Here is a 71922-nt window from a genome sequence, read left to right as displayed (position 1 = left end):
TCGAGCGTCGAGCATTGAACTGTCGAGCAAGGCGAGCAATAGTTCGAATTGAGCTATTGCTCGACACCTCGAGCATCGAGCGTCGAGCAACTTAAAACTGTCGAGCGAGGCGAGCGTCGAGCATTGAACTGTCGAGCGTGGCGAGCAAGGGGATTTATTTGGTATTTTCTTTTTATCTTAATTAAGGATATCTGTGAGTACATTTTATACATTTATTTTATAGTGGGTATATTTTTATTTTTATCTTTCAAATAGGGTAAAAACTACCATTAACCCTATTTGTATTTTAAATCATTTGTATGGGCTTGAGAACTCCTTGTAGTACTCTCTTTAATATTATTTGATTTTACCTTTAAAAAAAATCAAACCCGTCAATTGAAATTGAATGCACCGAATTACATACACCTATTAATTCTCACACTTCTTACAATAAAAATGTTTATTTTAGCCACACCTTATCCACACCACACCACGGCTATTGATGGCGACCGACATCTTCACATCCAAATAAAAAAGTAACACAGGTAGCGTAGCATCAATTATACGAAGAAGCAATATAATTTTTACGTCCAAATCCAATCATGTCAAGATAAATCAATGTCATGTATGCAGTATATATAACACACGCACGCACGCACGCACACGTGTGTGATGTGTGTGTGCGGCTCTGCTCCATTCTCACATCACAAAAGCAAAGCGACAGTGAAACCAGCAAGAAAGTAAGTCGGGCCTGATTAATGGGCCCATTTTTAGCCTAAAAGTCCAACTCCAAAACCCCTACACGTGTGTGAGGCCCACATTTTCACTATCAACATTTAAGGCCTCGCTCGTGTGTGGTTGTCTATTCATTGAACCTGCGGCGTGATATCTCACCATGCATTGTTTCATTTTCTTGAGGCATCACTCATTTTTCCTCCTTGTATATTTTTTTATTACTATTTCTTTTCTGTGAACGACCAAAAATTTATAATGTGGGGTCTTTCTTTCTTGGAGGTGGAGGAGTCCTAAAGACATCCAATCAAAAATAGATAAAACTCATGAATTGATTCAAATATATATTAAAGAGGGGGGGAAATATAAGGGATGAATTCCAAACGATTGTAGTGCTTTAATTTTTATACTCTTTTCGTCTCATCTTTTTTCGACACAAATTTCTTTTAAAAAATATATAAATTGATTAAGAGTGATGGGACTCACATATTTCAAATAATTAACTATGACCTTTTCATGGAGACAAGAAGAATGAGAGAGAAGAATGAGACGGTTGAAGAATTATTTTTGAATGAAATTCTGAATTAATTTATAATTAAATTACATTAAGATTTTTTTTATTTTTTATTTTTGAAGTATGGAATTGCACGAGTTTTCGAGTTTGATATCATTTCAATCATTCGAGTCCCTAAATAATATATATATATATATATATATTATTTAGTGGTTCTTATATATATATATATATATATTACATAACCTATCTTTTGGGTCCTTATCAATTAAACTACTTTTTCAATATTTAAGGATGAATTAAAATAAAAAAAGTTGTATTGATTTCAAAGTATTTTTAAAATTATTTAATTTATTGAAACGTCAAGTGGTGTGTGTCCGATTGTACAACCCAACAAACTCAATGATGGTTAATATTTTCTATCAAATTATTGGGTCAAATTTAACCTAAAATTCAAGGTTAGCGTTGAACTTTCGTGGTAATGTTAGAGGCCACAATTAACAATTCTAGGTACCTAAAATTGTATTTTAACTTTTTTCAGTCACTTATAACCACTATTGATAAATACACTCTAAGTAACTCGATCTAAAAGTTAATTTTTCCAATCACAAAATCACTCATTCTAACGACTTAATTATTCGAAAATATAACGTGTATCAGCACTATTTTAAAATTTATCATGTCATCCATTTTGATTAATTAAAAGGATGAAAGGTTTTTTCACTGTCATTTTCATAAAAATAAATGGTTTGATGATTGGTGGCCAGCACCAACAGGTCGGAAAATTCTATAGAATGTGTACATGCATATACTTGAGCATATAATTCCAAGTCAAGAGAGGGGGCTAGCAAGCATAGGCACCTTCTGCACCCCTTTATAGAGCCCATTCCAGTTATGTTAAAGTAGATATTTTAATTTTATTTTGATCAATCTTCTATTCTCACGTATTAACATACTATAAAATACGAATTAATTAAAATATATAAATTTTAAGTAGAGCATGTTTGAATTCTCTATGTAAATGTCTGAATTGCAAAAAATAAAATTTCACTACATATAAGATTCGAATTGAGGGCCATGAATTCATCCAACAAGTTGATGAATCAACCGTAAATCTTAATGATCTAAAACTTCAAAATGGTTCATATTTTATATTTTAAGAGATGTTTTATTTTAGCCTCCTACTATTTAATATATATATATATATTCGAATCGAGAATTAAGTTTTTAATGTATGATGCTTCACTTTTTTAAATAGTGTATACTATTCGACTCAATATTAAAATTAAAGATATTTCTAATTTTTTGTTGGCACAAACAAAATCTAGAACAACTTTTTGGTGTTAATAGGCAAAAATGCCCTTTTCTTATAAACACTTGTAAAAATGCCCTTTTTCATAAGTGAAAAAGGGCATTTTTACAAGTGTTTATAAGAAAAGGGCATTTTTGCAAATGCCCCTTGAAACTATCTCCATATTTCACATATACTATAAAACTTTGAATCGAACATCTGACAAAATAATTTTTTAAAACTAGGAGATAAGACAAATGGTTAGCAGCACAACGTTTGAATTTTAGATTAATTTCTTTCTTCGGATATGATTTTTTTTTTAATTAATTTTCTTGACGAGTGATTTACTCCGATCAAAATTATTATCCTTTGCAATTGTTCATCAATTTATTATTTTTTAACAACTTTATCAATTTATTTAGTAACATTTTTTGAGTTTGGGGATGAGGGAATCGAGGATTTGTATTAAATAATACTCCAATAATTAATTTGAAAAGGACGTTTTCTTATTAAAAAAATAATAAATCTATGCAACCACATTGTGGCCACCCACAAACTAGTATAATAAGAAAAAATTTGATTTATTTCATTTATTTTTTTAAATGAAAATAGGATTTAGTTATTTTATTATATTCTCTACATTGTACTTATTTTTTTTAAAATTGCATTTTTAATTTTTAATTTTTAATTTATTTTTTAATAAAAATAAAAAAAATACCAAAAAAATTGCAAAAAAATAACTGCAGTATAGAAAATATGATAAAATAACTAAATCTTATTTTTATTTTATAAAATAAATTAAATTATTTTCTATTTAGATAAATTGTAGGTGGTGGCTCCGTGGCTGTTTAGCACAAAAGCCATCTGCCATTTAAAGTGTTTCCTAAAATTATATCACAATGATAGTTTAAAGTATTTTCAAGACATTTAATTCCAACACGTTTTATCGATAAGGTTAGCCAAGATTAATGGTCCAAAATTTGGCAAATATTGTGTCGTTTTTTCGTGGGCAGCCTGAAAAAGTTTGATCAAATCAAACTTTAATAAGTGGACCCTATTTTGTCTATGCTCCTTAGAAAGCACGTCCAAAATGAGTTGGCTTTGTCCTTTTTTTTTGTTATTTTTATCAATAAAATTATTTTAATTTGTAAATTATGTGCATTGTCTATTTTTAAGTGGATTTTCTTTACATAATTTTTAATAAGACTCGACCTTTGGTCTGCTAGGTCTCCTTCGTTACAATATTTAGGTGTGAAACCTATCGATTTCCTCATCAGAAAAAACATACTCCCTCCGTCCCTGAAATAAGTTCCTCTTTTTCCATTTTGGGACGTCCCCCAAATAAGTTCCTCTTTCTTTCTTTCTATTTTTGGACAACTACCCCACCACTAATAATACTTTATTTATTCTTACTTTTCACTTTTCACCACTCCCAATACTAATTATACCACTTTTTCACCACTCTCAATACTAATTATAACATATTTTTCTCCACTATCAATACACTTTACCATTTTCCTTAAAACCCGTGCCGTCCCCAAAGAGGAACTTATTTTGGGGACGGAGGGAGTATTGATTTCAATTAGTCGAAAATGTAAATTATGCTATAATTGCAAAAGAATTTAATTAATGTATTCGATGACATGCACAGTTTAAAAATCATGTCCAAAATAAAAAATAACGGTCCAAACTTTGTATATTTGACTATAATCATCTCAATTTTGATTAAAATTTATTGTGTTGATGTTTAAGAAAAAATAGTTGAAAACAATTTACAGTTTACGTACAATGGTATAAGCATAATTACCAATGTCTTCAAACAAGGAATGCTGCTACATTTTCATCATGAGAAAATAATTGTGTCGTTTTCAGTACAATTTTGGTTGCAATTCATAGTGTTCAAGGCTAATGTGACAATGACACATTTATTTTGACTGAAATTTTAAAATGCTTTAATTTTTTAAATTGTATATAAAAAATATACTACTTCCGTACACAAAAAATAATTTCAGTAAGGGACGACATGAGTTTTAATAAAATTGTTATAATATTGTGAGTAGAGAAATGGTTTCACTTAAAAAGTAGTGTTTACAATCATAATTAATTATATTGTGAGTGGATAATATGACTCACCATGTGATAGATAGTTTTTAAAAAGGGAAATAGACTATTTTTTGTGGACATCTCAAAATGGCAAAAAAAGACTATTTTTTTGTGGATGAAGGGAGTATCTCTTTTATAAACACAAGCTCTCTATGCCTAAATTGACAAAATTATTCCTAACATCTCAATCATTATTGTACATAGAAGATAACACTTTACATATTATTAATTAATACATCATGAAAAAAAAACGATTTGATAGCTATAAGTCAAAAGTTTATTTGTTTAGCTTCAAAAAAAAAAGTTTATTTGTCCACCCAGGTAGCCATATCATTTGACTGGGTGATTAAATGATCTTGTCATCGGCTAGATGATCAGACTATATAACCGACGACTAGATCATCTAGCACCCGACTATATGAACTTTTGACTGATATCTTTTAAAATCGTTCTTTTAAAAAAAAAATCTTATACATTTCTCACTAATAGTTGGTATATTGGTCAAATATGTAAGACTCTTTACAAAAACCAAACAAAATAATCAAATATCAAATTGTATTTAAGTTTGTTCAATTTATTTGGACACATAATATCTACTCTTTCTGTCCCACTTCAATAGGCTCGTTTTTCATTTTAAGTTGTTCCACTCCAATAGGGCCCAGTCTTAATATGAAAATGTTTAGGGCTTTATTAAGTAACAATAAGAGAGTACTATTTAGTCTTTTCATAAGGGAGTACTCTTAAAAGGTTAATTTTTGGTGAACCACATATCATTATAGCAAAAAAATGAGATTCTTGTCCCTTTGGGATGGCCTAGTGGTTGGGGTGGTTGCCTGTTGTCCAAGAGGTCACAGGTTCGAATACTCTCGGCCACAATAACCACTAGGTGGGGTGTGTGTGGTTTGTATTATTTATAATGTAATTTCATCAAAAAAAAAAATGAGTTTCTTAATCTCAAAAGAAATGAGCCTATTGACCTGAGACGGAGGGATTACTATTTAAAGATTCTAACATTTTTACCTATTAACACCACCTATTTTTGTCAAGTAATGCTTGTACTTTTCACCAATAATGTATTGAGGGTGAGAAAGAGAGAGAGAGACTAGTCTAAATCATCATCATAAAAATAATTTTTAGTATTGCAGAGAGTAAAATTTAAGCGAAATTTTCTTTATATAATCATCATTTAGTAAAAAATAATTTAAACTACTGAAAATTATAATAAAATATATACATGGAGTATTTGAAATCAAACAAAAAATACAATATACAGTACTTGATCGGCATTAATTAGTAGTAGATTTTTTCTTAGAGACCAGGATTGATTAGGAGTAGTTAGTTTGCTTAGTAGTATAAATATTGCAACTCCCAACTTTGTAACTAACTTTTTCTCATGAAAGACAAAACAAAATTCCAAAGTTTGACTAGCCTAACCTACATTGGTTAAATATATAGGAGTATTTATAATAATCTTCCATTGTAAAATTATCTGCTTTATCAGCTAAATGGTCTCAAAATAATTAACTTTAGTTGCTTAGAACATGCATGTTAATCCATATACACAATTTTCAATTGCTAAGTCAACACTTAAAAAATGATTTTCGTAAATTCAAATTTCGTAAACTTTACACAAATACTGACAATGCAGATCGATCAAGACTGCGACGTAATCCATACATGAAAGTTTTAAAATTGCTTTTCGATTCTTTATATGGTTCAGTTAGTACGTTGAACGTGTCAAGTTAATTAATTAATTCAAAGCTCCGACTCTTATCAACATAATTTATTACTTTCAATAACAGTTTTTTTTATATATTATGAGTAAGGCCCCAAAGGGATACCAAACGATGCGATCTCCTGTGTGTGAACAGTGAGGTTCCGGGTTCAAACCCCACTGCTCTCCCTCCCCAACTCACTTAAATCAAAAAAAAAATATTATTATGAGTAATAAGATTAAAGAATGGCATTACTCACACACACAATATGATACTTTATTAGTACAAAACTAAATCATGTATATTTTTTTTTTTGTATAAAAAGTTATTTCGATCACTAAAACTTATTGTCACTGTTAATTTATTAACTAGAAAGAATCTATACTTAAATACTGATTATTATTTTTTTTTATAAAAATAAAGGGTTCTTTAATTCAGTAATATACTAATGCGTTTAAATAAAACAACGTAGTTATTTATAGAAATTTAAGAATTATATATACCTCTTGTTTATTTTACGTAGTATGATAGATGCGTAACATTTAAATGAATTAATATATTACACTAAATAAAATATCTCAAATAACCCCTCCCCCCCCCCCCCCCCCCCCCAACAAAATGCTATTATTGTTTTGCAAACACTCAAATTTAATAATTTGCACTAAACACGTAAAACATCAAACTATTCCGGTAGTAAGCAGTATATATTTCATGTGTAATCATATAAGTAGTCTTATAGTAGTAATTTTATACTACTATTTTCTCATGAAAAAAAATAATTTGTACATGAAAACCTTTCCCGGTAATACAATATCGATTTTCCTCTATTTATTTTTTTGTCACGAACAAGAATAAATTCTATAATCATCAACATGCTGCATATACAAAATGAATCTAATTGGTAGAGTAAGTGAACTTTTTTGAAACCCGAAAAAAAAATACTCATATTACGAAATATCACATCAACAATATCCCTAAGCCATTTAGGGAACTCACTCGTCCAATAGACGGACTCAGAGCATCTACTCAACAACTTGACCAAACAATGAGCCGACATATTAGCATCTCTATACACATGCTTGGCATTAAGCAAAAAATTATCTCTAGCAACATTTTTAATATAGTTCTAACTCCACTAATATTTTTAATAATGAGTTCGTTTTACATTTTTATCAGAGTGTAAAATATGCATATTTTTGCATCGTTTATAAATTTTTGCACACTAGCAAAAATTATACAAAAAAACAACCAACAATAATATAGCTTCTACCAATTTCTTTGAATATGAATTACTAGTATATTCCAACTCACTCACCAATATAAGGATATTCAAGCAAACAAATAGTGCCAATAAAGAATAAACTATAATAGCCGCAGATTAACGGATTTTCTTCTTCATCTTCTCTTCTAGATATGTATATTACCGAATAATAAGCTCTAGATATATTTTAATAGGTAGGCCACTAATAACATTATGTAGCAAAAGCACATGTATGTCTTACAAATATGTCTAAGGAGTAAAGTTAGTGTATGATTTGGGCAGGCCAAAATCCACACATGTGCAGACCGGCTAAGCCGGTCCCCAGTTTCCAGTGGGGGCCACAAATGAATAACCCACATGGCTCTGTCAACCCCATCTACCGACAAGATCCGGACCCGCCTCACATGGACTTGTTCACTTTACTTCTCGTGATTCAGTACCACCCATTTTTTTATTTAATAAATTAAGTTTTTTTTCTTTTTTGGTTTTCTTTCTAAAATAACTTCATCATTTGACATAGTATTACATTTTGAGAGTAACAATTATTTTCATCATTTTGAGACGCCCATAAAAATTAATTATTTTAAATTTTTTTCTAAAATTATACTATGATGATTTATTTTTTTCATTTAAAATACAATTAATTATTATTATTATTAAAATGAGATTATTTTTTGCTCATAATATATTAATTATTTTATTAAAATTCTATTTATTTTTTTAAAATTATTTTTTATAAATAAAGAAAATATAACAATGTCATGTCGTGACCGTGGAGGAGGGAGAGAGAGTTTCGCGACAATTAAATATTTAGTATGCTTTTGTTTATAATTATGCATAGAATTGTCGACTTAAGAGTAGAAGTGTAGAACACCCCTTAATAAATTATCATTACGATGGACAAGTGTTTAGAGTGTTGTGGATTTAGGTGAAGAATCATTGCTTTCATCCCTATTCTTTATTACGCAAGTATGTGATTTTGGAAACAATATGCATTCAAAATATTAATAAATTAATAATATTGATTTATGAATATATGTATTAATTATTAATCCACATATGAGAACTTACTAATGTTATAGTATAATACTTTTCCTATTTAGCAAACATATATTTAGTTATTTTAATGTATTATACTTCTGGAGTTAAAATACTTATGAAAATAATGATATCCATTTTTTAAAGGTAATTACTGTATAAATACATGAACTTTATTCACTTTTTGGTATTTAACATGAACTTTAAATCCTAGTTATAAATACATGAACTTTACTTTCTTTTGGTATTTAACATGAGCTTTAAAATATAGTTATAAATGCGTGACCTTTAAACTTATTAAAATTTTGACTCGTTTTTAATTTTTTTCCCAAATTAAAGCTGACTTGGAATGCCTGAATTTTGACGAGGACAATTTCTCGCTATAAAAATTAATTTTCACCATTCAATTTTTGATCCATTTTTTATATTCCGAATTTCTGAATTTGGCTTTTTGAATGATGAAATTGACTTTATGAAATCCCCAAATCTTAAAGACAAATCTTGCTTTCTGAATTTGTGAACTGTAGACAAATTTTTATCGTTCACTTTCATATTTTAGTTCTCGGTTATTTTCTCTAACAAAAAACGACGACGTCGTATCTCAGCATCGAATTGTCCACGTTAAGATTCAAGCATTTCAAGTCAGCTTTAATTTGAGAAAAATGAAGAATGTGTCAAAAATTGAATAAGTTTAAAGTTCATATATTTATAACTATGTTTTAAAATTCATGTTAAATATAAAAAATGAGTAAAGTTCATATATTTATAATTAAGATTTAAAGTTCATGTTAAATACCAAAAAATAAGTAAAGTTAATGAATTTTTACACCAATTACCCTTCATTTAATAACTAAAAGAACAACTAAACCCCATTTGTTATTTTAAATAAGCAAAAAAAAGGCTTTGCGCGTCAATTACACAACCCATGACCACTTGGGATCTTCTAATCCCACTTTCTATGTTCCACCTGTGTACTATTTTCATTTTTCTTTAATTATTTATTCATTCATATTTTTTCTTCAATTTTGATTTTATTACAGTTTAGTTTAATTTTGTAATTATAATCAGGATGGATTTTATTTGTATCCAATTAGAGCATATAATTCAATTTTCTTAATTAATTGATTATTTTATAGTTTATGCTTATTTTTTGGTAAATATATACTACTATATTAATTACTCTCTCCGTCCCACTATAAGTGATACTCTTTTTTATTTTGGATGTCCCAGTATAAGCGAGACTCTTCTTTTTTATGTAAAAGTTTTATCCTTTCAATACGTTTCACTTTTTCACCTACACACAAAATACACCTTTTTAAATTTTCGTTCCTAAAAAAGTATCATTTATAATGGAACAGAGAGGAGGAACAGAATCCATCGCACATAATAATTTTTATTTAATTAATAGGACACAAACGAGATGAACAATTGTTAGGACAGATAATCCAAACAGGAAATCAAGTCGGCCAGATCTTAAAAAAGTGGAACATGAAACGTAATCGAGATTTTTTACAACTTAATTTAAACTAAATAATTGTACGAATCAATATCTGAAATTTGACTGCAGTTATTTAATATGAAAAGTGGGTTGAAAGTAAATAATTGTTGCATGAATCAATATCTCCTCCATAACAGAATCCTGAACCAGTGTCCTATCCTGGATCAACAAACAGAGATACGAATTATAGAATCCATGATCCAACGGCTCACAATCGTTACTCTCCTGAAGTGAAACTGAGCCGTGCGATTGCCGACCAAGGCTTAAATAAAGGACATTTGATGTATCCCCATACACTCACACGCACACATGTCTCGTAGCCTTTCATCTTCATACCCACTTTACAATTTTGGGTTAATTTGCAGCTTTTTTTCATACGATACTCACCAAATTAATGGCTCGGTAAATACTATTTTGTTATGTTTATGTTCTTATTGGGTCGATATAGTACTCTAGTATAAATATGATAAATTTGAGTTGTTTTAATATAATAATACGATAATATATATATATCATAGGGTTCTTGGAACCGAAATTCATAAACTTTTGACTCATTTTAATTTTTTCCACGAACTTTTAAAGTTGTAAAAAAATACACAAATTTTGACTCATTTTATTTATTTTTTGTTTTTTTCCCACAAACTTTGTGAATTATTGGAAAATACACAAACTTTGGCTCATTTTATTTTTTTTCCATGAAATATACTGTTTTTTTTTTTTTTTTTTTGATAAGGAAAGTAAATATTATAGAACGAAAAGGCACCAGTAGTACCAAGAAGATTACAAAATCATCGGTGATTCCTCATTCGACATCCACCTATGAATCCCAACTCCATCATTAACAAAACCAAAAATTCTACCCCAACTCCACACTCTAGCTTTGATTTCTCCAAACAAGTTTGCACTCTCCCATATTTTGTTCTCAAATCTACTCTCATTACGCATTTTCCAAATAAGCCAAGTAGTACAACACCAAAGAGCCATCAAGAGCTTCTTATTTCTTTTCCGGCCACTCAAACTAGTAAAGAACTGAAAGTGCGAGGACACGTCATATGGCTGCACCATGCTAACTCCGAGCCATTGAAAGATTGCTTCCCATACCTTTGAGGTCTTTGGACAGTGGATCAACAAGTGATTCGTGGATTCCTGCCGATGAAAACAGGCATTACATCCCACCTCGACTTCACACAACATCACATTTCTTCTCGAGAGATTGTCACACGTCGGAATTCTGTTCTTCAAAATTCTCCATGCGGTAAGCTTGACTTTGTTTGGAATAGGGATCTTCCACACCTTCGTACTCATATCAGTTTCCTCCACCGCCTCCGTAGTCTCTTTTGCTTGATCTTTAATAGCTTCATAAGCGGACTTGGTTGTAAAGCCTCTCCCGATGTCGCCACTCCATGTCCATCCGTCCTTGTTACCTGCACACAGGTTAGTACCAGAAACAAGGCTAAGCAACTCCGAAACTCCTTCCCTCTCTCTCTCAAATAACTCTCTTCTCCACCTTAAATCCCAACACCATCCAGTATCAGTCCATGAAATATACTGTTATAAAAAAGTTATCCAAATATTTCTTTTATTTTTTTATTTTTTCAAAAGAATGTCGTTTTAATTACTAAATATATTTTCAAATTAAAAAAAAAATATATATCATGTCACTCATGAATAATTGTCATTATTGATTAAATTAATTAAGCTAACTAGTTAATTATAAAATAATTATTGAATAATTTTCTAAATATGTTTCCTAATTCGAATTTCACTCGTACAACATTAAATTTTAATTATATTGTATTGTTATTGTATCGTATCAATATAAATAAATTTGTGCTCTTCGTATTTATACAGATCGTATTATATTGTTATCATCCAATTGCCAACCCTAAATTATGTACTCCCTCCGTCCCACGAATCTTGACACGTTTGGTTTTGGCACGGGAATTAAGAAGTTGTAGATCAGTGTTTTAAGTGTGTAGGTAAAGTATAAAAGTGATAAAGTAAGAGAGAGAATGTAATTAAAATCCATTATTTTTGGACTAATTATTACCTTATTTGGAAATGTGTCAAGATTCGTGAGACAACCCAAAAAAGGAATACATGTCAATATTCGTGGGACGAAGGGAGTAGTAAATGCTACTTTCTAGTTAGTTCATATATGTCTGATTCTTTAAAAATTAATGTTTCAATATTTTTACAATTAATTATTTTTTATTTTTTAAAAATTTACTTACAATTCTTTAAAATTATGTTAAATTGAGCCCTCTAGGCATAATTTATGGCTCAGCCAATGTATTAGGTAGACTTGAAAACAAAATACACATACTTTGAACTAAAAAGTGATACTATTTATTTTGAATTATAATATAAATTTGCATTATATTTGAAACCCTAATATTTTTTAGATCAATATATAAGATCGGTTTTGTGTTATTTAAAGAAAAAACACTTTTTTATGTTGTTTTGTCTGTAGATATCCACACATCATTATGAACCATCAATCTTTAGTCGTAAAGGTATAATAGTGGAAATTAAGATAAACGCAAAGACTTTAAGAAAAAACAATTATGAGAGGAACTTTATTCTGTTTTCATTTTTCTTTTTATTTCAGTGCTCAACGTGAGCATCTTGATAGTTGTTATTAAGCAAAGGTCATAACAAACTTGGTGCGGTTATAAAATATGTTATTAGTAGTTTTTTTAGGAGGGAACATTGCATACTTACCCAAAATATAAATCTCAAATATGATTACAACTCGCTTGCTACTTGCTACGCTTGATAATTGAATATTTGATTTGCTTCAAATATATATATACTCCCTCCGCCCCAATAAAAGTTGCCACTTTTTTTTGGGCACGGAGATTAAGAAAGGGATTGTTATGTTTTAATTGAGTGTGACCCACCAAAATTAGTGAGTAATTTTTAGAAAGTGACCTACAATTGTTGACCAAATTAGTGAGTAATTTTGGCATTTTTAGAAAGTGGCCTACAATTGTTGACCAAATTAGTGAGTAATTGTTGACTTAATTAAAGTAAACTTTTGCCATTTTTAGAAAGTAGTCACTTTTAATGGGACACCCAAAAAGGAAATGTGGCCACTTTTATTGGGACGGAGGGAGTACTATTTTTTTTGACATTGGGGGATTTGCTTCAAATATTATTACAATAAATATTCTAATTCATTTTACTATTAATACGACACGCAGTATAAGAGCATCCGCAATGGGGTTACATGATAGCTTACATGATAGCCTACTTTATGATGGGGGGATCACATGGTGTAAAGATGTTGCAGTGGGGTTACATGATAGCTTACATGATAGAATTAGTTTTGATTTTTATGCTTTTTACTTAAATGTAATTGCTCAAATTTAAATAACACATTTGACTAATGATTAAAATTTCATTAAAATAAAAAACCTAAAAATTACATTAAAAAAATTAAAAACATAATTTAAATTACATAAATTCAAATTTTTTTTTAATAGGCGCGTGCATCACACGCGCCTTACACTATAGAGAAAATGGGCTACACGATAGACGTGTAGCCCTCGTGTAAGGTGCTCCCGCAACGCTTACACGATAGTGCTATCATGTAGGGGCTATCGTGTAGGCGTTGTGAGTGCTCTAAGATATCATACTATGCCATAAAATAAGACATCATATATTCATATCACACAATAAAAATATACTAGAATGAGTAATTTCGACTATTAAATTTTTCCCTAAAAAAAAGACTATTAAATTTAAACCTAAAACGAAAAAAGAGAGACAGAAAAAAAAGAGAGAGAAAGAAATGAAGAAAGAGGAAAGGGGTGGGGCCCTTGGGGTTGGGGGGGCATGAATTCAGCTGTCATGAAATTCATGTACACGCAGAATAAGGCCCACAGATACTGTCTCACCCCTCCTTCCTATAAAACTTGTCCCCAATTTTCTCATTCACTCACAACCAATTTCCTTCAAATTTACGTAATTTCAAGAAAAATGGAAAGATCTTGTTCAGCACCTGCTTTTGAGAAGGACGATCTGAATCTGCGATTAGGGCTTCCCGGAAGAGACGAATCGGAGCAGCCATCTTCATCTTGCGCCAAGACCAACAAGAGATCCTCATCGGAGATGGACACCTCTCCCCACAACAATCAATCCGCCGCCCCACCTCCTAAGTAAGTCTAGACAAAGGCTTGGCTGCTGCTCTTGAAAATTGAAATTAATCATCACTGGGGGCTAATCAACAAATGATTTTGTTTTTTTAGGGCACAAGTAGTTGGGTGGCCGCCGGTGAGATCTTACCGGAAAAACGCTCTGCAGGCGCAGAAGCAGCCGGAATCGGAGGGATCCGGGATGTTCGTGAAGGTGAGCATGGATGGAGCTCCATATTTGAGGAAGATTGACCTCAAATTCTACAACAACTACTTGGATCTACTCAAGGCCTTGGAGGGCATGTTCAAGTGTACCATAGGTAATGAATCTTGTACATTAATTATGGCGTTACGCTTATCTTTTTCTTTTTTTCGTGGTGTTAATATGAGTGGTTTTAATTGTTCAGGTGTTTACTCGGAGAGAGAAGGGTACAATGGGTCTGAATTTGCGCCAACTTATGAAGACAAAGATGGGGATTGGATGCTTGCTGGTGATGTTCCATGGGAGATGTTCATCACTTCTTGCAAGAGGCTGAGGATCATGAAGGCCTCCGAAGCTAAAGGATTGGGTGGCTGCTTGTAGAGATCCGGTCGAAATTTTTTAATTCGACTCGAAATTGGCATCCCTAAATGGAAGAATCGATTAGGGAGGGATGGGGATGGGCTTGTTCAAGAAAATATTGTCTGGATGAAGACATGAATTGAGCAAGTTAGGGCACGGCGGGCTGCTTTGTACAAATCATAGAGAAGCAGTAGTTTGTTTGTTTATCTCTTTGCTCTGCAATTGTTTGTATTTACATTGAGGAAAGAATAATATACTCCTTATGTAAAAATAATGATACTAAACAAAAGTTAGAATACAATTTTCCCACATCCTTTTTCTTCTTCTCTTTTTGATAAATTAATACTCCATTAACGGTTAGGTAACTTAAAAGTCGCTCTACAATTCAAGGCTTATGCATTAATCAATCTACCCTTTTACCAACACATGTACACATTTTTTCTTCTTTGTGAGCATATGATACGGGTATTATCCAAGTTAATCTTGAGTTGCTAATTATAGAATTGATGATTTTACAATTTGCTTTTAAGAAATATTTGGCCTATGTAAATAAAGAGATTTGAGTATGGCACATTTCCATCGCTCTGAACTACCTTCATCTCCTCATCTCATTTGGAGAGAGAGAGAGAGAGAGGATTGATAATAGACCAACCAATTCACTTGTTTCTAAATTATCACCAGCGCAAATAATCAATGGGTAATTTTAAATGTAGCCACAATTTTACTCTTTATAGCCTCCTATATTAATAAATAATTAAAATTATATTTATTGTACAATATTGCCCTCATAACCACCGATCATGTATTCCTACTTTATTAATTAAAAAAAGGAAATAATCTCAAATAACTTATAGCCCCCTAAATGTAGGTAAAATATAACCACAGCAACACCAAACACATAAATTCAAAGAATTGTATAGCCCCTCACTTCTTCAAAAACCTGAAACTGTGCAGTCGCACGATGCAGGAGTCGCCATTGATGAAAAACAACAGGCGACGATAGTGACTGTTCGATCAAGAGAGAATAATTATTTTCGGCCAAGTTCAGAGAGTGGGAGAGATGGGGGAGGTATAACAACATCAAGATGGCAATGTTTGATTGCCAAATTAGTGCGCAGAAAAAATTTATAAAATCCAATATTTTTTTTTTGTTGCCTTGTTGTTGGGAATTGAAAGGAGAAGAAAAGGACGACTGATGATATTTTCCCTAATCTCATTCATTACTTTTTTTAAGTGAGTTTTCCTAATCGTATTATGATTGAAGAAGAATGAGATATTTCTTTTTAAGATTCGCCATTTTGCAGAGGGTGAAACTTCATCAATTTTCGAACAATAATAAACATTAAAGCTTAAATATGAACCATTACAAAAGCAATACAGATAGGTGATATGGCAGCAATGGTTGTGGTGGTGGCGACAACAGCCACAAAATTGACGGTGAATAATCTACAACTTTAGGGGTATGATTTGCAGAATATCATGTATTTTAGGGTGGAAATATATTACAGTAATTTATTAATTGATAAATTTTAGAGCTAAAAGGTTGAAATGGTAAAATTACTTTAATTTTAATTATCTATCAAAATATGAGGCTATGAAGAGTAAAATAGAGGCTACATTTATAATTACCCATAATCAATTATTGATATTTACATGGGCCTGGGTTATTTAAGCGGAATAATAATGGATTGGGCCAGTTGATTCGTACTTCACTCTATAAGAAAAAGTAACCCACTAAAGAAAATACTAGTAATATGAATAGCCATATTAAGTTACTATAGAAAATTCTTTTTTTAAAAAAAAGTTACTAAAGAAAATAATATGAATAGGAGTTTGGAAAGTAGAGCCAACCAGGTTTAGCACAGCTACTCAAGTGACAAAATTGAAACATAATTTAAAGTTGAACCGAACTAATCACAAGTAGTTGGCAAGCTAGCTCGACTAATCACAATCACGATTCCTACTGCAGTTTGGCTAAATCTTATTGTAAATTAGATTTAGAATGAATATGAATTATTGTTTACTTCTTCAAAAATACATATGAATACGACTATATGAGGACACTACAAGTCTAGAACAAGCTCCAACAACATTCCACTTTCCAAACTTACACATAGCATATCTTAAACAGTTGAATGAGTTATTTTTTCACGCACAAAAAAAATAATGCCCTTGTTCCATAAGAAAATATCATATTTTCCGTTTTCATCTGTTCAATAAAAAAGTATCACTTCCATTTTAGAATATGGCATCACTTTATCTTTTTAACCACAACCACTCATTTCTACTCAATACATTATTTATAAACATTTTCTTAAAATCTGTATCATCCCATATGTGAACAAATAATCAAGTGTCGAACTCTAGCTCGTGAAGTTTACTATCTACTCAAATTTGAACTTCAAATCTTGTGATCGAACTTGAGTTCAAGCTTGCCACTATTTAACTCGATACATCCCTAGGTAAAAATAATAACGAAAACAGCAAACATTCTTCTCCTCAACTAATTTCGTGTTGGCTTCGAGTAGGGGTGTAAACAAACCAAGCCGCTCGCGAACTATTCGGAGCTCGGCTCGAAAAAAACTCGTTCAAGTTCGTTTAGAGAAGCGCGATAAATAAACAAACCAATCTTTAGCTTAGTAGTATTCGGCTCGTTAGCTCGTGAACACGTTCGTCAAGTGATTCAATTTGAAAAATATAAATTATTAGTATATACAACTTATATTTATCCACTAAAATTAATAATAATTGTATTAAATCTCTAATTAATTTTATTTGTCATAAGAAAATAATTAATTTATTTATTATTTTAAATAAATAATTTATTTTTAAAATAAAATAATCAATATTTTGAATATAAATATAAATTTAGAAAGTTCGTATAGGCTCGTGAGCCTTAAAGTATTCGTTAAGTAAAGTTCGGGATTCGATTCGATACTAAATAAATCAAACTTGAGCATACCACTATTCGATTCGGCTCGGTTCGAAGTGCTCCAATATGTCACGTGTCTAACGCCTTGTATCATCATATTTAACTAATCTTATTCATTTTTATTCTTTTTTTTTTACTTTGGGGGAGGGAGAGCGGTGGGGTTTGATCCCTGGACCTCACTGTTCGTAGACAGGAGTTCGCACCGCTTGGTATCCCCTCCACACCTATTATATAAGGTGTGCAAATTACACACCACATTAAGGTTTAAATTGAAGCCTTTCGGGGTCTTTTCTAATTTTGTTTGAAATATTATTGTCGACAATATAAAACAATTTTGATATTTTAAAATATTCAAAAAAATTATAAAAGGGAAACAGTGAAGCTATATTTTATGGATTCATGTAAAACCTGTTGCATATATATGGCCCAAGCTACTTATTAATTCCAAGATATAACTAGAGATACTGTTAGAGAAATAAGAAGTTTGATGTTAAGTAAAACAACATATTAATCGATTTTGCCGTTGAAAAGTGTAAACGTTTCAAAGTTTTGCAAGACCAATTTTGAAAGAGAAATATTTCCATATTATTCAGTATTTGGTGTTTTCCATGGTTGTGTAAATTCTTCAACGACAGAGTTTGAGTCGTGTGGAATTCTTTTGAGTGTTTTCCTTAAATTAAAATAACGGAATATATGAAAGGGCCCCCATTTGGATGTTAGTTTGCTAGCTAAATTTTGGATGTTAGTTTGCTATGTTTCGATTTGGTGATTATGTCTCCTATTTTAATATAGCAAATAATAACTTATATAGAAATGGCTCATCAAGCACATTTTAGTTGATAAAACACTTTCCTTTCAATAAGTAGGTCGAAACGAAGCCCTCGAGGGTGGCGATGAAGCACAACTTTAGATATTTATCAAATAGAGCTCGTAATCATAAATGCTTTAGCACATTTCTATAATATTATAGTAAAAGTTTAAATTAAAATATTATTGATAAAGCATAACTTGATTGGAAAAAGGAGATTTAGCGTCTATCTTTCTATACACATATTCGTATGTATAATAACTGCCGTTAAGTCTTTACATGTAAAGTATCTTTCCAAGGAAAGAAACATCTACAAGCTTATCCTATGACGTGTGAAGCATCATCAGAATATAATAATAGTGTATAAAAAAAATATAGAAAATTTATATTTTATATACTTAAGTCTCCCAAGTTCTGTGCAATATGATTAAATTTTAAAACTCTGCCCTATGTTGTAAATTGTGATTAGGTTCTCAGATTTTCACTTGATTCAATAGATCCAATTACTTGCAACTTTAAGCTAAGTACTATTTTTAAAACTTCCTTTCATACACTCGAAAGGTCCAATTAGACAAGGAAAAGTAAAAACAAATCCAAAGGTTCAATTGAACCAAATAAAAAGTAAGAGCCAATCATTAAAAATGTAAAGACTTATGCATGATATGGTAGTTAAGCATATACGAAATCACATTTCCTGTTGCTGCAATTCTCCAAGTCAATTTTTAACAAAGTAGGCAACACAATGATGACATAGTAGAACAAGAAACAAGTCAGATTGCTTTTTAGAAACAAACAAGAAAAATTCAAATGCTACAATTGATTTCTGTTGAATTCAAAACTCTCAAGGCAAAAAGTAAACCATTATCTAGTGTAAGTATCCATTTCCACTAAGCACTGAAAATAACACCACTTAAAAACAATTTACACATTCATACCTTTGAAGGGCCCCTGAATGCACTACCAACCCCACTAGAAAAAGTGCTTCAGTCATTCCACCATTGATAGCAAAAGAAGAACATCAAGAGAGGTTTGACTTTGCTTTCCCTTCTTCACTTGAATATTCCGAGGACATGAGGCGTACGTTTCCACTACGCGCTATGACATGTCAGCGCCTTTGGTTGAGGCGGGAACAGGGTGAAGGAAAGGTTGGTGTGTGGGATATGACTAAGATTTCAACTAAAGGGGAGAGTGAATTTAGAAGTTTGGATTGGATGAGCTTGGCGAGCTCCTGGTGTTGAGGGATTAGGATGGGGGGTCGGATTCGGGTTTCACTAGGAAGGTGGTGTCTGGAGGTTGTGTGTGGTAGATAGCCGAAGCAAGGGATATTGGCATGATACAGAGCGCCTTGGATTGAAGAAACTGCATCGCAGCTCCAACATTTTCTTCCATAAGCTTAGCTACTTGCCTCTCTGTGCCATCATTTGACCATTTATCCCAAGCCGGCTGAGCTCTTCCGCCGTCACTGCATTCTTCCTTCAAAAGTAACACACAAATCAAACATAAGATATGAAAAGGCTAGGTTCTTCTAAATTTAGCTTTTCCAACAGATTATTAATGTTACCTCTACTGATGATATTGGGATGTCTGTAACAAGCGGAGCCACTGCACCAGCTCCTCCCAATCTACTCATGCTCAACACCTATAAGAATATTAGGCAAAAATCTTAAGAGCCGACACTTAGAGAGTTAGAGGTTACATGGAAGAGGTAGTCAGCCACACCTTCAGTGGATCATTGACCCTTTTCTTTTCATCACTTAATTTTTGTCATAAATGCTTTAATCTTGATTGCACAATTTTTTTTTAAACAACCATATTATGACAACAATATCAATATTGGCTACTACCATAACATCAATGGAGCCGGGTGTCAATTCTTTAATTATCTTAATCATTTCATAAAATGCCAGGGAATATTGGAATTACAGCTTTTCTTGCATGCTTAAAATCTTGCAAACCCTGATGAATTCAGTCATGTTAAAAGATGATCTCTAAACAGATACAGTTTTTTTTATGTATTCTCATCTAAACTTACTAATACCGAAAGGGGTTTGATCAGTGTACCTTCACTTGGAGCCTTAAGAACTTGACGTAATCCACGATTTCATCAAGCATAGCTGCTCTGTCTGTCTGTATAAAAAATTTCAATTAGAGTATGCATAAGAAGCTCATAAAAATATAGAAACTCATATCCATTACAGACCAAAAGGAGTGAGCAAAAGTAAAAAGAGAACGATGGCAAGCAAAAGAGAAGCTAAAGATAACTCCATGTTAACGGCTATACAACTCTACACATTGAAGTTGAAATGTTGAAAACACAAAAGGAGAAAGAAAATTTCATCATAGCCTCTTAGTAAAAAGAGAGAGATATAGAAGAAAATAATAAGCAATCTAAAGTATGAGGTCTATTTATTTTGTTTGAAAAAAAAGCACAATTTTTACTACTAAGATGCTGAACTAGACAGTAGAGCGAAAGCAGACCTTGTTGACACTGGGAACTAAATCTTGCAATGCTCTTATTCTTTCCGCTATTCTTTCTCTCCGCAACTACAAGAGAAAATAGTGTTAGATGAATTATGATCAAATTTTCAAATATGCATTTGCATCCTGAAAACTGATCTCCTGAAACTACAAGGTATACCCTTTCAGCTATACTGTGTGGATCAGTCGCTTGGCCTCGTCTGGCCCGTACCCTTGGACGAATTCCAGGCGGATGGGGCGCTGCCTGTACAGTGTTCATCATCGGCTGTCCATGAAAACCCTGAGAAAAATGAAAACAAGAGCAATTCTTCATGTCTGGCTTCCCATTCCATACAAGTCAAGTACATTAATACGAAAATGGCACCACATTTTTAAACCGATCATCAGGGAACAAACATCAATCAGCTCTATTCTTCAAATCACATATTTCAAAGCAAACATGATTTAGATAACAAATTTACTCTATAATAGTCGCGTAAAACTAGTGCATTTCTGGTGACAAATTGCCTAATCATAAACAGCATAATTAAATCAATGATAAGCTGTAACACGATATATTGAAAGTTGTCAAGGAATTTACCCCTTTCATGGCAGCACCGCGGGAATCAACAAAATCATCGCGGTGGAACCTCTTCCCGCTACCCGATGCGTCGTTGTACCCTCCCTTGCCCTGCTCCAAGCTCAGTCCCAGCGGAAACCCGCCGCCGCCACCTCCGACGCCGTAACCGCCGCCTATTCCGATTCCCATGCCGCCGACTCCACCTAGATGAGCCGAGCCGTCGCCCGAGCCGAGCTGCAGCAACATCGCAGGCGACGGACCTTCGTTTCCGACCAAAGTAGAGTCGGCTCCGGCGGCGTAGTTCTGATACCCTAAAATCTGCTCGAGGAAATCGTCGGAGGGGGCTTCGCCTGGATTGTTCGACATGACAGATTTCAGGTTGAAGTTACTGAATTCACAATTGACGGCAGCACTTCTGCTGGCTCTCCCTCTCTATGTGCGAATTGTATGTATATGTGTATGACAGTATGAGCGTGTGTGTGTGAGAGAGAGCAGTTATGTTTCTTTAGTATGTAGAGAGAGAGAGAAGAGCAGTGGTAAAAGCGGGGGTTCTTTCATCTTTGTTCTTCTACCTTAAAAAGGCTTCCACTTCTCAAACTGGTTCTGCTTTTTCCTCAATTTACATCTTTACCATTTTCTACACGTTTTTCTAATAATAATTAATTTTTAGTACGTACTAGATTTTGTGAAAAATAAGTTTATTATAATAATAAAAATCTATATAAAAAATATGCTAAAGAGGTTTCGACGAACCTCTTCCTTAGTCTGCGTTATGTGCTTTAGAGGATTTTTTAGATTTTTTCTTTTCTCTTTTCATTAATATCATTTCAGTTATATATATATAATATGTTATTGATGGAAAATCATTCTTGAAATTGAAATACAGGAATTAATCATACTCCTATTACTTATTATTGGCCTTGCTTCTTGATCAAGATTCAAGAATAAACGTTTGAATTTTGTAAAACTAACAAAATATATGAAGCGATTACTTTAATATATCAAGATCAAAAATTAAACATTTGTATTCATTTTTATATTTTAGACAGCTGTATCCTTCTAAAAGTTGGTAATAAGAGGTAGCTTATCGACCCATTTCGAACAAAATTGAACATAATAGTTCCAAGGGCCAATAAGTGGAGGATGTGATATTATAATGAGCCCAAACATAGTCTAAAAGACATAATATAATATTGTTTTTGTTATTACTTTGGCTTGTCTGATATAATGAACATCTTGTTGTAAATACAATGAATTTAAAGAACTCATTGTCAAAGACTAACAAGAGTCAAAGTGGTGGACTATTTTACAAGGTCAAAACTCATCACCACTAATAAATGTCAAAATAATTATAATGCCTCTTTGACTCCGTATTGAAAGTGGTTGGTGATTTCACACTGAAAGTGGGTCATGTTTCACATTTTCAAGTTTTTCCATCACATGTGCAGACAAACACAAACTAGCATTCAAGAAAACAAAACATCTACTACTAGACTAGAAAATCCTTAATTTACATTGCTTTGCATTATTTGCTACAATGAGCATTTATTTGGTAACCATGTTTAAAAATTGACGGATTAATGAAAATGAGATAAGTAACAAAGAGAAATAGTGAAATAAGACTTCATTTTATTTCAAACCCTCTTAATTAATCATCTAGGATACCAAACACAACCCCAAATTATTTAGCTATCCACGCTTATAAGGCCTATCAAACATGCACTTTCAAAACTGCTCGAAATTGTTTACTATACCAGGGAAGTAATCGACGGTAATACTCTGATTGACGGATAAGTAAGAAGAAACTAGGTTGCTATTGTACTAACAACCAAAACCAATTTAAAGAGTAAATGAATGAGCTCAAATTATTGGTCGATACATTGTACATTGTTCACTATCCAATCTAATCTAGGATAAATAGTTGCAGTGGTTGAAACAGCAGTGATAATTAATTGAATTTACAATTAATAAGGTTACAAGATATCTAATTCAAAAAAAAAAAAAAGGTTACAAGATATCTAATAATGTTATGGCTGAATCTTGATACTAGCTTGCAAACCAACTTGAACTTTGTTTGTAAAATGTGCTTCCAACCTGCAACCAAACAATTTTAACTTAGGTCCATAACAAAAGAGAAATATGTAGCCTACAACTTAGCATATGTTGCTGTGATCATGCCTGGTGGAACATTTGTAATAGATCGTCTCCGGGGAGTTATACGTGCGTGCGTTCGAGAACATTCTCCGAACATCTGCCACAAACATCTCGAAAGTCACATAATATTGCTCGGATTCCACCCGCTTTGACATTGTTTTTAAATCTACAGACCAAAAAATGCAGCATCAGCACTTGACAACACATGAAAGTTGAAACTTGTGCAAGGATGCAAGCTTATGGTCGAAGATGTGCAAGTGAGTTGTGAATAGTTAGAGCAGATTATTTGAAGAGAGCAAGTAATATTACCACCTATATTTCATCGAGAAAAGCTAGAACGCACTTAGGAGACAAAGCAGAATGCTCATAAGCCATAAACATATATACGAAGTATACCCATTGGATCCTTAATGATGTTGTAGTAATCAGGTACATCTCGTGCATCAACAGGTTCCTTAAATGGCCAAGCATCAGGATGATCATGCATCGCCTGCGCGAATAGATGACCGACCATCAACAGAATGGCACAAAATATAAGCAGGGAGTAGAAAACTAGTATGAATGCCATCAGGCAGAATAAATGAAAAACGAAAGCTTTGAAGCGATCCAGTTAATGTAGCATATAACATGTTTACTGAATGGACCCAACAAATGTAGAACATTTAATATAAAAGTAAATAGAATAAGATTTCTTTATGCATGAAATAACCATTATACAGCCATGTAGCAACTTGTTTAATCTTAGAAATAGTGGTAGAAAGCTGTTGAGTACAGATTATTTACAATCAAATTTTAAAATTTGAGCAGTCATGAGTAACAGAAACTCGTCAATGCTACATCTTTTTCACTTGGAACTACTAAAACCAGTCTGTTAGTATGGAAATTTAGCTAGTTAAACATGATCAAAAGTGGCTTACCTTAATAAGTGAGCGCATGAATGCAGTCAGTTGTTTCTGATGTGAGGTAATGTCTGTCGACAAGTTTACTTGTTTATTAAATTGAGAATGACCATATTGATCAGCGGTCCAGCCTGCCTCTCCTGTTTATATTAAATTGCAGGCAAGTCCAAAATTAGGTCATAAATAGAAAACCAACAGAGGAAGCAAATAACCAAAATTGAATAATTGATATGGAGGGCAAAGCATATCCTATGAGCTACCGATATGTGATATTTTAATAAAAGAATTATCATAAGATCTCCTCAAATAATATAACAAACTTCACTCGTCAGTTTCAAATACCCAAAGTGAAATACAGCGCTTACAGCCAGCTATGGCAACTCCACTGGCAGCAGGATTTTCTAGTAGCATTATGCAACTGAGGAAAATATTAAAATTGATCTGATGCCCTCAGCAGGTATATTATAATAGGAGAAGGTAACACATTTATCGTGGCAGTATTTTCTAAAGGAAATATAGGAAACTCAGCATTCTGAGCCCAACAGAACCGCATATTGTTATGAAACATACATAGAAAGATGCATATCCAACTAATGTAAAAGGTAACCGAAGAAATTGATTGCAGAAAAATTAAGAAAACATTCAATAATAATTAATGAGAGGGTATAGGGAGACTTACTCAAACCAGGTATGTCATCTTTGATTGCCCTTTTGGGAATCCCAGCCTCTTTCTGAAAAACAGTTTACATCAGAAAAAGAACTCGAGAACTAGATTCCATTATTACAATATAAGAGCAATACCATATTCCTAGTTCAAACCTAGTAGGAAGAAAGTGTAAATATAGAAACAGGCTTGCAAATTACTGATACTTGATTGGAACAAACTACAAGGCCGCAATGAACAATTTATTCTCTGCCCAGTCCTCAAGTTCCACTCATTTGATATCCGATGGAAATACTTTGATTGAAAGATTTTAAATAGCTAATTCATTAAATTACAAAACAGAACCAAGAGAAAGGGAATAGGTAATTTTATAGGCTGCATGGTTACCTACAAAGTAAGTTTGAACCATGAAAAAAGTATTTAGCTCATCTTTAGACTTCAACTGAAGTAAGGGATTGAAAAATACTTGGGGGCACCTAAATGATTCAATTTCCTTCTTCACATGTGAAAACTCATCATCATCAAAACAAACTGTCTTAAAATAAAAACATACAAAGGCACCAACAGCAACATTTTGATAGATAAGAGGAAAGAGGATATTAATATGTACCATCACTCTGCAGCAAAGAGCAAATAACTCCAATGAGTGCATTTACCTTCTGAAAATCAATGCCGGGGTATACAATGTGACAATTCGAGAGTTCCCTAATCTTTTCATCAATTGCCTAGCAATAAAAAAATATAAAATTGAAAAGTTGTTATTTTAGCATGTAGTGGCCGCACCAGTTAAAAGAAAAATGGATAATCTCCATCATATGTGAAATATTATTGGTTCTTGGAAGATCTTGACATGCTACATGATTTAGTCACTCCTAATCTAACAGCCGAAGAAATATCAACTGACAGAGCACTAAAATTGTCTTACTTGTCTCTGACGGCGTATCATTGTTGATAAATCAGTATATGGAAGCTTTGGATCAATGTGGCATTCCATAAGGATTCCTCCGTCATAATCTTTAATATAGCTGCAGGGAAAAAACCCAACTCCTATCCATTATTGAGTTGAAAAATTAAACTTCCGTCACATTTTAGCAGAGGAAATCGGCTGCCTCACCATAGATCATATCTTTATTGATGCTGGAAACAGATGTCTGACACATTTAGATACAAATGCAAACAAAACTCATGATACATGAAATAAAAGTTTGGGTTAAGATACAAATCCACCCCTAAACTAGACACCCTTAGGGCGTATACCTCCCCATTTTCGACCTTGGCCCAAATACACCCTTTAGAGTTCATAAAAAGGATGCATTTAAACCCATCAAGCTAACGGCCGTTTCTTGCCGTTAACTTGCTAGGTTTAAATGCACCCTTTTCATGGACTCTGGGGGTGTATTTGAGTCGAGGTCGAGAATGGAGGGTATACGCGCATGTTTAAGGGGCGAAATCCATAATTTAAATTATAAAAAAAAAGTTAACGGAGAGATAACGGCCGTTAACTCGCTGGGTTTAAATGTACCCTTTTTATGGACTTTGGGGGTGTATTTGGGCCAAGGTTGAGAATGGGGAGTGATACGCTCTAGGGGTGTCTACTTCAAGGGTGGATTTGTACCTTAACCCTAAAAGTTTCTCTAATAAATTTTGCCCAGCAGAATAAAATCGGTTTCACTGTAACAATCTACAAAGCAGCACAACTCAAAATATGTTGAAGTTGATTGAAACATACCCTTGCCATCGTTCTTTGTCCAAGTATATCTCTTTAGTGAAGCCCTAGAAAACAATATACAAGTCAGAAACTCTCATTAATGAAAGCATTCTATATATCAAAAGAAAAGTAAGAGGTGTCTAATTTCAATATCTTAAAGATAATGACTGCACTAAACAGAAGCAATTCCACTAGGAATGCTGCAGGGTGAAAGGCTGCAAATTAAGTCCAGAAATGTTATCTCCTAGCCCCACCCACTTGGCCCTCTCTTATTGACTCTAATAAGAATACAGCTCTGTACTAGCACCAAGCATACCTAGAAAATGACTTAACATGGACTAAGGATTAACAGCATAATCCTGATGAAATGAAGAGATTATTACAAGTTCCTAGTTTCTAACTAATTATAAAATGGTTCTTCACATTTCCTTGCCCCTCTGAGAAATAGGTATGCTATTGCTAAATCAACCCAACCAACCTATTATTGCATTGGAAGACAGAAACCCACGGAGCATTTCTCGCCTAGTGCCGACTTGGTGGTGGTTCACCAATAACCATCCACCGATTCAACCCAAAAAGGAGGTTCCATCCACATAACTTAGTCTGTGCTCATATTGTAGTTTAAAGATACCAGCCATCAGAAGAGAACCAGCACACAGTTCAGTGGAAGACTTTAAGAAGGTCAAGTTGATTAAGATTCGTCGAATCCTGAAAACCATCCATAATTTTATCTCCTTGAAAAGGAGTGGAGAGACTAGTAAAAAAATTTCAATCATATCTTTGATCCATCTAAAATGCAAAACCTTTACTTTCTCAGCTCCTTTAGCCCATCCCCAATATAAGCAGATCTTTAAAGACTCAAATGGTCAAAGAAAATAATGCACTAAGTTAAATTACACATGGAGCAGGAATGCATATCAACATCGTAACTAAACTGATTCTTTTAATTACTTATAATGATATGTGCTAAACATGCATGTGGTAAACTCACCTGCTTGACAAAGTAACCTACAGCATTGTTATCAGCATATGTGAGGAAATGTGTTAGACCATCCACGTCACGTGCGTGCTGCTTTAAGTGATTCATAAGTCGTGTGCCATAGCCTTTAACTTGTTCATCAGCTGCGATAGCACAAAAAGCTATCTCCCCAAAATTTTGGCTACACATGAAGTTGAGTGTGACAACACATCAAAGAATGCAGACTTAAATCAGCAAAAAGCATTACATATCCTTTAGAGGAAACAATGTTAAGATTTTTTAATTTCTTTTAGTCTATTTTGCTAATTGATAACATTAACATAGAATTTTTTTTGCCATGTCCACAACACAGCCGCTAAGTTATCAAGACATATAAATAGGTCATCTCATATACAAGAGAATATGGAAATCCAATACTAGTGAGTAATGATGCCAACATTGTCATAGGGAGTTATTAATGCAACAAAAAATCTCTTCCATAGTCTTTATACAAGATAAGTAAAACAAGACACTTGATAAACGGTACCTGATGTAAGGACGGTATGTAATACCACCAACAACCGTATTCCGTCTAATAACCATCACAGACTTGTGATTTCTGCAATAAAACCACAAGAAAAAATGAGATATTAAATTACTAAAAGAAGACTTTCAAGAAAACTGAGCAGCAGAGGATTCTGTAAAAAAATGATCAACGGATGAAACTAACTGGTCTTTCAAACACATGAAAAAGAAGCTAATTGAATAATTGCATATTATAAGCTTCACAGAAAAGGTTCAGAACCAGTGGCATGCCTGTCCATTAGGAGACGTACAATGTATTCTCTCGGCATATTAGGAAGTTGCCTAGCAAAGATGTTTTTCAATCCTATCAGCCTGTAAAAGTACACACACAAGGTTATTGAATCAAGCTATGATTTCCTTGTGAGAAAACACAAAACAATTCGAGTTTAGCAGATGCCACAACCTAAAGGAACATAGACCAAACGTTCAATTCCATGAAACGTAAACATAATAAGGTTTCTGAGAGAGAGAGATAGCAGAAGTAATTACCAGATCATGTGTTTATCAACACCATCATTGGACGCGCATACAAATTTGAGGCTTCCTGCTTCTTCCTAAAAATTTTGGGAAAATGTCACCCACATAAATTGCACACATGGTTTGGATGGGGAAGGGGGGTGCATGAAGAAATTAAAGAAGACCATCCATAAATAAGAAAAACATAAATTTAAAGTACGGACCAGGGTCCAATCTATCAAGAAAATCAGTAAAGTAGAGCATAATTGTGCTAACTCAAACTGTTGAAAGAATCAATATCCACGATCATCACTTTAAACTTAACTAACTCCCATAAGTAGCTTGCCCAGATCTCACGCAAATACAGATAGATGAGCATGCACTAAGGTAAATGTGATATAGAGACATGGGAGTAGGACTTAATAAAAGAAAGATTGCTAGAGTCGTTCAGATTGTATCAACAACAGCAACCGAACAGTTATGTCAATTTCTGACTTCTCTTCTTGATTTGACATAGATTGCGAGTGTTACCTAAGTAACTATTTTTCTCCGTGACTGTAAAAAGAAAAGATAGAGTTCAACTGATCGGAAAGGATGAATTTTTTATCATTCACTTCTCAGCAATGTAAAACCGACAACTATTGAGTCCTTATTCATTCACTACACCACCCATTTTCATTCCAAAACTAAAAGTAGAAGCATCCACTATCAATCTAATCCAATTTATCGAAATCTCTAAGTACCAGAGATAAATAAATGAAAGATATGAACTTTGAGAGATTGACTATGCTTACTTCTCTCTTCAAACTCTCCTCTCTTGCACTGTAAGCGCCGCTGGTCTGTATATTATCTGTAAAAATGCTCTTCACAGTATCCTCCTTCACAACAATGCCAGGAACCGACCCGTTTGCCCCCGTCGCCGCAGCAGCGCCTGAGATACTGTTGTTAATATTGCCCTCTTTCACAGCGTCGGAAGGCTCAACCTTCACCGAATTCTCAGCCTTGATCTTCGTGTTCCTCGCGGCGGGGCCGGCGGTGTTGCTGCTCTCCAGCCGAGAAGCGGTGAAATTGCGCATGGAGTTGTCGTACTCCTCCTCCTCCTCGTCGACGACCTCCTCCGACTCCTCGTCGGAGTCAGAGTCGGCGCCGCGGACGCTGTTGCTCTCCAGGTCGTCGTTCGACGTCAGCGGGCCGTCGCGCGTGTCGGAGAACGACGGCGGAAACGGCGGCGCGTGGTCTTCCGGCTGCAATTTGCGCTTGTGGATGGAAGAGGTGGCAGAAGCCGACGCGGAGTGGGATGGCGACGGAGACTGAGAGCTCCGTGAACGGACCGGCGCCGTCAAATGCGACGAATGCCCGTCCATTGCTGAATCTCGGCGTTATACAACCACAGTTGAGTTTTCGAATTGAATATTTTTCAAGAGAAAAGGGGGAAATTGGGAGAGATGAATCAAAATTGGATGTGTTCAATTCAATTTACCCTAACTATTTTATGATTGCTTTTTGCTACTTCGGTTAAATATTAGTATCTGGTTAAACTAAAGTACTGCAATGTTTTTCAATTTGGATCAGACATGATCACTTAATTGGGTCCCTTTAAACTCGAAATATTCCATAAGTTTTGTTTTTTGAAAATCCATATCCATCATCCTAGTGCTTATTATAAATAATCGTGTTGTACTTGTATGGAGATATTTATAGAATTAATGGATAATTTTAGTGATTTTGACAAATTTTGATGAATTGGTGAATTATATACTGGATTGTGCTTTGATTTTTGATGTACTCCATATGTTTGTTGAAATTGGTTAAACTGTTAGTTGGGCTAAAGCCCACTTATCTACATCTATATATTAACTTTATGAAAACCGAATTTTAACAGCAATTTTTTTAACGCCAAATTTCTCTCTTTTTTATTTTTTTATTTTTTATAGAAAAATCATTAAAAAATGATTAATAAAAAAATATCAAATATGCATCTTAAATTAAAGATCGAGACAAGATATTTAATTTGATATAAAAATACAAATAAATTTGAAATTTAAAAACTATGATCATTTTCCATATTTTCTCTCACATGACATACACGTTTTTCTTTTTCTTTTTCTGTCTTTTCTTATTACATTTTTTATTTATATTTTATGCTTTTTTATTTTTATGGTTTTAGTGTAATTAAAGTGTAGCAATTATATTGAGTTATTTTAAAACTCTTTAATCTTATATGTAAAACTTCTAAAGGAAAATTTATATTATTTTTAATATAAATTTGTGGATGAATAAATAGTTATATATATTAAAAATAAAATTATAAATATGATTTAGATTATTTGATTTTTATTTATGTTTATATACGAAGATTTTTTATCAATAATTCAAAAGCAATATATCCAATATCAAATCATCCTCTCTCTCTCAAGCCACAGATTGATATTTTGGCCTAAGTATTTCATCAATGGTTGAGATTTATTTTTCTGACTTTTTTGTTTTTATTATGAGTGTTTTTTAAGTCTTGATGCATCACTGTAAAGTTACTGATTCTTGATTACTAGAAAAACTGGAGCACACAGACAAATTATCAGTTCACTGTTGTTTGAGCACTTTCTTGTCATTTGACTCATTTTTAGTGCCTAAACCTGTATATATATATTCAGATTATTCCATCCTAATTTGCATCAAATTATCCACTTTTTGATCAATAATTCAAAAGCAATATATCAAATATCAATCCAAAATGAGGAACTTCACCCTAGGAGGACTTCTCCTTGTGCTGATCTTTCTTGCAGCATAGCCCTTCGCCGGAGATGAGTCGTGGCGGCCGGAAGAGAGAGTGTGAGAGAGAGATCGGTGTTGCTATGTGTGTGTGCGTTGTGAGGCAGAGAGAGAGACGAGAATTGAGGGGAGGGAGGCGCATTATGTGAAATGGTGCACTACAAGAAAAACTGTCGGACACCGACGGAATTAATTCCGTCACAGAATAACGACCGAATAACGACGGATTAACGATGGAAATACTCTTCTATACTTAGCGACGGATTTACCGACGAATTTAACGACGGGTGTTGCCGGGAATACTTCCCGCAAATTTACCGACGGAATTACCGACGGATCGCCGATGAAAAATCACAGACGGAATGTTCTCCGTCGTTATTCGCTTTTTTTTAATTTTCGCGATTTTAAAAATTACAGATAGCGACGGACTTAATTCCGTCGCTAAATATTGATTTAAATAACCGAAAATAATTCATTTAAAAATAACGACGGAATTAACGTCCGTCACTAAATAGCGACGGAAAATTCCGTCGCTATTCCGTCGTTGTGCCCTAAAAAAAATTAATTTGGCAGCGCCTCCTTCATTTTTCAACACAACTTTCACTTATATTTCTCAAAATTCCCAAATTTCCCCCCTCCGATTCCCCATTTCCGGCGACTCCATCACGCCCCGTGCTTCCACCGGCGACTCGTCCACGCCGCCGTTTCCGCCGCGCCGCTGCGCGCCCGGCGCCCCTGCTCGCCCCGCCCCGCGCCGCCCTGCGCCACTGCCTACTAATAATAGAGAATTGTGTTATATAAAGAAGGAGAGAAAACATTATTCATGCAATTAAATAATTTAATTTTTTAATATTATATATTATGAATTTTAATTTTAAAATTAATATTATTATTAATATATTTTATTAATTATAAAAAATAATTAAAAATATACTACATATAATATTATTTGAGATAGGTTCGGGGTGGGGATCTATATACCCGCCCTAGCCCTGAACCTAATTTGGGTTTAATTTTTTATACCCGTCTCTACCGCGATGCGACCCCCAATATAGGGTCGGGTATCCGTGGGTATAATTTCCATTCCTACTTCACCATTAACCTAGTAGGATTCAAGGGTTGTAAGCTCTTAACTAGGTCATTTAATAAATTATGGCATCTCTATCTCTATATTTAATTAGATGGTCCTTTGTATTTCATAAATGATTTGTTAATTAGTAGAATTTGATATGGTTAAAATGCATGCGTGCTTGATATGGCATATGATACTACTACATGTAGATTGTGTTCTCTATCTTAAAGGATTAGTTATTGATGGCTTAAGAAAAATAGGCTGCATCTTGTTTTGTTAATATTATGTAATTGACGAAGTTTAGTCTATATAGAAAGTGATGTCAAGTCTAGTCTACACATATCTAAGTAATTAATATGATATGAAATGCAAGTTCAGATTTAGTTACGTGAATTAATTAACTCACTCCTATTTTGTAAACCCTTATAAATATGGGCAACTAATTAAAATAACTTGATCGACATTTAATCTATTAAGGGCCAGTTTGATAACTAGTTGAGATAAAGATGGATAAATAAAACCTAGTTAAAATAATATAGATTGGGTAATATTAATAATGCATTTTAGTGTTTGATAGATCAAGATTAAAATCTTGATAACATGATTTACTTGTTTGATAGTTTAGATTAAAATTTAAATTAAATAGTGAAATTACTATTTTAACCTTATTTTAAATTAATTAAAAATTTTAAATTAAAAAAATGAAACACTATTTTGTTCAATAGAAAAAATTGAATCCCCCAATTTTGCTACAGATTTCTTTTATTTTGGTCTTCATCTTCAACCCCCCGTCCCCCACCTAATCGGCGCCGCCTCCCTCCCTCTAGCGCCGCCCGTCCCACCGCCAAAAGAATCGGCACAACATCGCTCCTCCCTCCAACACGCAGCGCCGCCACCCCCAACCCCCTTCGAAAAATTCACGTTTTCATTTTAACACCTCCCATCACCAACAACCCTACCGGCTCAGCGCCACCCATCTCCTTCACTCCAGCGCCGCCCCGCCCCCAAATTCATGTATCCCGTCCTCACGAGAAAACCACCATTATAGCCCCAATTGTTGATCTCAATATAACAAGAATCAATCAACTCCCCAATTATTGGTGTCAGTGCATCTGTGGGCTTGATGTTGAGTATTGCTATTGATGTTGTGTTCAAATGCCCTTATGAGCAGACATTTGTTTGCTGGTGCCAAAAAAAAACCACAGCTGCAAATGGACTCCAGATGGGGGAGATGAAGAAGTCAACACTAGAACCTTCGTATTTGTGTGGGACTAAAGGAAATGAAGAATCTTCCAAGGGCAAACTTGTAATCTTCAAAAATAATGAATGTCACTGTTGAGGGTGAGAAAACGTAACTGGGGGTGAGCGTGAGTTGTGGTTTCGAAGTGTAACAGTGATTTGGTGCGGGCCTTGGTCAATTTTCGGGCCGCAACTATTAATTAAGTCAGCTATCAAACACATGGATTACACGAGTTACCTATTTTAATCACGCAGTATATGCCCTATCAAACGCGCCCTAATCCTCATGTTACTCTCTAGGCTCAATCTCCCCTTGAGTTCTCAAATCCATCCTAATTTCATGTCAATCTTGTTATCAATAATAATAACCCTCATCATTTTCCTCTATATTTTCACCAAAAAGTCATCCCACATATTCTTAATAGATTTCTCATGCTACAAACATCCAGAAAGCCAAAAATGCAGCCAACAAACTCTGCTGGATCGAGCCAAGAAACAAGGAATATTCTCAAACGACTCACTGAGTTTCATGGCTAAAGGAATGCGCACCAGCGGCATTGGCGATTCAACCTATGTTCCCCAAAATATACTAAGTGTTCCTCCAAATCTCAGCATCGAAGCAGTGAGAAATGAATCAGAAATGGTGATTTTTGGAGCTATAGATTCATTGCTGGCGAAGACGAAGGTGGAATGGAGTGAGATAGGAATATTGATAGTGAATTGCACGGTGTTTAATCCAATCCCTTGTCTCTCTTCCATCATAGTCAATCACTATAAAGTGAGACAAGATATTTGCAGCTATAATCTCACTGGCATGGGATGCAGTTCTAGTCTCCTCGCTACCGGCCTTGCAAACCAGCTACTTCAGGTATCTATCTCATAATTAAAATATTAAGCTTAATCATTTCAGATATCACGAATTAAAATTTTAAACTAGTTACTGTAATTATTGTGTTTTTAGTGTTTCTGCAGATATATATGGTTATATATATATTTTTTTTGATCGGTCAAAGTCATGTTAGATGTTAGTAGTTAGTTCCCCATCCACTCCAAGAACCACCTATCATTAATTTAGTAATAAAGTTTTAATCATATCATTTAATTTAGTAATAAAGTTTTAATCATATCATTTAATTAGTCAACGAAAGAAATATTCGAAATAGTACCAAATATCGATCGGGAAAAAAAGTTAATTGAATCTATTATAACTTGTTGTTTAATTTGGATAATGTGTTACCTTTACTTGAGGGTAATTCAATCACTTAATTTGTCAACCCTCAAAATAAAGGAAAAACAAAAGAAAGAAAATCATTTACTAATCTCAATTTGTTAACCCTCGAACTAATGGAGAAACAAATAAAAGAAAATAATTTACTAATATTAGTAAATTATTTTCTTTTGGTTGAAAAAGCAAACTTAGTTGTATGGCGGTTCTTCCGTCAAAAAAAGGGCTATGCGCGGTTCTTCCAAATTTCTCAACGGTCAACTCTCATATGTTGCAACAGCAACGGTACATCTATCTTAACTAAATTTTAATTAAAATTTAATAGTTTTAGTTAAATATAAAAAATCTCGATGATCGAAAATTTGAAAATAATTATTCATTCTCATTTTATTAAAGGATTTTCATTTCAATCTACATTTTTTTTTGAGGAAACATTTCAATTAATCAACTGGCTATGTGTATATTTATAAAAGAGTGGATTTTTAAAATGACCACTTTCATATTGTAAAATTAAAAATTGTCCACTAAGATAAAAATATTAAAAAATGGCTACTGTTACCAAAATACCCTTCCACATTAAAAATTAAAAAAATGGCCACTTTACATCATCCCTTTAAAAAATCCCGCAATTCACAACCAGTGTGAATTCACAACCAAAATTTTTTGGTTGTGAATTCACACTGGTTGTGAATTGAGAATTTACAACCAGTCGAATTCACAACCAGAATTTTTTGTTTGTGAATTCACAGCCAAAATTTAATTCACAACCAGTCGAATTCACAACCAAAAATTAATTCACAACTAGAATTTTTTGGTTGTGAATTCACAACAAATGAATTCACAACCAAAATTTAATTCACAGCCAGATTTATGTTGGTTGTGAATTCACAATCAGTCGAATTCACAGCCTGAATTTAATTCACAACTATAATTTATTTTGGTTGTTAATTCAAGTAGTTGTGAATTTGAGTTTTTAAAGTTTGAATTCACAATTAAAACTGTAATTTATTTTGATTGTGAATTTATAGATTTGGTTGTAAATTTAAAAATATTAAGTTGTGAATTCATCGAGCTAGTTGTAAGTTCAAGAACATTAAGTTGTGAATTCATCGACCTGGTTGTGAATTCTTAAATCTAATTGTGAATTCATAAATGTATTCTTAAATCTAGTTGTGAATTCATAAATGTGGTCGTGAATTCAAGAACATTAAATTGTGAATTCATAAATTTGGTTGTAAATTTAAGAACATTAAAAAAATTGTTGTACAACACCAAAATACAACAACTCAATCTACCATCAAAATACATCAATTCCTCTAAATCAACAATCAAAATACAAGAAAATATTATTCGAATCAATTCAATCTACAATTAAAATACAACAATTCATTCGAATCAACAATCTCAACATTCAATCTCCGAATCAACAATCTCAACAGATCTTAGAACGAAAATGATTAGCAGACGTATCAGATCTAAACTTTTTTTCAAGGAATTAAAACAAAAATCCCCAAAATTACTCAGATATGGAACTAGGGTTTTTTTTGCCTGGGAAAAAGCACAGCCTCTGAGCACGCTGCACTGCGCCTTTCCGCGCGCTCGCCGCTCCTCCGCTGGCCACTGCACTGCGCCTTTCGAGCTCGAACTCATCGTCTCCGCCGGCCAGGCACTCGGCGATGGTCCCCCTGCAGCCGGATCTCATTGCCGACATCATCCATCCCGCGGCGGAGCAGCGGTGTTGGCTGAAATCGAAGGAAGCTGGCGGCGACTGTTGCAGCGTAGAGGGAGAGATGATCGAGCAGTCTGTCGTCGGAGGAGGTGGCGCTACGGCGATTCGAAGTTGGAGGAGGCGACGGACGCAAAATCGAGCTCCAAAATGTCCAGATCTGTCTGTTGCAGCGTAGAGGGAGAGAGAGATCGAGCAGTCTGTCGTCGGAGGAGGTGGCGCTACGGCGATTCGAAGTTGGAGGAGGCGGCGGATGCAAAATCGAGCTCCAAAATGTCCAGATCTGTCGACGGCAACAAGAGAGAAAGCCGACGGCAGCAGCAGCGAGGGGATCGGTGACACGGCGTTGGAGGTGGCACGACGGCGGACGATTTAAAGAGAGAGAGAGACCTGGAACCCCGGCGGTGCCACGACCACAAGCCACCACCGTCGGGATTAGATGCGCCGCCAGAATCTGCATGGGCGGCGTCGTTTTCGGCGCTGCTATGGGCGGAGACGATGAGGCTGGGGCGGCGGCGCTTCGCCGGAGGAGAGAAAGAAGGAGGGAGGGAGGTAGGGGGAGAGAGAGAGAGCGAGAGAAGTGAGAGAGCGCAGAGAGAGAGAGCACGCTAGAGAGAGAAACAAATTTAGTGTAGTTGATTTTTTAATTTTTAAGGGAGGGTAATTCTGTCTTTTTGCTCAAAAACTGGCCATTTTTTTATATTTTTATTTCATAGGCTAGATTTTAATTTTACAATATGAAAGTGGACATTTTATATATTAACTCTTTATAAAATAATCCAATACAATTTGATCCCTTCCTTCTCCAACAGGTGCGCCAAAATAGTTGTGCGCTTGTGGTAAGCACCGAGAACACTAGTAGCAGCGTCTACACCGGCACAGATCTCTCCAAGCTCCAACTCAACTGCGTATTCCGCCCCGGAGCCTCCGCCGTTATCTTCTCCAACAAACCCTCCCACCGCCGCCGCTCAAACTACCGGCTGCTGCACACACTCCACACTCACGCGGCCAGCTCCGACGTCGCCTACGGCTGCATTTACCAGGAAGAAGATTCGGCCGGAATCACCGGCATAACAGTAACCAAAGATCTGTTACTCGCAGCCACTTCCACCATGGAACAACACCTTCAAGCATTAGGGATTCTCATCCTTCCGCTCTCCGAGAAACTTCCCATCGCCAGAAACCACATCATCCGGCGTCTCCGCCCGGGAGAAATTGAGCCGTACGTCCCCAAATTCAACCGATGCGCCGACCACTTTCTTCCGCACGTCGGCGCAAAGCCGGTGCAGGACGCAATCCAGAAGAAGCTGAGGTTCGACGACGGTGATATGGAGGCTTCTAGAATGACTCTGCACAGATTTGGGAATACTTCGAATTCTTCGATTTGGTATGAGCTGGCGTATGCGGAAGCTAAGGGTCGGGTCAGGAAGGGCGACCGGGTCTGGCAGGTTGCGTACGGGTCGGGTTTCAAGTGTAGCAGCATGATATTACGTGCGTTGAGGGATGTAGAGGGTGATGAGATGAATCCATGGATGAGTAGTGATATTAAAGATGCTTCTTGTCTTGTGGATTTGGATACATGTGCTCCATATCCTTACTTGTTTGAAGCTCCAAAACTCTAGTGTTGTATTCTTGTGATTATAAAAATAGCCACTTTGCTATTTAAAGATCAAAATACATACCTTGGTATTAAAGCATTTTTTTTAGTTACAACTCACACTCATACTCGTGCACATTAGAGACTCGAACCCTTGATCACGTACACTTCATCCTAAAAAAAGTATCATATGCGATGGAAATGCTCTTCTCTCGAGCCGATAATAAATATAGGTGTTTAGAGTACTACTAGAAAAAGCGGTCCTAATGACTAAAAAAACGATTGCAAAACTTGAGAAATCAGTCGTTAACAACCCTAATTAACGACCGGCTTAATGACCGTTTCGTGGTGTTGTTGTTTGGATGGTCATTTTTGCTCATAACTAGTGTTGTTGTTTGGAACTTTGGATGGTCATTTTTGCTCATAACTAGTGTTTTTCTTTTGCTATTGTTACAATTAATGACTGTTTAACGATTGTTTTTACGGTCTTTAAATTTAAAATTTGGTTTGATTTTTACGGACACCATCAAAGCTACTAACGATCGTAAAACGATTATTATCTAACGTTGCGTACGAAATGGTATTTATCTAAAGACCGTCTTTCTGCCGTCCATCACCTCGATTTAACAATTGTTTTATTTCTGCCACCATTCCGCATTCTTTTAAGAATTTATTTACCCAACCAAAAAAAATTGAAAGTCGTTGTATGTAGGCTAGTAGGAACTATTTAAAGCCAAATTTCTCAAGTTTGAGTCCACCATCATATCTTAATTTTTTAAAGTATTAATTATTTATCCAAAACATATACTCCCTCCGTCCCAGGCCAATAGGCCCAGTTGATTTCGGCACGGAGATTAAGAAAGTCACTTTTTGGTAGGTAAATGGTGTGGTCCACCAACAATTAATGTTTTAAGTGTTCTCTTATTTTCCTTAATCACATTTGTTCGATTAAGAAAGTCACTTTTTGGTAGGTAAATGGTGTGGTCCACCAACAATTAATGTTTTAAGTGTTCTCTTATTTTCCTTAATCACATTTGTTCAATTAATCAAACTGAGAAATGCTTCACAGAACCCTAAATCAAACTTTCGAATCTGCAAATTCAGCAAGAATAAAAATGAAACAATCAGCAATCAAAAATCAAAACAATCAGAGAACTGAGAAAATCAAAACAATCAGCAACAATCAAAAATCAAACAATCAGCAACAATCGAAATTCAGCAACAATCAAAATGCTTCAATTAACCGAATCTGCAAATGAAGAACCCTAAATCAAGAACTGAGAAGAGGAGAGGGGGCGGTGGAGACGGAGAACGGCGGTGGAGACGGAGAACGGCGGCGGTGGGGGCTCCGTGTGGCCGGAGCTCTGTAGAGTCAGTGGCGCCGCTCGTTGTTGAGAGAGAGAGAAGGGGGAGGGGGCGGCGGTGACGGAAGAGCGGCGAAGACCGGAAGACCGCAGAGAGCGGAAGATGAGAGGGGGCGGGGGCACCGTGGCGTTGAACGAAGGAGTCAGCGGCGGCGCTCGTCGTTGAGAGAAGGGGGAGGTGGAGCTTTGATTTTCGCCTCTTCCTCCGCACCGGTCACCGCCGCTTCGTCTTCTTCCGCGACCACCGGCTCCGGTAACGAAGGTCTCCGACACGTCTACAGCACCGACACGTCTTCTTCCACTTCGTCTTCAGATCTGCAAATCAAAAACCCTAGGTTGATTTTGATTTTAATTTTGATTTTAGATCTAGGGGAAGAGGTTGAGAAGAAATGAGGGAGAAGAAGATACGCCGGCCTCGCCGCGCCGGAGGCGGCGAGAGCCGGCGACATTCGCCGGAGAGCAACAGAGAGTGAGAGACGCAGAGAGATGGAATGAAAGAAGGGAGAGAGCAGAGATGAAGAAGAAAAGAAAAGTGGGCTGGGACGCAGAGAGAGAGAGAGAGAGGGAATGAAATTAGGGTGTATATCCTCTTTAATTATGTAGCTAATTATTTTAATTACAACCCTAATTATTTCCATTTTAAGACTGAGCCTATTGGGCTGGGACGTCTCGAAAAGGAAAACGAGCCTATTGGGCTGGGACGGAGGGAGTATGTGAAAGCCGTTGGCACACGTTCACCATCTATCTAAGTAGAATTCAATGGATCTAAGCTCTTAGTTAGGTCATTTAATAAATTACGACCTATCTATCTCTATATTTTATTAGATGGTCCTTCTGTATTTCATAAATGGTTTGTTAGAATTTGATATTGTTAAAATGAACGCGTCCTTGGAAATAAAGGCAGCGATGAGTACACGTTCACCATCTTGTTTTGTTATATTATGTAATTGACAAATATTAGTCTAGATAGAAGTAATGTCACATATACACATACATACAAGCACGTAATATGATATGAAATACTGTAATTATGCAGGGTCGGATTTAATTAACACGTGAATTAACTAACTCCTATTTTGAACCCTTATAAATATGGGCAACTAATTAAAATAACTTGATCGAACAACAACATTCGATCAATTAATCTCTCATGATGTTACTCTCTAGGCTCAATTTCCCCTTGAGTTCTCAAATCCATCCTAATTTCATGTCCATCTTGTTATCAATAATAGCCCTCGTCATTTTCCTCTATATTTTCACCAAAAAGTCATCCCACATATTCTTAGTAGATTTCTCATGCTACAAAACCTCCAGAAAGCCAAAAATGCAGCCAACAAACTCTGCTGGATCGAGCAAAGAAACAAGGAATATTCTCAAACGACTCACTGAGTTTCATGGCTAAAGCAATGTGTGTCAATATGGCATTGGCGATTCAACCTATGTTCCCGAAAATATACTTAAGTGTTCCTCCAAATCTCAGCATTGAAGTAGCGAGAAATGAATCAGGAATTGAGTGAGATATAGGAATATTGATAGTGAATTGCACATTGTTCAATCCAACCCCTTCTATCTCTACCATCATAGTAAATCACTATAAACTGAGACAAGATATTTGGTGGACGTTGTCTACCACCAAATAATTCCTGCAATCAGCTAAGAATTAGAATAGTATAGCAACAAGTAGGGTCGAACCACAAAGAACGGGTAAAAGCATTCAATTTCTTAAAGATCTAATTTGGTGTAGCCACCACACCTTAATTTTGGAGAGAAATACTAAACTAAGAAAACAAATAAATCAAATAAACAATTACTAGAAATCTATCAAAGAAAGGTAACTCGGCTCGAATAAATCCATACTAATTTAATAACTCTGTTCATTGACGCAAAGATAAATTAATCCCTATTAACCAACCAGTTATAGGATACCGAACGTACCCCAATTTCTACTTACTGTGTCAATAGACAGCTGGAGACGCCAGACCTGCCTATTCCACTTATTAAAATAAATTTAATATTCTAATAGCATTAAGATGAAGGAACCTGATTTAAACAAACTACCCAAAAACGCATGTAATAATTCGTCTACCAATTTATTCTTACTAGTCAGCCTTATTCCAACAATTACGGATTAGAGGAACCAATTGACTTTAATCCAATTATCTAAGTTGATCAGGCTTAAATAATCGGAATTGACTTTAAACACAAGGAATAAATCGAAATCAATATAAATCAATTATATATACAATTAGGTCTCACATATATTAAGTCAGTACTTCATTATTCTTGCCGAATTAAGAAATTAGCTAGTCATAATTAAACTAGAAATAATCAAATAAATAAAAACAAACATAATTGAAAATCTATAGAACTGAAAATAAAATAGAAATCGTCACCGAAAATCAAAGCTTTCCGGATCAAACAAAAGTACGAACTCAAAAGAATGACTAATGAAAAATACTAAATATGTTCTGCTCTCGTCTATCTCCAATTACCAAAGCTAACTCACTACCGCCTACTTAAAGTCCACCAACGAAAATTGCTAGGTCAGTTTACAATTCCTAATAGCCCATTAATTCTAATGGGCTTACAAAGCTATTGATAAATAAATAAAGTAAAAAATATTACTCCCTCCGTCCACGAATTAAAGCCCCATTTGAGGGTGGGCACAGAGACTAAGAAAACTGAAAAATGTGTTGTGGATGAGATATAATGATAGTTGACTAAAGTGATAAAGTAGTTGACTAAAGTGTTAAAGGTGTTGTGTGGTGGGTCCACTAGTGATAAAGTGTAATAAATATAGAATATAAAAATGATAAAGTTGTTATAAGATGAGTCCATTAGTGGCAAAAAGTAGTAAATATAGGAAAAGAAGAAGAGTAAAAAGGTACATAAAGCACAATAGGGCTTTAATTGGTGGATAAAAATTTAAGTGCAAGTAGAGCTTTAATACTCTCTCCGTCCCACGAATCTTGACACGTTTTCTTTTTTGGGCCATCCCACGAATTTTGACACATTTTCAAATAAAGTAATAATTATTACTTTCTCTTTCCTATTTTATCACTTTTATTACCTTATCTTTTATATTTTATCATTTTTATATTTTATTATCTACACACTTAAAACACTAATCTACAACTCCTTAATTTCCGTGCCGAAACCAAACGTGTTAAGATTCGTGGAACGGAGGGAGTAACTTCTAAATTATTTTTCACTTCTAGCATCTTTTCGGTTCTTCATAAATTGCATCAAATATCGCTTTTCTCCATCATTCTTTTATTCGACTTCATCGACATCAAATTCTTCAAATCCTGCACAAAAAATCACCTAAGTGTGAATATTAAATTCAATTAAAACACAAAATATATAATCCATTAATAATGTGAACAACTAAAACACACACATCAATATTTGCAGTTACAATCTCACTGGCATGGAATGCAGTTCTAGTCTCCTCGCTACTGGCCTTGCAAAACAGCTACTTCATGTATCTATCTCATAATCAAAATGTTAAGCATAATTATTTCATATATCGCAAATTAAAATTTTATGTAATCCTTAAGTTTTTAGTACTTCTGCATATATATATATATATATATATATATATATATATATATATATATATATATATATATATATAGAGGGAATGGTTCAAATGAGATCCCTTATATATGATGATCTTAGATTGATTTGTATGTATTGATTTAATGTATCCTATGACTAATATATATATTTAGCTAGAGAGGGGAAAATTTTACCCGAGTTCAAATCTTAGAGGAAGCGAAAATTTTATTTATTTTTAAATATCTTTATTCAACAATATATACAACTTATTCATTATTATATATTGACTTATTCATTAGTCTCACATCTCACATAAATTAGCAATCTCACTATAACTATATATGCATCTTTTAATGATGGAAGGCACTTATTTATGATCGAAGGGAGTGTACAATAGGTATCCGAATGTTATATATAAAAATTAAACAATGCAAATATTAATTATTATTATTATTATCTAGCAATTATATATATGTTCCAAGCATATATATATAAACATCATTTGCCTCCTTCCAAGATAGGAGGTGAGCAAACAATACAATATATAACCATTGCGCTTCAGCCTTCAGTATTATAGTGAGAATAAAATAAATGAGCAGAGTTATGGAGATACAAAGAAGAAAGGATCTTGAGCAGAGTTATCCAAATCCACGGGATAAGCATGAATGTCAGTCATCCATGGATTCATGTCATCAGCCTCCACGTCTCTCAAGGCGCGCAAAATCACGCTGCTACACTTGAAACCCGACCCGAATGCCATCTGCCAGACCCATTCGCCCTTCTTCACCCGACCCTTTGCTTCCGCATACGCCAGTTGGTACCAAATAGAAGAACTCGAAGTATTCCCAAATCTGTGCAGAGTCATTCTAGAAGCTTCCATTTCCTCACCCCCAAACCCTAGCTTCTTCTGCAGCGTGTCGAGCACGCGCTTCCCCCCGACATGCGGAAGAAAATGCTCCACACATCGGTTGAATTTGGGGATGTACGGCTCGATTTCCCCCCGCCAGAGACGACGGATTATGAGATTCTTGGCCACGAGAAGTTGCTCGGAGAGAGGGAGGATCAGAAACCCTAATTTTCTTAGGTTTTGTTCGATGGTGGAAGTGGCTGCGATCAAGAGGTTTCTAGTTATTGTTATGCCTGTGATTAGGGATGTAAACGAACCGAATCGAATCGAATATCATTGGATTCGATTCATATTCGTAAAAGTAATTGCATATTCGAATCGATATTCGAATATCTTTTGAATCATATTTTACTATTCGTATTCGATTCGTATACTAATTCGCGAATACTCGAATCGAATCGAATATTCGTTTAATTTTTTTACAAGTGTATGTTATACAATTTAAATCGAATATTTTTTTTCTCTAAAATTTCTACTATTTAGTTTAATTCGAATATATCCAATTCACGATTTTAATAAAGAAAAATTCTAAAATAATATTTCAAATAATATGGAGATCACGTACATTACATTTACTTAAAAATTCAATAATATATGCTAAAAATATATTCTTATGTTTCAAAATCCAACTCCCAAATTATAATACAAACCTAATATTCAAAAGTTTCGATAGCATAAGTAAGCATCTAAATAAAACAAGCATCAATAAGAACTCTTATATAACACTTCAATAAATAGAAGTACGTCATAGCACTTCAATTAACTATAATTATGTGAATAAATAAAGCAAGCATGTGAATGCTATCAGCAATGCTATTATTGTAAAGTATTTTTTATTTATTTTACTTTAAATCTATTTTATTATTTATTTTTTAGTGTGTGTGTGTGTGTGTATATATATATATATTTATTTATTTATCGAATATTTTCGAATACCGAATCGAATATCGTGATTCTCGAATCGTATTCGATAACTAAACGAATCGCAAAAAGTATTTGTATTCGTATTCGAATCATAAAATTTCGTATTCGAATATCAAAAATTCGAATCGAATACCGGATCGAACCAAAATTATTTGATTCATTTACATCCCTACCTGTGATTGCATTGGAATCTTCTTCTCTGAATATGCATTTGTAAGCGACGTCGGAGCCGGCCGTGTGAGTGTGAACTGAGTGGAGGAGCTCTTAGTTTGAGCGGGGGCGGTGAGAGGGTTTGTTGGAGAAGAGAACCGCAGAGCCGTCGGAGTGGAATAGGCAGTTGAGTATGAGCTTGGAGGGATCTTTGCCGTCGTAGACGCCGCTCGTGAGGTTTTCGGTGCTCACCATCAACGCACAAGTATTTTGGTGCACCTGTTATATTATTAGAGAAGAAAGCTACAAATTAAGTTGTTAATGATTTGAAGGAGATCAGAATTCAGACACTAACCTCAAGTAACTGCTTTGCGAGGCCGGCGGCGCGAAGACTAGCACTACATCCCATGCCAGTCAGATTGTAGCTGCAAATATCTTGCCTCACTTTATAGTGATTCACTATGATGGAAGAGAGACAAGGGATTGGATTAAACACTGTGCAATTCACTATCAATATTCCTATCTCGCTCCATTCCACCTTCGTCTTTGCCAGCAACGAATCTATAGCTCCAAAAATCACCACTTCTGATTCATTTCTCGCTGCTTCGATGCTGAGATTTGGAGGATCACTTTGTATGTTCTCGGGAATGTAGGCTGAATCGCCAACGCCGGTCGCGGGCAAGATTTTAGCCATGATACTCAGTGCGTCGTCTGTGAATATTCCTTGTTTCTTGGCTCGATTCAGCAGAGTTTGTTGGCTGCATTTTTGGCTCTCTGGAGGTTTGGAGCATGAGAAATCTACTAAGAATATGTGGGGGGACTTTTTGGTCAAAATACAGAGGAAAATGAAGGATAATATTATTAGAAATATTGAGATGAAAGTAGTAGTGTGGCTGGGATGGATATTGTTGTTGATAATACTGGAGATGAATGGGAGCGTTGAAACTAACATGATTTTGATGGATGATGTTCAAATTGGAGCGTTGAAACTAACATGATTGTGATGGATGATGTTCAAATTGGTCTTCTTGATTGTGGTATATATATAAGTGGGGGAGTGCTATAGGGTATAAACACTTTTCAACATATAATTAATTAAAATGTATGAATTTTATGTACGTAGCATGCGTTTGAATTCTTTGTGTAAATGTCTGAATTGCAAAAAATAAAATTTTCGCTATCTATGATATTCGAACTCATGACCATAAATTCATCCAATAAGGTGATCAATCAATCATCGAGATTTTAATAATTTAAGGGCTACAAATGTTGAGTAAAAATTTAAAGTGCCCACTTCCTTATCTTTTTTTGTAAAAATGTCCTCTCTTATTATACAAAGCATTCTATGCCCTATTCTTTAAGTACCCTTTGATTTGATAGGTTTGCTTGATTTTTTGTGAAAGTCTTACACATTTGACCGATTTGACAACTATCAATCATAAAAGTCAACGATTTGACAGCTATCAGTCAAGAGTACATATGACCGGTGGGTGGCTAGATGATGTGTCCGACCGGGCGGACACATGTTTTCACCGGGCGGACACATGATTTTATCGGTCGGACACATGTCTGACCGATAAAATCATGTGTCCGGCCGTTATAAAATCATGTGTCCGGCTGGTGAAAACATGTGTCCGCCGGGCCGGACACATGTTCTAGCCACCCACCGATCATATGTACTCTTGACTGATAGCTGTCAAATCGTTGACTTTTATGACCGATGGCTGTCAAATCGGTCAAATGTGTAAGAGTTTCATAAAAAACCAAGCAAACCCATCAACATCAAAGGGTAAATTAGGCACTTCACATATTTAAGGTATAGAATGCTTTCTATTAGATTCACCTTTCTATTAGATTCACAGCCACCGATCCACGCTTACTTTTCACTGAACTTTTCCTGCATAACATTGCCCTTGCGAGAGAATGATGGAAATGTGAGAGAGAAGTGAAAATGATGGAATTGATTCAAATTTGGAAGAGTTAATGAGAGAAGAAATCACATTAGATACCTACAATACCAGGCAAAATGGAGTGGAGAGAGGTGAGGAAGAGGGAGGTGAGGAGGAGAGGGGTAGTTTCTTCCCGTCCCGAGAGCAATCCGGTGAGGCAACGATACTTACCAAACCCTAGGATCCTGAAACCACCGAGAGCAGCTGATAAGCAGGGCTTGGCAAAAAGATGGCTAAATAGTGAAGAAAAGAAGAAGCTGATCGACGCAGAGGGGATCTCGACGTTCTTTTTCAATAATATCCCAGAAGATTGTAGTCACGACTTTCTGCTGCGAAAATTTGGAGAAGTTCTGAAGCCGGTGGATGTTTTTTGCCCGAGAAAAAAAGATTTAAAAGGAAAACCTTTTGGTTTTGTTCGATTCCGAGACGTCGAGGATAGGGAAAAATTGTTGGGGGATCTTAACAAGCTGTGGATTGGTAGTTACAAACTGAGAGTCTTATTCCCTAAGTTTGATAGAGACAGAGGGTCTCACAAGGTCAAGGAGACTGTTGCATGCAGCAGACAAGATATGCCGAGAGCAGTCCCACATGAAACAAGGTTGGTGGGAATGTCTTTCAAAGATGTTTTGACAGGTAAAAAGGGCGAGATGCAGATTATTGAGGAAGAGCTGCAATTTCAACCTTTGCCGTCTAAGAAGGAGTGGATCGACGGGGCATTTACTGGATTCATCAAGTCCACTTTTCTGTGGGAAGAGATAAAGGAGAAGATTAATTGCGAATGCGCAGGTAAACTCAAGGTGACTTCGTTGGGCCGGAACTTGGTGCTCATACAAAGTACTTGCGAGAGTTCTACGGCTGCTGCCATGGAGGAGCTTGACGAATGGCGCTCCTTCTGGTTCCAATGGTTTAGGGAGTGGAAGTACTTTGACGTCTGTCAAAATCGTGTGGTGTGGACGAAATGGAGTGGCATTCCCCTTCATGCTTGGTGCCCTCGCTTTTTCGACGTCGCGTGTGCTAAGTTTGCGAGGGTACTAAAAGTTGATGATGACACAAAAAACAGACAACAACTTGATGCGGCGTTTGTCCAGGTTTCCACAGGTTTGAGAGCCATTGACAGAATTCTGGCGTGTCGAATCGAGGGGGCGAGTTTCCATATTCGGATTGAAGAAGTGCAGGAGGATTGTGTTCCGGGAAGGCTCAAGATGATCGGAAGTGGTGAGTTGGAATCAGAATCTGAGTCGGAGTGGTCGTGGGAGGATGGGTCGCAGGCGCCGGCATACGCGATTATTGGGAGTGATGAGGAATGCGCCAATCAAGAATGCGACGTCTCAGTTACCCAGGTAAACCCTTCGGTTTCTGGTCTCAATGTCGTTGGGGATGTTAGACTCGAGGTTCCAGATGAAGAGTTTGCGGCCGCACAAAATTCAAGGCTGATTCCCGAGAATGGTTCAAATTGTGGGCCAGAAGCTGTCTTCGGTTTTTCTGGGCCTGATAAAGGTGGATTGGGCCCAGTTTTACCTTTGCCTCAAAAGTTCTGTTCAGGGGCCGAAGCCCATTCTTTCCACAATGGATCTTTGATGCTGATCCAATCCGAGAAGTCAAGAAAGGAGACGCCTCTTCAGATTCGGGGGCAAATTTCGCCGAGTACCAACGACTCAATCTCCCCTTCCTTCGACAACTCTCAACAGCCCGCCAGAGATTGGGAGAAGGGATCTTCGAGGTCTGACCCTGGATCCAGCAGCAGAGACGTTCAATGTGGGAGGGCGGCTGGAGATGTCGTGCCAAACCTCCCTGTGACGGAAGAATGTTCGAGAGGAAACTTGGAGGTTGGCGATGTAATTGTGCAGGAGACGTGTGGGGAAAGGGTTGGTGGGGACCGTAGGAGAATGAGTGAAGGGTGTACTAAAGCTCAACAGAAAGTGGAGGAAAGGAATCGAACCAAAGGAGGAAAGAAAAAACAGAGGGCTGCGTCGAGAAAGGAGGAAAAACAACGATGGGGGGTCTTTATCTCCCAAATCGACTCCGTTGATCAGAACGAAAAGGGTGAAGATGAGAGGTTTTAAGGGGATTCCTGGTGGATCCAAAGAAGGGGAGTCTGAAGATAAGAGAGCGGAGGGCTTGAGAATTTGGCAACTTGGAAAGGATTTAGGGCTCACAAGCGAATTGCGAGACGATGAAGTTGCTGAGCAGATTGTTTCCCATGGAAACGTTCGTCTAGAGGCACATAGGCTGGGAGATGACTTACAGAGTTATCAATGAATATCAGTTCATACAATATTAGGGGGCTTGGGAGTCTTGCAAAACAAAAAGACATTGGAGAACTGATCAAAGTCCAGAAACTTGACTTTTGCTGCATTCAGGAATCAAAAATGGAGAAGCTTGCGGAATCCATTTGTAAATCGTGGTGGGGGACGACAAATTTTGATGTGGCAGTTAGAGGCTCTGAGGGCAGGTCTGGCAGAATTATCAGCACTTGGAACAGAGAGGCTTTCGAGGCGTCGAGTAAATGGGATGTCTCCGGTGCGGTGGTGGTTAACGGCCGGTGGAAACAAGGTAATTTTGACTGCTGTTTTGTGAATGTGTATGCTCCAGCGGGTTATGCAGATAAAATTAGATTGTGGGATGTTCTGGGTTCTATTGTTGAGCAAAACAAGGGAAGTTGCGTTTGTGTAATGGGGGATTTCAATGCCGTGCAAAGACCCAGTGAAAGGGCAGGGAGAGGGGAGTCCTCCGGGTCCGCTGATGTTAGAAATTTCGACGGCTTCATCCGGAGTAGCGGGCTGTCGGAAATCAGAATGCAAGGGAGAAAATATACCTGGTATCAACCGAATGGAGATTGCAAAAGCAAACTTGATCGGTTCCTTGTGAATGACATGTGGATGAATGTTTGGGAGGCGACGAGCTGTCGAGGTCTCCCGAGAACGATGTCGGACCACTGCCCCATTCTTCTCACCACAAGATCCGAAGATTGGGGACCGAAACCTTTTCGTTTTTTCAATGCTTGGATTTCCCATCCGGAGTTTGAACAGTTGGTGAGGAAAGTGTGGGAGGGGACGAAAGTTGAAGGCTGGAGGTGCTTTGCGGTCAAGGAAAAACTCAAGAATCTCAAAGGGGCCTTGAAGGATTGGAATAAATCCTCCTTTGGTTTTGTGGATCATAAAATTCAGATGCTGAAGGATGAACTCTTAGAGTTGGATTCAAAAGATGATAACAGAGGGCTGGGCGAGACTGAAGTTATTCGAATAAATGAAGTTAAGGCAAAGCTCATCTTGCAAACTAAGGAGAAATACAGTATTTTGCAGCAAAAGGCCAAATGCAGATGGCTCTTGGACGGCGATGGTAATTCAAAATTATTTCACCGTGCCATCTTGGGTCGAAGAAAGAGGAACGCCATCTCTGGGTTATCCTTTGATAGCAGGTGGGTCTCGGACCCAAAGGAGGTCAAAGCCAAAGTCAAAGAGCATTTCGAATCTTTCTTCAGGAAAAAACAGAGGCAGCTTCCGATTTTTCCCAGTAATTTCGTGAGTAAAAAGCTGTCTGATGAAGAGAAAAATAGGTTGATTCAGGAATTCAAGGAGGATGAGATCAAGGAAGCGATTTGGAGTTGTGAAGGAAGCAAAAGCCTTGGCCCGGATGGTTTCAATTTCTCCTTCTGGAAATCGGCGTGGTCCACGGTGAAGGATGATCTGATCCAGGTGTTTAGGGAATTTCATTCAAATGGAAAGTTACCAAGAGGTAGCAACTCTTCGTTCATCGTGTTGTTACCAAAGTCTGAAGGAGCTGGGAAACTGGAAGAGTTTAGGCCTATTTCTCTTATCAGCAGCCTCTACAAGATTATCGCAAAGATACTTACCAGCAGATTGAAAGCAGTGATGAGCTCGATTATATCAGATAATCAGAGCGCCTTTGTGGGGGGTCGTCACATTCTGGATAGTGTGATTATTTTGAACGAGATGATCGTCGATGCAAAGAGGAGGAAGAAGGGTCGAATTGTCCTCAAGATCAATTTTGCAAAGGCCTACGATTCTATTGAATGGGACTACCTGGATGTGATGCTTGATCTGTTCAATTTTGATCCTCAGTGGAAGAAATGGATCGGGGGGTGCCTATCTTCTGCCTCATCAAACGTTTTGGTCAATGGTTCCCCGTCGGGGGAGTTTCGATTAGAAAGAGGTTTAAGGCAGGGTGACCCTTTATCACCTTTTCTGTTCCTCATTGCGGCTGAGGGACTTAATTCGTTGATCGGGAAGGCAACGGAGAGACAACTTCTGACTCCGGCGGAGATTGGTAAAGAAAAGGTACGGGTTTCTCACCTTCAATACGCCGATGACACGATTTTCACATTTGATGAGAATGAAGGAAATGCGGAGGTTGTGAAAAATATTCTGCACTTGTTCCACTTCGTGTCGGGTCTAGGGGTGAACTTCGCCAAGAGTAGCATTCTCGGTGTGGGTGTTGAGGCGGATAAGATCAGGAGAATGGCTTCGGTTTTGAAATGTAAGGTTGATAGTCTTCCTATCAAGTACTTAGGGATCAAAGTGGGGGGGCGAAGCAACAGTGTGATTGATTGGAGTGGGCTGGTGGAAAAAGTTCGGAAGAAGGTGAGCGGTTGGGAAAAGATGAAAATATCCTTGGCTGGGCGACTCACTCTGGTTAAAGCCGTGTTGCAAGCCATACCTGTCTTTCAGCTCTCTTTGTCGTTTGTTCCCAAAACAATTGTCAAATCTCTTAACTCTATTTGTGGCAAATTTCTGTGGGGTGGGGGTGAGAGTTCGGGCTTTATTACTTGGGTTAAGTGGGATGCTCTGTGCGCTAAAAAGGAGGAGGGTGGGCTGGGGTTTAGGAATTTGGAGATATTCAACAGGGCATTGGTGGGAAAGTGGTTGTGGAGGTTCTTGGTGGAGAGGGAGACTCTTTGGACTAGGGTGGTGAGGTCGATTTATGGGGAGCTTCAATGGGGACATGTGGGAGTCCGATGCTCGGGAGTGGGGGGAGGGTGGTGGCCGAAACAATTCAGATGGGGGGTTGTTTAGAAGGGGGGTGGTTCTTCAACAATATCACTCGTTCAATTGGAAATGGGAGGGATACTAAAATGTGGGTGGATAGATGGGTGGGGGATAAACCGCTTAGCCTCGTGTTTCCGAGACTGTTTTTGTTGGTTGCTGATAATCTGGTGACGGTTGAGGAGTCGGGGAGGTGGGTGGATGGTGCATGGGTGTGGGAGTTTAAGTGGAGACGAGAGTTATTCGAATGGGAAAAGGGATTGGTTGATGATTTACTTTTGTTCATTTCAAATGTTGAGTTTAATGCAGATTGCTGTGACACATGGAAATGGAAGGCGACGAAGGATGGAGAATTTTCAACCAAGTCTGCATACTCTATCTTGGAGGCAAGCAACATTGGAAGTCATCCACCACAACAGCTCATTGAAGTGCTTTCTAATATTTGGGAAGCTCCGGCTCCACACAAGGCGAGGGTGATGGCTTGGAGATGCTTGAGAAACAGGCTTGCTACTTGTGATAATCTGGTGAAGAGGCAGGTGATGCTGGATCTCGTTGAGAGGCGGTGTAACGCATGCATTTCGTGTGAGGAAACGGCGGATCATCTGTTCCTGCTCTGTCCAAAAACGATGATGGTTTGGGACTCTCTTCAGAGATGGATTGGCGTTCAGACGGCGAGACCAGGTAATGTGGCCCAACATTTCGTTTCTTTCTCCCATCTGGGACGCGGAAAGAAAAGTAGGATGATCCTCAAGGCGTTATGGATTGTAACTGTTTGGCTCTTGTGGAAAAAGAGGAATGAGAGTAGGTTTGATGGTGGTGTTTGGGAGGTGAGTCGATTGGTACTGGAGGTGAAAGGCAGACTGTGGAGTTGGATTAAAACCTTTAATCTGGGTGTTGTTGAGGTTGATTTTGGTGTGTGGTGTTCTCATGATTTTGCTTTGTCTTCTTGTATCAAGATCTAGGTACCTCTGGTACCGTTGATGTTTCCTTCTCAATAAAATTTCTTTTTCTGACCAAAAAAAAAGAATGCTTTCTATGATAAGAAAAGACATTTTTCAAAAAACACATAAGGGATGAGACATTTTTGCCCATTAACACACAAATGTTTCCTATTTCATATTTTAAAATATATTTCTATATATTTTAGCCTCCCATGTATAAGGGTTTTTTAATTTATGTTTCAAATAATTCAAGGTGCCAAACTTCTCTTTTCTCGTGTTGCATTAATATATTTATACTACTTCAAAAATGTTGTTTGGTAAAGTGTCTCCTCTTTCTAGCTAGTCATGTATATTTTTAGTGAATAATGTGTGATGTGTCGAGGATGAAAATAGCAAACTTAACTAAACAAAAAATAAAATAAAAATTACCAACAAACTTAAAAATATATAAATTCTGCCCGTCTCGGACTTAAAACAAAAGTGCCCCTGCTGAAAAATAAAATAATATAAAATAAAATAAATCAAGAATTAAGGTAGCTAATTCGTTGACACGTTACCGGCCGACTGGTCATGCTCCATCGTCTTGCATTCGTACATCACCACCTTCTGAATTTTGGAGAGAAAAGCTTGTGAAGAAGATGGTGGTAATTAAGAGAGTTCTCTTTTTCTTTTATTAATCCCAAAATGAGTATAACTTGTATATTTTTTAAAATTAATTAGTGGGGAGTTATTGTCATAATGAAATTGATAGAATCTGGTAGTTATTAAAATTGCAACTATATGGGATTTATTGGGAAATAATTAACATCGAGCTTGCATAAAACATTACTCTGTGTATATGTGTTGATATAGTGATAGATTGATTAATATACAAAATCGAAGGATTCAAATTCAAATTCACCGCCACACAATTTTATATAATTTGTTCAACAAAAAGAAAAACAATACATTATTCCTTCAATTTAGTAGGGTGCAAACAGCTCAACAAAAATCAATGAATTAATACTTCATCAGATCAGCAGCTCAGCTTAAAGAGGCGCGAATTAATATTAGTTAGGCAGAGTAACATAGTGCAGATAGGTTTCATTGATGAAATCTGACAACAATAATCGTCTACATTAATTGTATATTAATTAAAGGAAATTATGTTGGAGTCTGGAAATGATTAATTAATTAATAGTATTATTAACCTATAATTAATTATAGTCTCTCTACACAACGAATTAATTCTCTTCCTAATTCCATATTTCAGCTTACTCAATTCTAGCCTTACTCATTTAGTAAAAAGGAAATTATAGTTATATATATAAAAATATGAAAATGACTAAAATGATTCATAATTTTTCTTTTATCCCATTTCCTAATTCCCTCAAAAAATAAAAATAAAAAAAGAAGGAAAAGGTATGGGCGAGTTATAGCGAATTCTCCTTTACTTCAATTCAATCACACTTTTTTTTTTATGAAATACTTCAATCACACTTTGAAGCACATACCAAGACAATTGGCCAAAATTCCCATTTACGGAATGAAAATTCTGAAAAGCTGCCTTGCTAAATATATGTAATAACGTGCAATGATTTTGGTATGGTACGTCATATCAATATATATATATATATATATATATATATATATATATATAGGGTGGAGATCTACAAAGAATCTCCTTAGTGTAGAGAATAAGGAATGAATCCTAACCATAGGATCTGAATATATTAATGGTTCAGATTAAAACTAATTAATAATTAATCTACATTTTTAATTTACTGAATAACTTTAAAAATCATATAAAAAAACGTTGGGGGTATATTAGACAATTTGTCTATTCAGAAAACTGTCATTCCTAATTTAAGGAATGATCTCTCCCCTCACCCACGTCTTTTCCAAACAAACTCCTCTCACTTTGGAAACCCTACACCAGACGCGTCTCCTCCCAAACGAACGGCGATTCATCTCCAATTACAAGAGCGACGCTTGAATTTGGCCGACGACATTGCAGTTATCCTGCCGCGAACATTTGATTTGGCCGTCTGGATTTGGAGGACGATTGGTTCAGTTTTCCGACGGCGTTTGCTGAAAACCGTGTAAGTTGTTAGTTGTAGATTTTCCGGCGGCGTTTACTGATTTCTTCTTCTTTGTTCGTGAATATCGTGTGAGTGGCTATGAAAATCAAAGGTCTAATTACAAATTTTAATATTTACTGAATGGATCATGTATTCTCTGTTTATGGAATAGAATGGAAGTTCTCACCACAAATTGATTCCTGATGTTTTCGGCGGCGATCCGTTAAATGGGGGCGAGTTGTTACTTTATTTTATTACTTGTTTATTTTATATTTTGGATAGTGAAGATGGTGTAAGCAAAGGGCTTTTCGTGTTTGTAATTAAATATTCATCTTAACGAGAAGTATTCGATTTGGGGAAGCTTCGTCTCCATCTTGAGGATTTCATTAGAATGGGATTTGGATTTAAAATTAGTTTTCTAATTATCATCATGAGGATGTAGTGATTACAGGTTATCATCTAGGATTCTGTTCTTGCATAAATTTTTTTTTATTTGATTATAAGTTATTCGGCATGTTATGAAGTTTATTCATAAATTTTCCATGTTTATTCTTTAACTTTTGTAGTTTATTCAAATAAAATTTGATCTTTATTCATTAAATTTTGTAGTTTATTCAAATAAATTTGATCTTTATTCATTTAATAATTCTGTAATGTATATAAATTATGTGTGGTCATGTCATATTTGTTTATTTATTATTTATATAATTTAATTTGAGGCAAATACAATTTAACTACAATTCTGTTTTTGTATAAAAATTAATATCTGACTATAGGTTATTCGGTATGTTATGTAGTTTATTCATAAATTTTTCAGGTATATTCATTAACTTTTGTAGTTTATTCAAATAAATTTGATCTTTATTCATTAATTTATTCTATAATTTATATAAATTATGTGTGCTTAAAGTCATATTTGTTCATTCATTGGTGATGGCACGCAGGCTGAAAATGCAACATATCTAATAAACGACCGCAACAATTCTCAAGGATGCGCATACGGTATTGTGCACCCATTTTGGCATGGGAGGAAAATGAGGTGAAAAGGGCCGTTTTGGACAAAGCTTCACATACTTTTGGAGAAATGTGCAAGGATCCAAGATTCAATATAAATTCGATGCTATAAATTCGATGCTTCGCATACTTTTGGACAAAGCTTCACATACTATAATTTTATTGAATTGTGCAGTTAGCTTATGTATTATTCAGTATATATTGTAGTTTATTTGTTAAATTTATATATTATTCAGTATAATTTATAGTTGTATTTGCAAAATTTATTATAAATCATTTTGCACCTAAAAAAATATATTTCAAGATATGATTTCATTTTATACTATTAGTCTCATTGAATGGATATGTATTGACATATGACATTTATAAACTGAATAAACTTTCAATGTTTGTGAATAAAGTGAAAAATATACTGAATATGTTATAAAATATGAAATACAGACTCTGCTGAATGAACATCTAACTGATCTGAATAATTTAACATATTACATTTATAAACTGAATAAACTTTCAAATTGTCCGAATAATGTGAACAATTTACTGTTCAAATCGTGAAATAAAATCAAATAATAATATAATTTACAAAAAATTATTAAACTAAATTTTTTAATATAAATTAATATAATTAGCATAATTATAGTAGATATCTGTTTCCAAATTCCTCACTCAACGATTTTGGTTTGTTGAGATTAAGGAAAAAATCAAATCTTTCCATAGTATTGAAAGATATTTTCGGATAGCTTAAATATGTTATGACAAATCTAACCTTTTAGTGAGTTATTAATTCAAATCCTTAGTAAAATCAAGAGCCGTAGGATGGGCAGATTTGAAGGGCCGAGATTCATTCCTCATTCTCTCTACATTTAGCATTCTTTTTTGATCCCTTCCCTATATATATATATATATATATATATATATATATATATATATAGGGAGAGGTTCAGAAAAGAACCATAAATAAAAAAAGAACGGAGAACCATTTTCAGCCATTCGATCATCAAGATCTACGGTGGATACATCATCTTGTTGGATGAATGCAGATCCTGGGTTCGAATCCTGAAGGGAGCAATTTTTTTTTATTTTTTTGAGTGCATTAATTTTAACAGCAAATGCATTAATTTTTACAGTGAATGCATTAGATTTGATGGTTCTCCCGTTCTCACAAATAATGTAGTTCTCTCTAGAACCACACCCTATATATATATATATATATATATAATCATCTAGCTAGCATTTTTAAATGTATTGCTCTGGATTCTCAAAAAACAAAAAAATGTATTGCTTTTGGTAAGTTAACTCCCTTGGTCCGGTTATAAGTTATAATGTTTCAAAATTATAGGACAATAATATAATTTAATGTGTGATCATACACAATACATTATGAGATCTTATATTTTATGTGGCATTTTTGTACATGATAATGCTACTTCGACATCACATAATTAAGATATTTATATATATTTACTAATACTATTAACATTCGTCCCCTTAATTCAAAAGAAAAAATAATGGACGAGATAGTAATATTAGGGTGGCTGATTGAATAGGGTGAGGTAGGTAGATGTCACGTTTTAAAAATTATTGGTGGATACAAATTAATTGAGTTAGGTCGCCCCATTTTCTATAAATAAGGAACTTGTGCAACCCTTTCCACCATTCCAAACATACATGCTTGCCATTCTCTATTACTTATTATGACTTCTTCCATTTTGGCTCTCTAGAGCACAAAAGATGTAGTCATACTAGCCGGTCAGAGCAATATGATCGGCGAATGCCATATACCTTGGCAAGGCAATACGGCATTCTCCGGCCATATTGCTCTGCCCGGCAAGTATGAACATATTTTTGGTTCTTTATGTGAGAATGTCAAAGTAGAAAATGCCATAAAAATAGAGAATGACAAGTATGTTTGTTTGGAACAAGCAAGCAAATTTGATGAGGTAGTAGCAATCCAAGGGGCAAGGCCTAACATCAGACATCGCGCATGGCCTAACTCGCCCAATATTCTAATTTTCTTTTATCTTGTAAATTGTTAGATGATTTTCGATGGAAAAGTAGCGCACCAAAATAAATGTACGTCGTCGTTTTGGATTTTCAATCTTCTTGTTATTAAACTTATGCCTCAAAAAAAAAGCTGCATATATATATATATATATAGAAGGAATTAGCTAGGCAGTTTTTCTGGCTATAAATGGGCATTTTGGCCAATTGTTTTGGTGTGTTTTATTGTGTGTATTCTCTCTTCACACTCTTACTTGAATTTTCGCACTTTAGAAGCACAGTCTAAATTTGCATGTATTTATAGATTTGCATGAGTTAAGGAGATCGTTAATAATTTACAACAAAACTAATTGTTTTCTTTCGAAGTTTGATGGATTGAGATGGGTGGCTAGCATGTGCTGCTCAATTATCAATCTGCTTTGCCTCTGTTTCTTTGCTTCAAATCAAATATAACTCATATCTAAACACTAAAATTCGTCTGCAGTTTCTAGCTTGAAATCTGAGTGGTTCGGTGGGCCACGTGGATGGGCTTTTTAGGCCCAATTACTTTTGAGCTTCTATTTTCTTAGCCCAATCCTATTTTTCGGGTACCCCAAACTGGCCCATTGGGCTGCTCCAATTTGATGTTTGGAATCAATTACACGCATAAAATACTATATACACAATCACATGATACGGCAAATTCCATAAACACACACACACATCTGCAGTTTGTTTAAATGGTGGTCTAACTTTAAGTCTTTAACTGTCTTAAATAGAATAATTAGCCTTTTTGTGTATAAAAGAGAACATTTTAATGATGTTATTCTAACATTTTTCCTCTTTCTTTTGCTTGCTTCATCCCTTCGTGCTCCTTTGTGTTGTGGCGAGAGAGAAAAAAATATACTTCGTGTTATTTAATTAGAACTAGATTTTCCCTTCGTACATTGCATAGAAAATATTTTATACTTTTTAAAATTTTATTATACTATATAAATATAAACGGCTTCATAATTTATCAGTTGTAACAAAAAAATTAATATTGTGGTATTGATTTAACTGTTAAAATATTATTTAATTGTAATAATATATTGAATCTATATATACTAGTTTTTAACTTGAAAAATAATATAGAACTAATGTAAATAAAAATGGGGATTAAATTCAAATTTCTTAATAGTTAAATACTTTAAGAAAATAATAATTATTTAATTGCAAGAAGAACAAATGGAAATGTAATATATTTCAAAGTTTACTACATAAAAAATTAATAAATATTCATATATCTACAGGTATGTGTGGACGTGTATTTCCTCTAAATTCATTCAAATAATACATAGGTATACATTTTATATGTATTTATAAAAAATATATTTTAAACATCATAATAATATTTTATCATATTGGTCAACTTACATAAAAACAATTGAAGCAAAATAATTACATATACATAAATTTATACATATATTAATATAATTAATAATTTTATTATTATTAATTAATAATAATAATATGATGAAGTTTGGAAGAAAAAATAAGTACCTATTGTTTGGGAGAGGAGGATAATGAGACGGGCCATTCGAAAAATAAGTGGTGGGACATAAAGGCCTTAATAAAATTATTGGAGCCCACTTGAAAAAAAGGAAGTATGTGAACCAATCTGTTCCCATCTTCTCACATAAATACACTTTTAGTTTTAACATTTTTTTATTATTACAGAAATGAATGATTAATAGATACAAATGAGACGAATACAATAAATATTCATGTCCGTCTTCCTAGATTTTTTTTGAGTCGGCATATGAGAGATTAATATTCATATCCTGATATCCGACTTTGGAATAATTTTTTTATTATTATTATTATTGCAAATAGAGTCATGGATGTACCGTAGTTTATGAACTACATGCATAAAAGATACATTACACTAAACAAATATTGTACAATGAGCTTAATTCATCTTAAAATTCAAATATTTTAGTCACGTGCTCAACGACTCCACCAACTAAGTACCATCTTTTACACTCTTCCAACTAGAAATTTCATTATGGTCTGCGGTTGTGTGTGCATATGAATAGTGCATCTTCAATGTGAGACATGAAGTTTTGATTCCCCACATCTTTACTCAGATGTGCTTTAATTAAAAAGAATTTACAAATATTTGTGTTGCAAAATCAAATTTACAATGAATGATTGTATTCCCCATATTCACATGGGGTGTTAGCTGCGCATGATGTGTAGGATCCATTTCTGTTTTTGAATTGCCATATATCAATCATGGAGGGCATCTAGAGATAATCAATATCTATATCACTAGCCCTGCTATACTAGCACGTAGTCTAGGGATATGAACACCCATATTATTACACCACTCACAATTATTTCCGCACCCATTTACACCCTCTCTCTTTCTCTCCCATTTAACTTGATCATTTTTTTTTTCGGCACGAGAATTAAGTAATTTGTGTTTGCAATATTTAAATTATATTTGATAATAAAGTTAATAGAGTTATGGAATAAAATCGATCAACTTAATTGGGATGATTAAAAAAAATCAATAAATTGTTATGAGATAGAAGGAGTACTATTACACTATTGTATTTTATTCCCAATGATGAGGGAGCCTCTCACAATCTAGGCTCGAAGGTATACTTGAAATCAACTCCGTTTATATGTTATATGTAGTTTATGTATTATACACATGAACAAAGTTATCCAAAGTTATTATTAATTCAAAATAAAATAGTATTATATTTATATATGCCTTAAAACTACATAAAAAAGATATAATGATATACTAGCATATATATATATATGTATATACACGACGAGTTGAACATTTTATTTACATCGTTTCTTCACATTATATCTTCTTTGCCATGTGCGTTCATTGATGGAATCATTATCGGCTGCTTTTGTCGATTATCAATTTTATACCTGTATAAATCTTACCTAAGTAGTGTATTCTTTATATATATAAAAATAAAATATTTCTAAAAATACGATAGTAGTAATTTGGGATATAACAGTATATTTTGCCATAAAATTACCCCATGCTAGTCAGAATAATAGTAGCATAAGAAATTAGTCAAAAGAGACCACACCTTGTTTGAGTAGGTTCAAAGGCCTGCAAAAATAGACCTGGCGAAGTGTACATTCCCACATGATCATCACTATCCACTTTCATAGCCACACCCCAATCAAATTCAATCATCAACACACACCTATCATACTAAGAAAACAAAAATCTGTCCCCTTGGGATGGCCTAGTGGATGGGGTGGTTGCCTGTTGTCCAAGAGGTCACAGGTTCGAGTACTCTCGGCCACTATTACCACCATAGGTGGGGTGTGTGAATGGTTTGTATTATTTATTTAAAAATTTCATCAAAAAAAAAAAAGAAAACAAAAATCTCAAATAAATGCTATGTTTCGATTTTATTTTATTTTTTCTAAGGAGAGCGTTGAAATTTTATCCCTAAATCTGGATATTCACATACAGGAGTGACTTGGCACTAGGGATGTCAATCTATCCCATGGGTAACGGATATCCGCGAAAACCCGAACCTATTAGGGTGGGTTTGGATACTATTTGATATCCACGGATAGTTTCGTGGTTGCAATTCACTATCCATTTAGTTCGTGGGTATGAGTTTGGATACTTACTATCCATACCCGTGAAACCCGTTTACCCGCGAAAAATACTCGTCAATTATCCGTGAATTACCCGTCAAATATCCACAAAAAATTTCATAAAATATGGGCTTTGAATATATATTTTGACATTATGGGCTAGCATATTATATCTTAAAATAGGCCCAAGCATAAATTGAACTAAGGCCCAAATTCTAATAGTCTAATTTAAATTTGAATTTTGTTGAGCAATTATAGAATTTTGTTGGATTTTATATTTTAGTTGATGAATTTGAATTTAAACATTCTTCTTTGCGGATTTCAACATATGAATTTGAACTATGTTATTTGTGTTGATTTTTTTTTCTATTAAATTTGTTGTAAATTTATATTTAAATTTTGTTTCGTGAGTATCCGACGATTAGTAGGTGGCGGGTATCCGACGAATAGTAGGTATCTGGCGAATAGCGGGTGACGAATACCCGCCGGTTTGAATACCATTTGATATTCATGATAGTTTCGTCGTTAAAAATCACTATCCATTTAATTCGTGGGTATAGGCATGAATAGTCACTATCCGTACCCGTCGTACCCGATTGCCATCCCTACTTGGCACGGCTTGAATGTTCCATTTGGGACCGAAATTTTGATGTTAAACTATCAAATTCACCCCTATTTACTTTTCTAATACTACTTGTAGATTTGCTTCGGCAATAATTACAGGTAAGAGGAGTAAATTCATCTACTTCCTTGATATTCATCTTTTGACAGTAGGAAGTAGGAACAGCATACACTTAATAAGAAAGGAGTAATGCTAAACAGCCACATTGTGGCTGCCCACAATTTACTTAAGTAGAAAATAATTTAATTTATTTAACATATTTTTTAAAATAAAAATAAGATTTAGTCATTTTATCATATTCTCTACATTATAGTATTTTTTTTGCAATTTTTTGGTAACTTTTTTATTTTTATTAAAAAATAAATTAAAAATAAAAAATGCAAAAAAAAAAATTAAAAAAATAAGTACAATATAGAGAATATAATAAAATAACTAAATCCTATTTTTATTTAAAAAAATAAATTAAATAAATCAAAATTATCCTTATTATATTAGTGTGTGGGTGGCCACAATGTGGCTGCATAGATTTATTGATAAGAAAAACTAAGTACACTCAAAAATCTTAAATTCTAACACATTAAACAATGGTTATTGTCCCAAAAAGGCCACGCCTTTTTGCCCTTTACACCCACGTTTCCTTTGTCTCAAATATAACAACTCTACAAGCACATGCCAACCCACAGCCAAAGATAGGCAGAGTACCTCGGAATCTTGATTTTTGGCATTTTTTTACAACTATTATTTCGATTTTTTTGTTTACAATAATCTAGCAAAAAGTGAAAAAGTAACCGTTAGAATTGTTTTCAGAATAAATCAGCATTTCCAATGATAAAAAAAAGAGAGGAAAAGTAACACACAACAATGCACTTGCACATGAAATATCAGTACTTCCCACGTGAAACAGAGAATTTTCCTTCATTCTTTTCCTCAGAAAACCAGCTTCCTCCTAAGCATCATGGATGATGATGAAGGTGGCGATAGATCCCCGATGATCTCAGATACCATATCCTTGAACACCAAGCGTTCGATGTCAAGAACGACCTCCGACACCTCCACCGGGCAATCCCCCCACCCTGTGGCAGCGTCCCCTGCTAGGTCTTTCTTGAGGACTCTACAAATGGTCTCAAACAAATCCTCAGCAGTGTCGCATTCTCGAATCCTTTGAAACTCGGACCAGACCTTGTCAAGGGCTATGGCGCTGTCGTGATGGGCCACCACCTTCCAAGGAGGCAGCCACGCCTCCCTGTCAAGGATTTCACTGATGGTGTCAAAGATCAGCTTCCGCTTGAGCCTCGACACCTTAGAACTATCGCTCCCTTTGATATGTTGTTGCTTCTCTAGTAAAAGAAAAACATCCGACTCCTCCGGGAGATAATGTGATGCCCTTAGGATATCTGAGACGTACACGAAATCGCAGTCATCATCCAAGCATTTGGACCGGACAGGGGAAACGATGGGGCTCCAGATTTCTTCCTCCCACTCTCCATATTGATCTGTATTTACATGATATCCAAACTCAGAAATGATTACACATTTTGTGATTCTTGATTTCACTAGAAATTGGAAGGCATTGAAGAAGTAGCAAGTACCATCGTTTTCAACACAAAATCCAAACCAACCTTAAATGCTGTGATAGGAATTGTATGATAAAGTAAGCAGACAATCTCTAAAGCAAAGGACCACATAAACATTGAAAGGTAATTGTGGTCACTTCTGCAATCACACTTTGAGATGAGATTTGGTCTCACTTTCACCAAACATGAACAACAAGTTTCATCACATACTCGGCGCTTGGATGTTTCTCTCCACCACTACATTTTGTACCTAAAATCCGTGACTTCATACATATTCTTTGGCATCATGTTTGATCCACCATCTAACTTTCTTTTTAATCTCCTTATACCATCAGTTGTTGATTAATCAAAGCTCAATTCATAATCTATTGCAATTGCAACCACATGAAACGATGGCATGGACGCGGGTGGTGGGCCCCTCTACATGTGACTCACCCCCTCCAAAACACCCTTCTTCTACATTTAAACCCCAACGGCCCACGCCTCATTAAAATATTTTCGTTGCAGAAATTATGACCCCAACTACAAAATACTCTAGGTCAAACAAGATGCTCATATTTTTTGCAAATTCATTTACGCCGATGCTGACATAAAAATAAATAGATTGGGTAGGCGATGATGTTGACACTCTTAAAGAATATATAAAAAAGGGAATATTTATCATTTACCTTTGAAATCAATATTCCGTTTAGTCGTAACGGGCGACGGCGTCAACGACTCATCCTTATAGAAGGACGAGTCAAGAACCGATACCGGACTCGGTTGCATGTCGGTTGCAGCAAACTCCGCTATGCTGTGAAGCAGCTTATCACACCTCTCCAATAAACTCTTTCCCTGCGTTCAAATTTTACCATTTATTAGTACTATAAATTCATAAATTTTTACAACCCTTTTTCTTATATTATGGATATATAATTAAATATATACCTCTGTATCAGTTGATGTTGCCACGGTGCTCTCTGAAACGGATGAATAATCATCCTCCGTGGCAACAACGGTCACGATCTTCTCCTTCTGGTTGATCACGACCGATGGTTTCTTGAACCGGTACGACCGGTCCGGTCCGTTTCCGTTAATCTTCGGCGAGCGGACCGGAGCAGATCGACGGTTTTCGGCTGACTCGTTCACTCTCATCTGAGTCAACGACTGCTTCGATTTAGCCGGAGAGTTTGACCGGCTCGCATTCACATTGCCCTCAACGCTCCGGGAAATCGGGCTCCCGCTACGGCCTGAACGGGTCGGGCTACGTACGTTACGTTCCCGCCGGGGACTAGGAGACGGCGAGGTTTCGCCGGTCAGGCTGTAATTCCGGCGGACTTGTTTCCGACCATTGGATTGTGAATAGTCGGTTCCGAAGCTACGGTTGGTTGGTTTGGAAGGCAATGATCGCGTGGGTTTCATGAGAACGATCGATGACTCGTCGTAGACGAAGTTCCGGTGGTGGACTTGGTTCTGCTGCTGTGGCGGCGGTGGCGGTTTCGAATGTAGAAGCCCCTTGAGCTGCAGAGCTTCGAGGATTTGTTTCAATGTCTCTAAATCCTTGGATGGCTCGTCGATTCCTCGCATTCTGAGTCGCTTCTCAATCTCGCCGTAGATTGATATGTTCTGCTTCGGCTCCGGGAAGACATCGCCGAAGTCGAAGAAGCTTTTGCGCGGCTGCGGAGCTCGCCATGGCGACATCGAATTAGGGCCGCCTCTGCTTAATCCTGCGGAGACGTCGGCGTTCACGCCTTTTTTGAAAGATTGTTTCCTTGGATCTGTGTAATGTGGACTGATCGTGGCGTTGTTGAGATGAGGTGAATGCGATTGCGCAGGAGGCTTGGGATACAAACTGGTGCAATCAGACATCAATCGCGATTGGAACAGATCTTTGGAAACCCTGGATTCGGAAGCGGATCGCCGGAGCTCCGGCTGATTTTCCGGCTGAGAATCGGTGGAATTCGGCAATTGGTCCAGCCCCATTAGCCTGGCAATGACGCTCGGAGAGCGGTGCTGCTGGCTGCCATCAGTCGCATCAGCTGCAGCAATGTCGCCGGATAAAATGGAGGCGGCGGTTCTGATTTCCTTGGGGTGGAGACCGCCCTTGGCGTCGGTTGTGGCGCGGCTGTCGAGCGATAGCCGCGGCGCTTCCTTGCCAAACTTCCACGACGATCTGGCGCCGTCTTTCAATTCGAATATGGGCAGCGGCAGCGGGGATTTAGGCGGCAGCTCGGGCGGCGGAGTCTGCTTCCCCAAATCACTCGACGCCGCGGGCGATGGCGGGACTGATTTGGCCGATTCCGACGTCGTGTCAACGAGCTTAATAAGGAGGATAATTTATTAGTGCATAAAAATTGAGAGAAAAATGGTTTGAGGAGAGAATGTTAAGATACCGGCGATAAGGGAGGGAGGCGGCGGGCGGCATGGAGGCGTTTTCCGGTCAAAATGTGGTGGCGATCGAAGATTTGGAGGAATCCGGTCATACAACCCATTTGCTTCTGAATGTGCTTCTCAAGATTCTTCTCTTTCGTCATTTCCAACTGCTGGCGTCACTCACTCACACACACAGCACAGACTACACACTGAAATTAACGTCACATTTGGGATTTAGTCTCTCTCTCTCTAGAGATGTGCATTTATCTTGTGCTGAGTCTGCTGCTGACTCTCTCTCTTCTCTTCTCTGTTTAAAGCGAGGAGTGAAAGTAGGAGGAGTAGGGTTTGGTTAGAGTGACGAGCGGGTGAGCTTTGTAATTAGTGCAACAGTAGCCAATGGGCTTTTAACTGTTGATGATGAGAGGGCTGTGGTTTCATAAATCTTGACTGCTTTTTATTTATTTCTCGCGATGCGTTTTGCAGAGTGCAGAATCGGCTGCACCTGTGCTACTCTATCCCCTTCCACGTGGCAGTTTCTTGTGCTCTTGAGTTTCCACATTTACAACAAACTCATTTCTAATTTTACCTTTTTTTTTTCTTCTTTATTTATTACTTAGTATTCTATAAAGTTGAATCTAACTAGGTACAAAATGTTTATAAGAAAATGGCATTTTTGCCTATTAACACAAATATTTAGTACTGTATATTTTTCTGTTACACTCTTGTATGATTCTAGTATTCTATTTTCATTGTCATTAGAGTCAGGGACGGAGCCGGGGGGGGGGGCTAGAGCCCCCTCCCAAATTTTGAGTTTTTTTTAAATTTTAAAATATATATAGATATATGTTTATACCTATTATAAAATAATTTTGTTTTATAAAAGAGTATTTGGTTATTATATTCTCTCATATATACTTAATTTAAGGATAATTCTGTTATTTAAAACTATATAATCTATGAAATATTATTTGTTATTATTATTATTATACTGTTATTTAAAACTATATAATAAAAAATGCCTAATATGTATGGAATGCTAAAAAAATTTATAATGTATTGAAACTAATTTGTAATATATAGAAAATATATAATCTATGAACATGTTGTTTGTTATTATTATTATTATGCTTGCCTTTTAATAAAAAATGTCTTAAATATATGGAATGTCCAAAAAAAGTATTGTGATATATTAAAACTATATAATCTATGAAAATATTGTTCGTTATTATTAGTATTATGCTCGTATTTTAATAAAAAAATACCTTAAATATACAGAATGCCCAAAAAAAATTTATCGGGGACGGTACAATTTCAGCCCCCCGAACTTAATTCCTGGCTCCGTCCCTAATTAGAGTAGTGTAGTGTGCTGGAGTATATTGTTGGGTTGTCGCATATTTATACTATAAGGTTTGTATTGATTCAACGAAATACTACAAGATATAATATGAAAAATTAATGTATGATCGGCCGATTGGTTATATGGAAACGGTTCTTCTTGATGAGCTACATGCTATGCTCATTGCGGTGAGTTTCTGTTTCGAGCATGATTTGGGTCCTATGGTTCTTTTTTCGGATTCTCTCTTGGCAATCCATTTGCTTCATGATACTTACCATGGTTCCGACTCGTTGTGCGATGATTTGTATGAGGTTTTCATCCATGCTCGTGATACGGTTGTGTTGGAATTTCTCATGCTCGTCGTGAAGCTAATACAGTTGCTCATGAATTGGCTAGCTATACATTATCTTTACCTGATGTAATGATTTGAAAGTCGGGTTTCCCTACTTGGCTTTCGAATATTGCTCTTTCCAATTTGGATTAATAATAGCATATCTTCACTCTAAAAAAAATGAATATGTCTTTCACCATTTTATTTCTAGAGTTCCATAGCAATACATTCTTTTTTTTAATGATAAATATACTTAAATTTAAAAATTGTGTGACGAGAAAGTCAAATTCGTAGCAATTATTCTTATGTAGGCTTGAAATTTTGGGTTCAAAGTCCCTAGTGGTAATATTGAAAGATTTTTCGTTTCAAAGAAATCATATTCTTTTTTGTATTAAAGTAGTAATATGTTTTTATTGGGGAATATAAAAAATAATTTAATAGTCTCGGAGTTTACATTTGAAGTTATTTTTGATATTTTGGGTGTGTTTGCTTTGAGGTATAAGGAAGAGATAAACTACAATTATCATCTTATACCTCGTTTACTTTTATGTATGAAAAATTCAGACATATTGTATAATTTTCGGGCAGTTCTTTATCCTTTGGGAAAGGAATAATTTTAAGAAATGATGGTATAATTTTATACCACTTTAAATGGATAAATATATTATCCTTCAAACCAAACAAGATATTAAGTTTGATTCATATTTTAAGTGATTTATACCTCATTATATTATCCCTCTATTTAGAGGCTGGTCTCTTGTGCGACGGTCGCATAGGATGCGATGGGTCTGGCCCTGACCCGCACTCGTTAATACTCCCTCCGTCCCAAACGAAATGTCCTGTTTTCCTTTTTGGGTTGTCCCAAACGAAATGTCATGTTTCCTTTTTTGGCAATACAATCTCTCTCTATACTTAATATTTAAATAATTTCCATCAACTCACTTTATCTACTTTATACACATTTCTAATCTTCGTGCCGAAAAGAAATAGGACATTTCGTTTGGGACGAAGGGAGTACTATATATTAAAGCTTTTACAAAAACACGTAATATTGGTGTTTGTTGCAATGGTTGGAGTCGTGTCCTTGTTTCTTTTCCCAGAGAGTTTTAGGGTTCGAAACCCACTTAGCATTTTCTTTTTGTTTTATGTTTTTACGGTTCTTTTTTCTATTTTTTTTCCCTCTTTTTTCTACCAGTCTATTTTCTTGTGTTTTTTTTTTCTGCTTTTTTACAATGTTATTCTATTCTATTTTATTTGTATTTTATTTATTTTAATATTATTCTAAGTAATTATTATTATGACAAAAAGTAATTATTGACATACAAAAAAGTAATGTTTTTGAAGCATTACTTTTCATCATTTCAATAGTTACTTTTTCTTACAAAAATAATTACATGAATAATTATTTGATTATTTTTTATGTATTGTATTTATTTCTACGTTATTTAATAAGTACTAAATATACATTTGTTAGTACAAATATATAGACTTATGTTAATATAAGTATTTACCTTCATTCAATATAATATATTAAATTTTCTAAACCCTAAACACTAAATCTTCAACTCTAATAGGAAATTAGGAATATTTACTTTTAATGTGTATAAAATATAGATTTGTTAGCACAAATGTATACTTATGTTAATATAATATTTACCTTTCATTCAATATAAAGTACTCCCTCCGTCCCAAAGGAAATGTCCTCCTTCTTTTGGGCACGGTTATTAAGGATGCATAATCTGCCTAATCTAGTAGAAACTGAAATGATGCATAATATGTCATTGAATCTTATATGCTGCCTAATCTAGTAGAAACTGAAATTTCCTTAATATTCTACTAGATTAGGCAGATTATGCATCCTTAATAACCGTGCCCAAAAGAAGGAGGACATTTCATTTGGGACGGAGGAAGTATTGTATTTTCTAAACTCTAAACCCTGAAAATTAAACTAAATTCTAAACCATGAACACTAAACCCTAAAAACCTGAATACTAGACCCTGAATACTAAATCACGAATCCTAATAGGAATATTTACTTTTAATTAAACATTACATTTCTTCATAATAATAATTACTTTTTATTATAATAATAATTACTTTTATTTACAATAATAATTACAACAACTTCTTCCGTGATGGGGTTCTCGCCATTCTCTCATGGCTCGAACACCTTCAATACGGGTCTTGAAGGCATCAACTTGAACGAAACTCATTTTGTTCAAGACGATGATGTTGCGGACATTCCTTCTCTCTCCAAAATGACGAAATCACGCACTGGCTACACTCTAACCCAGACCGAGCTCGTGTGCACGTTGTCACGCACTTATTATTTTGTATAATTATACATTGGTCTATTTAAAGAGGGTAGTTGGCTAAGCTTATAAGTTCTTTAAAACAGATTATAAGTTGTTTAGAGCATCCGCATCGGTTACACGATAACGGCTTACTCGTGTAAGGCTGCTATCGTGTAACCGATGCAGCCCACTGTTACACGAGGGCTACACGTTCTAACGTGTAGCCCTCTTCGATCGTTAATATTGGCGCGTGTAAAACACGCGCCATTTTAAAAAAATGGGAAATTCGAATTTGACTGCCTCATTTTGCGTGTTTTGTTGACTGTTTTTTTTTTTTCTTTTTCCTCTTCTTTTTCTTCTCTTTTTCTTCTTCTTCTTCCTCACTTTCTTTCTTCCACCATTTTCTTCATCTTCCTCACTTCTTTTTTCATCATCTCTCTACACCTTCCATGGATCCACACAACCCAGCTTACTATGACCTAAATTGGTGTCCCGATCTATCCGATGAATATCATCCCGATTTGTCGGGATGTAACTTGGGGGATGCTCCTCCATCCGGCGAGGAGATGCCTTCGGCAGCCCATAGTGCCGCCAAACTGAAGAAAGGCAGCCGAATGAAAGAAGTCGCCCACAAGATCCGGCATGACAGGCAAGCGCCGGTGGCGGAGGAGGGGGCGGAGGATGACGGGGGAAAGACTGTCCGTCATACCTACATCCCTGAGGAGACGGACATCATCGTCCAAATTTGGATGGAGGAGACAAACGACACCATCCGTGGGACAAATCAAAAGGGGTACGATTACTGGAAGAGGATTGTCGCCCGTGTCAACCCCATCATCGGCGCCAACCTCAAGCACCGCCAGATTCAAGGGCACTGGACCCGAGTGGCCCAAGAGGTGCGGCTGTGGGAGAGTATTTGGGTGGAGACGCGCAGCCGGTGGCCGTCCGGCCATTCTGACGATATGCTCCGGGACAAGGCCCAAACTCTTTTCAAAAGTCGGAGCGCAAATAACGCCTCCTTCAACTATTGGAATGCGTGGAAAATTCTCCGGAACAATCACAAGTTCAAGTCGATGTACCTCGAGGGAGACGTGCATTCCTCCAAGAGGACAAAGACTACAGAGGAGGGAGCCTTCACCACCTCGGCGTCGGGCGAGGAGATCTCGTCTGCCCGGCCGATTGGGAACAAGGCGGCGGCGAGGGCGGCGAAAGCGAAGGGGAAGGGGAAGGGGTAGGCGGCAAGCTCCGAGCAATCATCGGAGTACAAAG

At 35.7% G+C, this 71922-nt stretch overlaps 6 protein-coding genes, 1 long non-coding RNA gene and 1 pseudogene across 9 annotated transcripts in view; 4 read left to right on the top strand and 4 right to left on the bottom strand.

The window, feature by feature from the left end:
• The first annotated feature begins 13942 nt into the window (after window positions 1–13942).
• Window positions 13943–15141, top strand: LOC130999534 (auxin-induced protein 22D-like). Of its 2 annotated transcripts, XM_057925096.1 has the most exons (3): window positions 13943–14294; window positions 14385–14590; window positions 14678–15141. In XM_057925096.1, exons 1-3 carry the CDS (start codon window positions 13972–13974, stop codon window positions 14851–14853), a joined length of 705 nt encoding a protein of 234 aa, XP_057781079.1. In that variant the 5' UTR covers window positions 13943–13971; the 3' UTR covers window positions 14854–15141. The 2 variants fall into 2 exon arrangements, with proteins under 2 accessions (XP_057781079.1, XP_057781071.1); XM_057925088.1 differs by having other exon boundaries at window positions 13977–14294; window positions 14385–15141.
• Window positions 15142–19323: 4182 nt separating this feature from the next.
• On the bottom strand, window positions 19324–22211 carry LOC130999525 (transcription factor UNE12-like). The gene is made up of 6 exons (XM_057925077.1): window positions 21631–22211; window positions 21211–21330; window positions 21051–21116; window positions 20634–20699; window positions 20134–20211; window positions 19324–20045 (listed from the first exon to the last, which is right to left on the bottom strand). Exons 1-6 carry the CDS (start codon window positions 21973–21975, stop codon window positions 19815–19817), a joined length of 906 nt encoding a protein of 301 aa, XP_057781060.1. The 5' UTR covers window positions 21976–22211; the 3' UTR covers window positions 19324–19814.
• A 1193-nt stretch (window positions 22212–23404) lies between these two features.
• On the bottom strand, window positions 23405–30666 carry LOC130999516 (histone acetyltransferase GCN5). 2 transcript variants are annotated; one of them, XM_057925060.1, is made up of 13 exons: window positions 29828–30666; window positions 29067–29131; window positions 28809–28889; window positions 28540–28611; window positions 28026–28194; window positions 27056–27099; window positions 26252–26351; window positions 25983–26051; window positions 25342–25393; window positions 24681–24802; window positions 24160–24253; window positions 23788–23929; window positions 23405–23703 (listed from the first exon to the last, which is right to left on the bottom strand). In XM_057925060.1, the coding sequence occupies exons 1-13, from the start codon at window positions 30395–30397 to the stop codon at window positions 23637–23639; spliced, it is 1647 nt and encodes a 548-aa protein (XP_057781043.1). In that variant the 5' UTR covers window positions 30398–30666; the 3' UTR covers window positions 23405–23636. The 2 variants fall into 2 exon arrangements, 1 of the variants encoding a protein (XP_057781043.1); XR_009093533.1 differs by lacking the exon at window positions 23405–23703 and having other exon boundaries at window positions 23791–23929; window positions 24073–24253; window positions 29828–30594.
• A 3731-nt stretch (window positions 30667–34397) lies between these two features.
• On the top strand, window positions 34398–38839 carry LOC130999506 (3-ketoacyl-CoA synthase 11-like). The gene is made up of 2 exons (XM_057925048.1): window positions 34398–34981; window positions 37877–38839. The coding sequence occupies exons 1-2, from the start codon at window positions 34400–34402 to the stop codon at window positions 38684–38686; spliced, it is 1392 nt and encodes a 463-aa protein (XP_057781031.1). The 5' UTR covers window positions 34398–34399; the 3' UTR covers window positions 38687–38839.
• A 5240-nt stretch (window positions 38840–44079) lies between these two features.
• LOC130999497 (3-ketoacyl-CoA synthase 11-like) lies at window positions 44080–46533 on the bottom strand (annotated as a pseudogene).
• An 8581-nt stretch (window positions 46534–55114) lies between these two features.
• LOC130999492 (uncharacterized) lies at window positions 55115–56839 on the top strand. The gene is made up of 2 exons (XR_009093526.1): window positions 55115–55541; window positions 56465–56839. It is a non-coding gene; the product is annotated as an uncharacterized LOC130999492 (long non-coding RNA).
• A 6638-nt stretch (window positions 56840–63477) lies between these two features.
• LOC130999484 (protein LONGIFOLIA 1-like) lies at window positions 63478–67136 on the bottom strand. The gene is made up of 4 exons (XM_057925026.1): window positions 66713–67136; window positions 65268–66638; window positions 65009–65174; window positions 63478–64259 (listed from the first exon to the last, which is right to left on the bottom strand). Exons 1-4 carry the CDS (start codon window positions 66851–66853, stop codon window positions 63694–63696), a joined length of 2244 nt encoding a protein of 747 aa, XP_057781009.1. The 5' UTR covers window positions 66854–67136; the 3' UTR covers window positions 63478–63693.
• A 3966-nt stretch (window positions 67137–71102) lies between these two features.
• Window positions 71103–71922, top strand: part of LOC131010857 (uncharacterized) — a 9487-nt gene continuing 8667 nt past the window's right edge. Inside the window, exon 1 of the mRNA XM_057938540.1 lies at window positions 71103–71728. Within this exon, the coding sequence (XP_057794523.1) occupies window positions 71103–71728 (626 nt within the window). The remainder of the gene's footprint in view (window positions 71729–71922) is intronic.

Source organism: Salvia miltiorrhiza, chromosome 1 (assembly GCF_028751815.1).
Source record: "Salvia miltiorrhiza cultivar Shanhuang (shh) chromosome 1, IMPLAD_Smil_shh, whole genome shotgun sequence".
In the NCBI taxonomy this organism is placed as follows: Eukaryota; Viridiplantae; Streptophyta; class Magnoliopsida; order Lamiales; family Lamiaceae; genus Salvia; species Salvia miltiorrhiza.
The sequence above is the reverse complement of the archived record's forward strand: the minus strand, read 5'-3'. Positions and strand labels throughout refer to the sequence as shown.

Excerpts from the sequence above, each read along its gene's own strand:
- LOC130999525 (XM_057925077.1), bottom strand. The coding sequence starts at position 21,975 with ATGTCGAACAATCCAGGCGAAGCCCCCTCCGACGATTTCCTCGAGCAG. Across the intron at positions 21,331-21,630 it reads GCGGTGCTGCCATGAAAGGG|GGTTTTCATGGACAGCCGAT; the intron begins GTAAATTCCTTG and ends CATTTTTCTCAG. Across the intron at positions 20,700-21,050 it reads TAGTTCCCAGTGTCAACAAG|ACAGACAGAGCAGCTATGCT; the intron begins GTCTGCTTTCGC and ends TTTTTTATACAG.
- LOC130999516 (XM_057925060.1), bottom strand. The coding sequence starts at position 30,397 with ATGGACGGGCATTCGTCGCATTTGACGGCGCCGGTCCGTTCACGGAGC. Across the intron at positions 27,100-28,025 it reads TAGGTTACTTTGTCAAGCAG|GGCTTCACTAAAGAGATATA; the intron begins GTGAGTTTACCA and ends ATTGTTTTCTAG. Across the intron at positions 23,704-23,787 it reads TATTACAAATGTTCCACCAG|GTTGGAAGCACATTTTACAA; the intron begins GCATGATCACAG and ends GTTTGGTTGCAG.
- LOC130999484 (XM_057925026.1), bottom strand. The coding sequence starts at position 66,853 with ATGACGAAAGAGAAGAATCTTGAGAAGCACATTCAGAAGCAAATGGGT. Across the intron at positions 65,175-65,267 it reads CAACATCAACTGATACAGAG|GGAAAGAGTTTATTGGAGAG; the intron begins GTATATATTTAA and ends ATTTGAACGCAG. Across the intron at positions 64,260-65,008 it reads ACGGAATATTGATTTCAAAG|ATCAATATGGAGAGTGGGAG; the intron begins GTAAATGATAAA and ends ATGTAAATACAG.
- LOC130999534 (XM_057925088.1), top strand. The coding sequence starts at position 13,987 with ATGAAATTCATGTACACGCAGAATAAGGCCCACAGATACTGTCTCACC. Across the intron at positions 14,295-14,384 it reads TCCGCCGCCCCACCTCCTAA|GGCACAAGTAGTTGGGTGGC; the intron begins GTAAGTCTAGAC and ends TTGTTTTTTTAG.
- LOC130999506 (XM_057925048.1), top strand. The coding sequence starts at position 34,400 with ATGTTACTCTCTAGGCTCAATCTCCCCTTGAGTTCTCAAATCCATCCT. Across the intron at positions 34,982-37,876 it reads TTGCAAACCAGCTACTTCAG|GTGCGCCAAAATAGTTGTGC; the intron begins GTATCTATCTCA and ends CTTCTCCAACAG.